The 72,089-nt window shown below is 36.6% G+C and overlaps 3 protein-coding genes and 1 pseudogene across 3 annotated transcripts; 3 read left to right on the top strand and 1 right to left on the bottom strand.

Moving 5' to 3' along the window:
• Window positions 1-17,425: 17,425 nt before the first annotated feature.
• Window positions 17,426-19,875, top strand: LOC113310729 (chloroplastic import inner membrane translocase subunit HP30-2-like). The gene is made up of 5 exons (XM_026559493.1): window positions 17,426-17,759; window positions 17,876-18,115; window positions 19,176-19,315; window positions 19,420-19,482; window positions 19,572-19,875. Exons 1-5 carry the CDS (start codon window positions 17,532-17,534, stop codon window positions 19,594-19,596), a joined length of 696 nt encoding a protein of 231 aa, XP_026415278.1. The 5' UTR covers window positions 17,426-17,531; the 3' UTR covers window positions 19,597-19,875.
• Window positions 19,876-20,921: 1,046 nt separating this feature from the next.
• Window positions 20,922-21,783, top strand: LOC113311546 (chloroplastic import inner membrane translocase subunit HP30-2-like). The gene is made up of 3 exons (XM_026560374.1): window positions 20,922-21,164; window positions 21,311-21,429; window positions 21,654-21,783. Exons 1-3 carry the CDS (start codon window positions 20,922-20,924, stop codon window positions 21,781-21,783), a joined length of 492 nt encoding a protein of 163 aa, XP_026416159.1.
• Window positions 21,784-21,941: 158 nt separating this feature from the next.
• LOC113310731 lies at window positions 21,942-27,530 on the bottom strand (annotated as a pseudogene).
• A 10,046-nt stretch (window positions 27,531-37,576) lies between these two features.
• On the top strand, window positions 37,577-38,728 carry LOC113311545. The gene is made up of 4 exons (XM_026560373.1): window positions 37,577-37,721; window positions 37,865-38,014; window positions 38,158-38,278; window positions 38,479-38,728. The coding sequence occupies exons 1-4, from the start codon at window positions 37,577-37,579 to the stop codon at window positions 38,726-38,728; spliced, it is 666 nt and encodes a 221-aa protein (XP_026416158.1).
• The last annotated feature ends 33,361 nt before the right edge of the window (window positions 38,729-72,089 follow it).

Genomic DNA, 72,089 nt, shown 5'->3' with positions numbered 1-72,089 from the left:
ATTTATAACATTATTAACCCAATTGTCTAAAGAATTGCTACTTGTAGAAGCATCATGTCTAGATAAATGAATATTGAGATCACCTATGACAACCCAAGGTTGAAAAACATTTTCACCGAGATCCTTTAATAATTCACATTGTTGTTTTTTCAATTCATAATGAGTTGACCCATAAACACAGGAAAGAACCCATTCTTGCTTAGAAGCATTAGATGTGATGATTAAATGAATCATGTTATCATTGCAGCAAGCAATGTCACAAGAAATCCATCTTTCCACAATAGATCTAGTCCCCCAGACAAACCAATTGAGCTATCTAACATACACAGAATTTGGGTAATTGTATCTTTGAGTAAAATTCTTGCTTTGTTTTCCCCAATTTTAGTTTCAACAAGAAATATAATGTCTGGATTATGCTTTTGGACAATATCTCCTAAGTAATCTCTTGAATCTTTAGATGCCAATCCTTGAATTTATCCTAACAAATTAACAGACTCAAAACGGGTAGTTATTATGAATATGAAAGCTGAGACAGTTAAGATATTTAAAATTGAGGAAAATAGTAAAATGGATATTGAAACTAAGTTGAGAAGAGGGTACATGGGCATCAGTACTTGAAGCTTGTGCTTTGAGTCTTTTGGAGTGATTTTGCTCTGAAACAGTCCCATGAAAAGAAGGATAAGAGTTATGTGATGGAGAAATCCCCTCAATATTAACATGTTCACTTGGTGAATAATCAACAGATTGGCTAGAATTATGGCTTGACATGTTTTCTTCAAAATGAGAAATAAGGGATTGAAGAGGTTTCTTATAGTCTCTAGTGTTCTAGATTGAATCTGGATCAATATTGTCTACATTGAAATCATCAAATGTGACACCAAGATCTCCTAGAGCTATATAATATTTTAGAAGGTCAATATTCGACTCAAACCCGCATTCCTGACCCACATTGAATTCCTGTAACTGATTCTCCACATTACTGGGTCTACCTTTTCCATTCTAATTCTTTTCCCCTGTCTTTGGACCACATCCTCTCCCACTCTTGGTCTATTAAAGTTAACCTGCAACATACCTTGAGTATTACAACCAACTGAAGTAACTGTAATATTCCTTGTATTGTTGTCCACATCTTGTTGGTTCAAGGTGATTGCTTCATTTGTTACTGACAAAGTGAATTGTGCAGGGAGATCATTTAAAGAACTCGCATGCATGCAGCCCGACTCATTTGCAATCAAAGCAGCTTCATTAATATGAGATATTTCACCCTTGTTACCATTTTTAGGACTTTGATTCGAAGTAGTTATCATTGCATGCTGAGTTTCCTGATCTTGTTGTCCCTGAGCAGCAGTAATATTCTGAGTTTTGATACCTCGCATGTCCGGATTAGTCCATGAAGGTGGATCTAGGATTTAGGTTGAAGAAAGATATCATCTTTGTTGTTGAAGTAAGAAGTTAGCTATTGTATTACACTCTAGTTCTTTGTGATCGATAGTATAACAGTAACCACAGAGATTGAAAGGTTGTTTTTCATAAAACAACCGTATCCAAACATCTTCTATGGATGCATTTTTAATCCAAAATCCTCTACGAAGCGGATTTCTAACATCAACTAAAACCAAAGCTTTTTTAACTTTACCCTTTGGAACAACACAATATGGAGGGTCTAATTCTCTAACTTCACCCATAGCTTTAGTTATTCCTTCAACTATAATTGGGTTAGCAAATCCTGGTTGCATGTGATAAAGATGCATCCAGAGTAACTGCTTTGTTAAATCCACTGCACTCTCGGGGATCATTGGGTCCCATGGTTCTAAAACCAGCAGATCACCTTCGATGAACCAAGGTCGGAACTTGAAAACAACATCATATTCTTGTTGGGTATGAAACTTGATCATATTAAACAGTCATTATCTTCCTTTTTAATGAAGATATCTTTACATTTTGGCCACAATTTCTTAAGCTCTTTATCAAGTTCACTCATTGTATAGATTTTAGTAGAGTAAGGCTTACCCAAGAAGCTAAATTTGAACTGAGAAGCACATTGAATTATATCCTCAATCGATAACTCCTGCTCCTTTAAAGCTTTAAGTATTTCAGTTATGGAAGTGAATTCCATTTTTTCCTGAACTTCTTTAACATCAGAGTCCATGAGAAGAGTGAGAGGAATATGTAGAAAGTGGGAGAAAAAAACAAGGTGCAAACTTAATAAAAGAGAATTGCTTCCCTTGTATTGATGGTTGAATGCCTTACACTTGTACGATTTCTTGTTACAGCAAGGTAGTTTAGGTCTAGGGTTAAAGTTAAGACGGTTGTTTTGTCGGAAAAAAATAGACGAAAAGTGAAGATTGCAGCAGCTTTAAGAAATTTAAAAGGTAAGAATGGTTCAAAAGGTTAAAATTGAATCTTCTCGTGCAAATTTGTCATCAAAGAGTGAGCCATGAGGGTATTAAAATGGGATTACAAGATTATCAGGCAAATCTGCTCCAAAATCCAAAGCAATCTCCAAGCACTACGAACAGTACCTATTGAAAAGAGAGATAATTTTCCATTAGTAAGGAGAAATAAATATATCAAAAGAGAGAGTATGAAAAGAAGATATAACATGCAAGGAACACAGTCCCACTAGAAATCCCACAATAGATAGTCTTAGCCCTTCAAAAACTAAGGAGAAGATTACAAGGATCTTGTTATAAAGTTGATTTCGCTTTAATGGTTAAAATATAATTTTACTTTTTTTTTATCAAAATTGATTACTTGTTAATTAAAAGTCAACGGATCCTCCCTCATTGTAAATTCAATTTATAAACATGCTAAACACATATACTTGAAAGGGTGAAATTCGTTTTAAGGAGTTCATTGACTAGGTAGTTCCAGCTACCTAATATTCAAAAAATTATTTGTTCAAACGCTACCTTACTTTTATTCCAGATGTAAACATCGGGAAATCCCGATAATGCACGATTTTGGATATTGTATCTGCTGATTTCATTTTGTTGTTTTGCAACTTTGACTCGCATCACGTTTTTTTTCCCCTTTTTCTTTGGGTTGATCTCTCATTGTTTCCAAGAATATATAATGTTAACAATTTTAGTCGGGGGCAATTCCCTCGCTATCTTCTTGTAATTTTATATTAGGTCTATGACAATTAATAAAAAATTATATTTGACATGTTAGGTGGCCTGTCAAACTGGCCGAGCCACTATAAGAAAAAGTAAATAGGAATAAAGTTGTTATCGAGAGATAAAGAGTTAATTGCAACGATAGAGAATTGACCGCTGACGGTAGGGAGTAAATGCTTGACGAATTCCATCCCCATTGACTCGTTCTCTATCATCTACAAAATATGTGAATTTCAAACTTCATTTTTACATCAAAATTTATTATCCCAAAATTTATCAAATGGCTAAAATTACAACCCAATTTGATTTTTTTGGAGTATTACGTGAGGCTTCTATTAACAAGATAGATTATTATAGATAAATAGATTAACAAAAAAGCAAAGAAGTCTTTCAAGTTTTTGATATTAACCAAGTCAAACCTGTAACTAAAAGACAAAGAAGAGTTCAAGGCAAAGAAAATTAACCATACTAGCCACAAGAACAAGTCAACATTTTCTCAAAAGCGCATCGATTGGAAGTTTTCAAATGAAGAAAACCATAAGGCAAAAGATTTTCTTATTGAAGTTTTTATTTAATTTTTTGTTGTCCATTTTTGTATCTTGTAAAATGGCGCAATATTGTTAATCAATTCGAAACTTTGACTTATATATTCGATTTATCAATACTTTTGGACTTATATTTAATAACTAAATTTGAGAATTAAAAAGATTAAACATCTAACAAGAGTGGATTTTATTTAGGAGATACTTTTAAGATCTTATAAAAATTTCCACATTGGAAATCGTTTTTGTTTCTGTGGAGACAATCCGCAGACACATTTGTTCGTATGATTTATGAGAACACTTTCATTGAAGATCACATCAATAATGTTTCACCACTCATTAGTCTTTATTTGGCTTGTATTACCATAATAATATACAGTAAAATCTTTTTAATATAATACACAATAATATAATATCCTCGCTAAAATAATAAAAAATTGGGTCCCGATCCAGGCCCTTAGTAATAAAATAATAAATTTGATGATATTATAATATAACACATTGCAAAAAAAATCCTTAAACATTAAAAGGTCCCAAATATTATTTAAAATAATAATTCCGTTAGGAAAATAAAAACTAATTTTATTGCATGTAGTTGCAGGTAATCCTACACTACACGCTCATATGATTTTATTAATACTCAACTCATTTTTAGATTTACAATCTTAATTTTATTGATGAATCTTTGACTAATATTACAAGAAAAATAAAATAATCAAGAATAACCTCTGCTCTAGACTTTCTCTCTCCCATTCACTTGTTTCTTACTCAAAAAAGATCTCTCCTCTCCTTTACAACTAAACGACTATTTATAGGGAAATACATAGTGGATGACAGCTAATCTGTCATTTATTTTCGGATATGGCTTGCGACATTATCGCAACCTTACAAATGTTAATCTCGCAAACTCTCTAATTTTCGCAAGACCATCACATCTTTCTCATGATTTTAGATGACGCCGTTTATTATATCATTTCTGAAATTGTTCTGCGACGTTGTTGTGTTTTGTTGTTGATAATTTCACTGAGACATTATTGCTGCGAGATTCTGATCCTACATCTTGCCTCTTCTCATATCTTCTCTGCAAAGTAGATGTAGGATCAGAATCTCGCAGCAATAATTTCTCAGCGAAATTATCAACAACACAACACAACAACGTCGCAGAACAATTTCTGAAATGATATAATAAATGACGTTAGCTAAAATCATGAGAAAGATGTGATGGTCTTGAGAAAATTATATTAGATGTCATATCCGAAAATGAAGGACAGATTAGCTGTCATCCACTATGTATTTCCCTATAAATAGTCGTCCAGTTGTAAAGGAGAGGAGAGATTTTTTTTGAGTAAGAAACAAGTGAATAGGAGAGAGAAAGTCTAGAGCAGAGGTTATTCTTGATTCTTTTATCTTTTCTTGTAAGATTATTCAAAGATTCATCAATAAAATTAAGATTGTAAATATAAAAATGAGTTGAGTATTGATGAAATCATATGTGGGGTGTAGTGTAGGATTACCTACAACTATATAATGGCGCTAGAAACAGGGAACATTGAAGATTATTCTAGAAAAAATTGAAGATTAATATTGAGATTTGTGAATATTTGGAGTAATTGATTAAAAAATTTACATAATTTCTTGTAATTCGTTAACATTGAAGAAATGGCTAGAAGAAGAAATACATCAGAACAACCAACTACTGTTAGAAGAAGCAAGAGAATTGCTGGAAGAGAAAGAAGTGAGATGGGAGAATCTACAAGAATGAGAAATAATTGAGAAAATAAAATTCAACCACCAATTCAACAAACATTAGTACAAGGAAGGAATATAGATTATGATAGGGTGAGCATACACACTTGGCAATCAATTCCGCAGAAGAAGTAGAAGAAGAGCAGCAAACCAGAAACCATAGACAGGTAGAGAGAAATCAAGAAGCAGATGAAGGAATAATTCATAGAGATGAGGAAATTGGAGCGTTAGAAACGTTGAGACGAAGAATACATGAACAAAGAAGAGCTGAGGCAGAAGAACATGCAAATATAACAAGGAAAAATCACGAATTGAGGATGGAAATATGAGACTACAGAGTAGAAGACCGAGAAGTATTACAAAATCATATTCAAGATCGACTAGAAGAGAGATGAGGCGAAACTCACCCACAATTAATGCTGGAAACAATATTCAAGAAGAAATATCAAATCCTAATGAAGAATATCGCGAAAATAGAGAAAGAGCTGATGATCGTTATGTTCCACAAAACGAAAATTTTAATGATAGGCAAAGTGGTAGAAATCAAGAGAATGGACAACGTCAGGAACGAAATGATCAAGATGGCGAAGGAAATCGAGAGGAAGGAAGAAGAATTTTACATGAGAGAAACTCAAAGAAATCAACAACGATTGAAGAAGAAATTGAAAGACATTATGCTGAACAAGCACGTTTAATTTGCGAACGTGAAAGATTGAGAGCGGAAATGGAAGAACAAGAGCTTCAGGAGACAATTCGCCAGAACAATCACGACAATCGAGAAAGAAGGCGTACACAAAACCGGAATAACGGTCAATGAAGAGTACGATAGAATACAGAGGATGGCTGAAAGACAAAATATGATGAAGAAATGAAAAAATGATAGAACATAATCATATGCGAATTCAAGATAGAGATGAAGAAGAAATCGCAGAAGAAGACGAGATGAGGATAATGAAGAAGAAATGCAAAATTTCGCGAGAGAAGAAAGACATGAACGCAGAAGAAGAGAGGCGAAATTAAAAAGACCAATGGATCAAAATTCAGGTGTAAATAAACAAATCTTGAAAGATTAGAAGAAATGAGAGGAATGCTAAATAATAGAGGAGAAGTAGGCAGAAGACAATTGGATGAAGCTATAGAAGAAGCTGCGAAAACTCCATTTACAAGGGAAGTACAATTAGGAGGAATACCACCGAAATGCAATTTCCCGCATTAACCAGCATTTTTGATGGAACAACTTGTGCAATTCAACACATTAAAGCCTACGTGAGGTGCATGTTGCAATGGGAAAATCATGATGTATTGCAAGTATTTCGCATCCAGCTTAACAGGGAGGCGTTAAAATGGTTCGAAGGTCTACCAAAGAATACAATAACATCCTTCAATCATTTGCAGACTACATTCCTAGGGGCATATATAAGTAATAATTCTTCGCGACCTGGTATAGAAGATGTGTTTGGATTAAAACAAGGATTGGCGAAAGTTTGAAGCACCTGACTAAAAGATGGAGAACTATGTGTAGCGAAATGGCTGGCCGTGTAGATGAGATATCTTATATTATCATTTATCAATGCTATGTTTGCAACAAACCTATTGTATGTCCAAATTTTCAGAGTCAAGAATACGATCACAATGACTGAATTGCGAGAACTTCAAGAAGAATATATTGCTCTAGAGGAAAGGCAAAATGAAATGGAATCATATCCAGTTGCGAACACCAGCTCACAAACAGCGAATGCAAGCTTATTACCCAAGCTAATAAACACAGTAGCGAATACTTCGCAAGTACAACAAGAGAAGGTGACGGGTAACAATCAACAGAAACTGGTGGCTATGGGAAGCCGAGATCAAGAGGAGTATGAAAGAGAAAGAAATTTCTACAATCGTGGTGGAAATAACAAGATTCAAAGACTCGATCAACCACAAGAAACTTATGGAGGTCAAAGACAAAACTATAATAGAGGACAAGGAGGTCACAAGGTAGTATGGGAAGAAATCAAGATGCCACCTCTAAATGCAAGTGTGGAGAAAATATGGGAAGCTATTTTTGATGGAGAATATACCAACACCATGGAACATGGGAACGGAACCACCTCCAAACCACAGAAGCCATGAGTTTTGTTCTTATCATCATTTTCATGGACATACAACAAATGATTGCAGAAATGTAAAAAGAATTATTTGAGAATGATAGATCAAGGAAAACTAAACCACTTTTTGGTAGGGCACCCACAATCTCAACCATTGCCACCACCACCAGAGCATCACAAAGTAAACACGATGAAAAAGAAGGAAACATTCTTCATAGAAGTTGGTGCAAAAGCAAAAATCTATTCTGTCACTCTATCGTACATTCATACAAGACAATTGAAGATTTTCATGACAATGTTTTGAGTAGAGTGTTCGCAAGAGATAATGATGGAAGAGAAATTATGAATATTGCGAAAATCTCGCCACTAGAGGAATGGCAGAAACAGATCATTTCTTTTACCGCAGAAGAAATCCCGAAGGTGAAGAGGTGCATGATAATCCATTGGTAGTAAAATTAGAAATTAATCCAAAACCGAAAGAAGATGAGGATGATGAAGCTGAAGATTCATGGGCAATTAATAGAATTCTAATCGATACTGGAAGCTCTGTGAACATCTTATTTTATCATACTTATAAAACTATGGGAGGAAGAGATGATGATCTTATACCATCAACATATAAGATATATGGTTTTAATGGTACTGCTAACAAGCCTAAAGGGGAGGTTACTATGCGAATTCCATTGAAGGGAATATCTTTGAAATCTTATTCTGTGTCGTTGATGTAGAATCACCCTACAATGCATTAATTGGTCGACCTTGGCTACATGGGATTCTAGGTGTAGCTTCAACTTTCCACCAGTGCATCAAATTCCCTCACCCCACGGTGTAGGAATCATAAAGGGAGATTGGGTTGAAGGAAAGAGGTGTTACGAAACTGAGATAGAATCTTGCGAAGGAAGAGCAAACAAGAAGGAAAATTGGCGACACAAAATCAAAGAGACACAAAGAAGTGAGAGGTTGATGGTGGATGCAATCGAAAGAAAAGAAGAAGAGATGTTGCGAAACTAATGCTAGCTCAGAATAAAAATGATGAACATACCACTACCAAGGAAGCAGTAGCAGAAAATAATAAAGAAGCAGAGGATGGCAAAGGTAAAAAAACAGAAATGTATGAATGATTAAGTTGTTGCGACACTCTCGCAATAAGTAAAATTCTCAAAAATACATTTTATTGAATGACAAAATTGAGATTGCGAAATGCAAATACAATATGATGATGTGCGAGACTCTCGCAGAGATAATGAATTTTACAGAAGACAATCAGAGAAAAATGACAAAAGAGAAAGGGCGAACCTTTATGGCGTACACCCTAGTTCGCGAATACAATTTCGCAAGAGGCAAATGTAAGACCTAAAGTACGTCATATAAGGGGGTACCTGTTGCATGGCTCAGGGAAAGGCTACACCGCCACCGGAACCTGAGTCATGGAGATTTGGGGTCAATAAAGCCCATCCGGGAGAGGCACCTTGGATTCTCAGCTTAAGCATATGACTTAGGTTGGGCGACTAAGGTAATAAGGACTCTCCCAAGGAGTGCAGATCTGATCAAGGCGCCGAGGTACACGGTTGAGTCAAGAGTGCCAGGGACGTTTGAAGCGTACTTGCCATTCTTGACAAGTCTTGGCTTATACTGCACTCGGCCTGAAGAAAACCCCACTTAGGGTGCAGTCTCGTAACCATAAGCCCTATAGGTAAAAGGGATAAGAGGCTGCGAAAACAACTGGTTGTTGTTAAGACTGGATGGGAGGAGCTAACCTTGTATGGTAGAAGTACGCCTCCTTGAAGGGGCAACCAGGGGGAGATAAGGGCGGCACCCTCCATTAGGGAGCTGATAAGTGTCTTAAGACGCAAATGTCATGAGGCTTTTTATTCGCAAGGGTATTAAGGCTTGTCATATTTGTGCAACAATCCTGAAGAGGCAATAATACAAAGAAAAAGATAAGACGAGATCAATGGGTTTTCGCATGAAAGTGCGAAGACGTCCTGCGATTTCGTCGCAAGACGGCAATGTCATGGGGCTTTATTTTCGCAAGAATATTTAGGCCTGTCATATTGTCGCAACATTCCTGAAGAGGCCACAATACAAAAGAAAAAGTTAAGGCAAGATCAATGGGTTTTTGCATGAAAGTGCAAGGACGTCCTGCGATTTTGTCGCAATGACAAGAGGTGGCATAATAAGACCTTTAATTAGGAAGGCAAAATAAGACCACACAGGAATGAGATTTTGAAAAGAATCAAAATTCACTTCGCATAAGATTGCGAAATTATACATAATTAACTGCGAAATTGAGGCACAAAATAAGAAATTTATAAAATCTCTCATTTGGATACAAATAACAGAGGCAAGTATGGGAATGAATGAAATTAGAAAATGTTATTTGTCTCCATATGATAGATTTACAAAAATTCAAAAATTAATGATTATATTGATTAACTGTATTGCAAGGAAGAATTTTTTAATGAATGCAGGTCAAAATGAAAGAAACACAAATATACAGAAAGAAGGAATAAATGTACAAGTATTACAGAGATCAAAGAAAGAAACAAAGACTACTTCTTAGTTGATCCTTCATATCTTCATCAGACTTGTTCCCTTCTTCGCGTCAGAATCTTCATCACCATCAGAACCTTCATCACCATCAGATTCTTCATCATCAGCTTCGCTATCAGAAATAATCAGACTGGGAGTATTCTGTGGGATCTCTTCCAAGAGACAAGGATAATCAGAATGAGGGATACTATAGTCGTCAAAAACCATTTGGATAGTTTGATTGCGAAAATGCATAGCATCATTCTTAAAGTTCGCAACAGTGATCTTGATTTGATTCTTTAATCTAGAATACTTGTCGTTGAGAGAAGAAAGATTCTTTGCAAGTTCCTCTTTCTCAACTTCAAGTTCCTCAATCTTTTCACGATATCTACTTTCAGAATCTGCAAGCAAAAGACAATCAATTATTAACTTGATGAAAATTTATAAGAACCAAAAGATTAGTAAAGAAGAACAGTTAATAACATTCTCTGTCAGAAATCATATCTCTAATCAAGGATGTATGCTCAGCTTGGAGACTAACAATTACACCTAAATCTTTTCTGGAATCATCTAAGATTTTCGTAGCCCAATCAAATTCATCCTCATTACTTATAAGAAGATGAGAACGAATTTGGTTTTCTCTTTCGCAGAGCTCGATGTTCTTGCGGCTAGCTTCATCTCGTTCAAGTTGAACTTCAAGAAGAGTCTCTTGGAATTTCGTCAAAGCCTTAGCACCTTGATTATAGATGCGATCCTTATCATCTATGAGACCGCTAATTTTGGTTCTTAACTCATTGATTTTCTCTTTAGAATCAAGAAGGAGACGCTTAAATTGGTTGTCTAAGCCTAAACTAGATCTATGGTCAATTTCTAAGAGGCGAAATTTAGATCTAAGCTCATTCAGAGAAAGAGATGGAATTATATCATTTGAGAAACTATTTAAATAGTTATTAAGACGCTCAAGAAGGGTATCATTATCCAAGGCATTAGGAAATTAACGAAGAATGGTAGCTTCATCAGAAAGACCATAAATGTCTGCAAAAAGGATCAATTAAATAAGATAAAATAACAGGATGAATGAATGAAGGGAAAGGAGAAAAGTAACATACCATAGAGCTGATTATTAGCTTGCTGAAGACTAGAAATTTTGTTCTTATATGAAGAAGAATCAATTTCTAGTTGTCTGTTTTTCTCGCGAAGACATTTGACTTCAGCTTCCAATTCTTCATTCTTTGTGCGAAATTGAAGATTCTTTTTTTCAATATTTTCGCGTCTCCTCTCTAGATCTGAGGCAACAACGAAAGAAGCTTTTCCAGCCTGCGAGAAAATATAAAAAAGTATTAATATAGAAAGAGATTTTGAGTTATGACAATGAAGAAGTAAAAGGATGAAAGTATACCAGACTATTAAGAGAATGCAGGAAATCAGGAGTCACTGATCTAGAAACTCCACGGAGAGAATTATCACCATCCAACAAAGGAACATCACAAAGTGTAGCGAGAGATTTACAGGTGTTAGCGAATTGACTATCTCTCATTCCTTGCAAAGAATCAGAAAAGAGGCCAGAGAGCTTAGCCATAGAATATTCGGATGTAGAATCTTTATTTGCAGCAAGGTCATCATTATCCTCATCATCCTCATCATTCTCGGAGTTTTCATGAGAAGGAATATTTGAAGGAGAAGAAGAACGAACTTTTCTTTTCTTTGAAGGAGGAGCATTTGGTTTTTCCCTGCGAAGAGCACCTTTGCCTTTATCACCAATCTTCGCAATATTGGCAGGTTCTTCTATTTCAGCAATACTCTTCACACACAGATAGAAATAAGAAATGGAAGCAACAGTATATTGTTTAAAACCATAAGATAATGTTTCTTACCTCATCTGTGTATGAGCGAAGAGCTAACAAGGTACTAGTCTTCCCAGTCCTGTTATAACTATCTTTCAGTTTTTGGATCTGTAGAGTGTCGCAAGGGTCAGCGTACAAAAGAATAAAAACAAATAGAAAAATATAAAGTAAACTAAACTGGAAGAAACATACCTCTTTCTCCTTCTCGGTCCAAGAAAATACCCAAGGTTGATAGGTAGCGAGATTCTCAGGAAGAACATTTGACCCAGCAATATAGGGTCCTTTTAGCATCAAGGGAAATACACACCATTTATCATCTTTGGATTGGCGAGGAGTTGTGTTCTTACCAGAATGTCAATCAATGTCTTGCATGAGTATTTTAGCTTCATCAATGTTATCTTTCCTTTTCAAACGAATACCCCAGCGAGTATTCTCTTTTTTTCATGGAGATCGGTTCATAATTTTCAAAGAAACTCACTACTGTATATTTCTCAGCAATTATCTCCAAGTCTGCAAATTTAGGATCCCTAAGTTCTTTGGAGTACAAAGATCCTTTACAAGCACCACGGTTAGCGAACTCTAACATCAGACGGATGCAATCCCCACTTAATTGGAAAATAGCTCGCGAAAATCCCGAGTGAGCGAGAATTTCATAGAACAGATAAATATCTTGATCATAAAGAGGAATGGGGAGACCTGCGAGAATTTGACCTAGCGAAATTATGATTGATTGATCATCACAATATTGATCAGAGAAAAGTTTGATAAAAAGAATTGATTTGGCACTTTCACCAGGAATGGTAGAAAGTGTGAAACCTTTCACTGCAAGATCTTTTTGGACGTCTTTTAAGTTTTTCTCATGTTTATGGCCACTTGGAGGCATATTGAATATAGAGTATGGAAATGAATAAAAAGTAAGAAGATTGAAGAAGGAAGGATTACAGTAGCGGAACTTACGGAAGAACAATAGAGTTGCAGAGATGAAAGAATAAAAAGAGAAGAGAAAGTAAAAAGAAAGTGGAAAGAAGAGTAAGAAGAATATATAAAGAATATTTTTTACTCGAAGAAATAAACACCATTAAGACGAAAATACATGAGCGGTTGAAAAGCAGCGGTTACAGAAGACGTGTCAAGAAACAGATGGAAGAAAGAATACGTGTGATAAATGCAGAATATGAAGAGATGAACAGCTGCGGGATTTCTCACATCATTCTCTACTTTGCAGAGAAGATATGAGAAGAGGAAAGATGTAGGATCAGAATCTCGCAGCAATAATGTCTCAGCGAAATTATCAACAACACAACACAACAACGTCGCAGAACAATTTCAGAAATGATATAATAAACGACATCAGCTAAAATCATGAGAAAGATGTGATGGTCTTGCGAAAATTAGAGAGTTTGCGAGATTAACATTTGTAAGGTTGCGATAATGTCGCAAGCCGTATCCGAAAATAAATAACAGATTAGCTGTCATCCACTATGTATTTCCCTATAAATAGTCGTCCAGTTGTAAAGGAGAGGAGAGATCTTTTTTGAGTAAGAAACAAGTGAATAAGAGAGAGAGAGTCTAGATCAGAGGTTATTCTTGATTCCTTTATCTTTTCTTGTAAGATTATTCAAAGATTCATCAATAAAATTAAGATTGTAAATCTAAAAATGAGTTGAGTATTAATGAAATCATATGAGGGGTGTAGTGTAGGATTACCTGCAACTACATTGAATATCAAATTTCTCAAAACATGATGGAATATTGAATTGTTTTTCTTTGAAGTTCATATAAGTTGTATTTCTTTCTTGTACATGTAATATAATATTAATGTTTTTACAATATCCAATAGTTTTTTTGGTGTTGAGATCGTCTCTCGTTATAAATCATGATTCCATTATTTTTAAGCTCCATCGAGAGATAGCTTCTGTTAATAGCCAAGAGATCCGTCAAAAGTTGTATGTATTTCGCAATGCAGTTAGTACAGACAGATCTTATGATTTTCTTATTGGACCAGAAATCCTCCTGACACCATGAAGCAGGTAAAGTTTTTCTCAGACTTTTTATTGGTTAAGGTATCATCACCTAATCAGTAACTTGATCAGGAATGCAGTTCATGTAGGTTAAGTCCGTGATTCAAGTTTGAAAAAGTCAAACTTGTTATATTGGTCGGTGATTTTTGAGTTATTTTAGGTAACTCAAAATATAGTCGGTAAAAGAAGTTTTGGGAAACCAAAACTTAGTCAGTCAAGGAATTTAGGATAACTCTAATTGTTTACTTATTCCTAAAGTTTAGGATCTTAATATCCAAGTTCCCTAAACTTGTAGGATAAGTAACGTGACTCCTATAAAAGGAGGTCTAGGTTAGAGTTTTAGCTATGGAATCCTCAATGGAGATTTGAGGAATTCATCCCACCTCTTGGGGTGGTATGTGAGAGACCTAATGGTGGAAGGAGTATATCATTATGGTGCTTATGGAATACTTATCGATGTTGGAAGATATGTCGTTATGGAGTATTCACATGGAGATGTTGGTAAGACATCAATCTTAAAGAGAATATCATCTTGGTGGTGCTGGATTAGATTTTTATTGGTGTTGAGTTGAAGACGTCCATGGTAATTTATGTCAGGGTGTGCAGAGAAGATTGTCACGTTGTGATTGATAATGTGGTAAACATTATCTCATGTGGGAGAAGACACTACTTTGGATTTATAAGTCGTTTGTGAGAGTTCTTATGTTCGGTCACATTGTGGTGATTCGATTAATTGATTATTCAATTCTCGTGTAATTCTCAATTGATGGTTCCATAATAAAGAAAGAGGTCATAGTCGTTTGGTAGATGTAGATAGTGAATCCATAAAACGGCTTCAAAACCCTATTATAATTACAAACAAACAACATAGATATGAAGCAGGAAAAAACCATAAAATGAAGATCAGAATACTCACATATTTTTTAATCTTTTGGTTAAAGGCATTATAAGTGGTACCCAGATATCGAAGAGCGGTTTTAGGAATAGGGTTTTTGTTCTCATCGACGTAACCACCAAACGTCGCCTTGAAAGCATCCAAACCATCAGATCCGTTAACAAACTTAAAACCTCCTCCGTCTTCAAGGAAGCTGATGAATGCATTCTCCGGATCCAGTATGTAGTCGTGAAACTGCTTCATCGTCATGTTGGATGTGGGCTCGGATGTAGTAGCATCAATATTTGGAGGTTCACGCTCCTTCTTCTTCTCCTTAGATATTTCATCACTTGCGCTACTTGATTCATTGAGATCTGAAGAATATTGAATCACACCAGAAGTTTTTGCTTCAACACCTGGTTAACCAACCGAGGATTCAGTGGATTGATATGTAACAATCACCTTCTCCTTACATACTTCATCATCTCTAATACCTGATTTACCAGGATCTGAAAACTCAGCAGAATATTAGATTTGGAAGAAATCAGGTATATATTTCCTAAGAATATTAATTTTACAAAACTCGGGTGTATATTTCCTAAGTTTTTTTTAATTTGATCTGATTTTAGGAAATATTTACCCGAATTTTGTAAAATTAACATATTTGGAAAGCTGTTTTAATTATCTACGTAATAATTAGTACAAATAAGAATATTAAATTTTTATTTTACGATTTTTTTTTAATATTATCAAATTTGGAGTTGTTACAAGAATTAAATTCAATTATGTGCATTGCACATGTGTTTTTACTAGCAAAGATAAAAAAAAGATGGCATAGGAATCGGAAGGGGTGGGACTAGAATAGGTCTTGGCTGGTACATGGTTCCCAATATAGGAGATTAGATTATGAATATATGGGTTTAATAATTTGTCAAACTATATTGGATACTTTGATAAGATAAGTTAAGGAGATTGTGGTCGAAGTTGGAAGAAGTTGGAAAAAATTTTAGCTAAAAACATAGCAACTTTTTTTCTTTTATTTTATTTGTGTTTACACTTTTATCATGATAAATTTATACAAAGAAAAAAAAAACATGCACGCATAAGTGTTCTAAAAAACCCAAAAATCCGTGAATCAATCAAAAATATAATTTAGTTTTATATCGACCAGGTGTAGAAACATATTATTAATGTTTCTAAAAATAAGAATTATTCTTTAAATTAATATATATTTAAAATAATAAATTATTAAATTATCGATTATATAATATCTCTTTAAAATAATAGGATTAGTAGTCCCACACCTATTATTTTATAGAAGTTTTACTGTATGAGGTTACTCGGTGGTTATTCATAGAAGCGATCATTCAACATATTTGCATCACGATTATTAAGGTTCATTGTTTCTTCTTGTAATTTCTGAAATATGTTTTCCATGTTATCTTTCCTTGTTATTGTGTGCACCATCGATAGAATCTCGTGTAAAAAATAATATCACAAATGCATTCATCTTCTGCAACAGTAAATTTTGCACTTCCCTTTTTTTCGAAGCTTTTTGTGCACAATCTCTTAGTTAACATTATCTTTCATTTTTGGCGGCATGTTAGTTTTCTTTGAACTCATCCATGTTAAAATCAGATAAAATATTATAAAAAATTATGAGAGTTTTGAAAGGTGTTACCACAATATTTCAAAAAAAAATTATGACAAGTATGAAATAGGTGCGAGTTGAAATGAAGTTGGAATTGAATATTTATAGTGGATGGATTTAACAGTTGGATGGTAAGTCATCGAGCGAAGAACGTAGCACCGAGCGACCTAGACATAGTCCCAGGCGTTGTACTTAAAATGGAGCGATGAAGTACCTATCACCACTATATCGTGTTGGGCTAAGTGACATATTTACCACTTAACCCGTTATATTTTCCACTTCGCCATACTGACAATAAGTGCAAAGTGACAAATATTAGTTTTTTCCCAAATTGTACTTAGTGATTTTGGAATAATTTGATATTATATTCATTTCTATTGAGAAATTCATAAACAATAGGTGTTAATTTATTCACCAATAATAAAAAAATATCCTCTGATAAAGGAAGATAAACTATTTGTCTCTGCAGTATTCAAGAGGTTTTTATACTTTTAACCCCGTTAAATCTATGGTTTCGATTTCGAATACTTCAATTTTTTACCAACAAAACCTAAAGTGTTGGTTGTTTGTTTTCTACCTTTATAACCAACCGAGTCTGAGTGTCAATTAGGTTTTTTTTTTGTGTCTGTGCCAAACATTTTGCAAGTTTTATTTAAAGAGGAGGATCCAATGACATGGTTAGAATGAAATTTATTTGACATTTAAAAAGATAGAGTAAATCTTTATTTTGAGTCTCTAAAAATATAACCTACAACATGTTTGTTTTTTCCTGACTCATCTGAATCTGACTCGTCTTGATATGACTGATACCACCTGACACATCCAGAACTGACTCAATATGTTTGTTTTCTTGAGGATCTGACTCATCTGACTCAAAAATATGGGTCCGAGTCAGAGGTTAGGTCTGAGTCAGATCGCGAGTCAGAGGTCTGAGGTTATGTTATCCCTTATCATATTACTCTAGATGGCAATATCCATACACCCCCAAACTATGTAACCCCAAGTGCGGGTTTAGTAGCCCTTCTTCAGTTCTTCTCCCCTCTCTGCGTTAAAGTTAGGGCACAAACAAACGAAGAAAGAAAAAGACGAAGGAGAAGAGTTTTTAACGAACGATGGAGGGAGGAAGAGGAGGAGCGGTGGTGTTGACACCTACTAACAGTAATAACATCAAATCAGTAATAACTCAGCTTCAAATCAAATGGGGGGAATTAGAAAATGAATTCCAGGGTTGGGTTTCTAAACAATCATTACCTGTTGAAGCTGCTGCTGTTGCTGCCAAGGATGCTTTATTTGGAGCTGCTTCCGGCGTTTTGCTTGGAAGCCTTCCTCTGTGTAAAGACGTAAGTAATTTGAATCCTTTGAATGAGGTCATGTATTATAAGCCCCCAATTCTATATCTAGTTGCATTTATGCACAATTACATGTCGATGCCTGACTGATTCATTGAATTTTACAGACATATGGTAGTACTGGTTTGATAGCAGCTCGAAATGTCTCTGTTTTATTTGGCACCGGTGGTGGTGCATCTTGTGTTCTGAAAAGAATTAGAGGGAAAGACGATCTCCAGGCTAGAATGGTGGCAAGTTTTTGTGCGGGATTCATGTTTGATATGGTCAGGAACTTCCCGGGTTCTAATGCTGCAGATGCAATCTTATATGGGGCCGGATTTTCGGCTATTGCTGGTCTTCTCCACAAGGTAAGCATGTGTGGGAAAGATTTACTCACAGTCTGACTCATGGACTTTTACTCCTCAATTTGTTTATTTTTGTTGGGTCGTATCACAAATGGCATCACATTTTATGTGCCAAAATGGTTTTCATGTTTACTAGTTTCTGTAATAGCACCTTCTATCATTGTCATGCGAAATGTGAGTCAAGGTTCTAGTAATAATGACTTTCCCAACATGTGTTCCAAGAATTAGTTCGCTTGGTGGCTGTGTATCAGCATATGTACTGCATATCGTGCAGATGTTGAAGCTCGAGTGTGTATTTGCGTGTGTTTCACAAGTATTCTAGTATCTATTGTAGATCTGCTCTGAAATATCTTGAGAAGTGGGTAGGGAGTGTGATGTGGAACTGGATGCTGGACTTTACAAGTCCCTATGTAATCTGCATGCTGTATAGTTAGCTCCTTCTGGACTATGAAGCAACTAGAATAGGTAACTATTGGTCGTGGCCTGATGGTTGGATATATATGTTTGTAGATGATGAAGTTTCCTATTGTATTCTCTGGCAATGGAAATGCTAACGTGCTGTACAACGTACCGTATGATATAAACATGGTTGAATTCTACAAATTAATAAAACCAGTGAACATCATCTTCTGTTAACTATCTGCCTGATGGTTGGATATATATGTTTGTAGATGATGAAGTTTCCTATTGTATTCTCTGGCAATGGAAATGCTAATGTGCTGTACAACGTACCGTATGATATAAACATGGTTGAATTCTACAAATTAATAAAACCAGTGAACATCATCTTCTGTTCTGTTAACTATCTGCCTTTAGTTGTTAGTAAACTACAGTTAGTACCACTGTCCATTTTCTAGGATCCTAAAGAGTAAACATGTCCCGGAAAATTAGAACTCCGTCGTTGCTAATTATGCTGATGCAAACTACTTTAAGTGTCTTCATAATCATAAGTGTATGTATAAGTGGTGGATACTCCTTTTTCAGTCTTTCTTTGAGTAACATTTTGTAATAGTGCATGCTCGATTGAGCAGTTTATATTCTGCTTGATTTTTCGTATCTGCAGGTACGTAACTCTTCCCAGCCGCCGGTAGTACTGGAGGGTGCACGCTATGCCAGAACAAGAAGCATGTTGTTGAACCTAGGCCTTCAGAATTATGAGAAACACTTATTAACGGACAATACTACGCCTTTGCTTAAAGAAAGGTAAGCATTATTGGAGGAAATCATATTATCTCTTTGTTTTCGTGTGTTATTAGCGTATGCTGAAGATGGTGACGACCATTTTCCCTTGTCTTAATTATGTGCAGGGATCTTGAAATTGCGGGAATCCCTCTTGGACCTAGGGTTCTAATACTTAACCACATTGAAAGGTACTGATCACAGCCCAAAGTTTCCAATTTTTTATTATTATTTTCGAGGTTGTAAATTTTTCCTATGTTCACTTTAACAAAATACCTAGGGATCAAAAGATGCGGGGAGGCTGAAAACAAACATGTTGTGTGAAACTGATGGTGAACAATCAAGATATATATTATGTAGAGGGATATATAAGTTGTTGTTGGGTGAATTTCGGAACCTTTCAGAAGTAAGTTTTACTGAATTTCTTAAATGTAATTATTTCTAATAGTAGGTATAACCCTATTACTGAGAACGCAAGCTTTTGTCATGCGCTGAAGTTCACCTTATGATGCTTGCTTTAGATTGAATCCTCACTTGGAATGCAGCAGTTGTGTTTTTAGTAATGTTTTGTTATTGCGCTTTAACCATATTGACCATAGTGCCACAGCAGGAAATTTGCCATTATAATCTTTGGTGTTAGTACCATCATTAGAGGACATTAACATATGAAAACTCTTCTTGAGAATCTTTGTCGCACCAGAGAATCTCCCATCAAATGTACTCTTTTAATTGGGATGTTAACAAAAAGTTGTGTAGTAGTTGTAGTCTTTCAACTTTGATCTGTGACTGGGATGCAGTCATCCTGAGTCTGTAATTTCTGCTTTTGTTTGGGGTCTGTTTTTGTATCTTGGTCGTTTCACTTTCTGCGACATCCTTCTTTAATTGTATTTGCCTTTTGTCAAAAAATAAAAAGTGTTATATGCATTTTCGCAAATGATGATAAAGTTAAGCTAATCCAGGCAGGTGAAAAACACCAGACTGCACAAGGCTTTCCTTGGCCATGTTAAGACACGCCGACTCTGGTTCGAAGGCACTGATAAAAAAATCAAGAAAACCAAACCCACTAATGGGGATTCACCTGAACAAAGAATCCCAAAAGAACACCCAAGATCCAAAAGAGTACAAATATCTGTGTGCAAAACTTTCATCCCTTTTAAAAGCTCTGGAGATGTAGGATACCTAGAATGGTGCTAGATCTCACACAAGCCTATCCTGTTTCTGGCAGCAGTAGATTCCAAACCAGATCAACCACTTTGCAATGAAGAAAAACAAACCAGATCAAGCATGTCACACCTTTTTTCAGACCCTGTAGGAAATCCATTAAGGGTTTCTTGCCATAGCACAAAATTCGAAGCAAGCGTGGGGGTCCAAATTAAAGTTCTGCTCCGTGAAGGCAAACAGTATTAAAATGTACATTCAATTGGCGAGCCGGGACACTTAATCCCAACACTGCCACTTGCACTAACGTGAAAAATTCCTCTTGATCAGGAACTGCTGCATATACCGATGATGCACACACTGCGAAATACATAGCCTCCTCCCTCTCTCTTTCTTAGGTTTCTTCACCTAAAGCAAAGAAGAAAGAAGGATTTTGTTATCAGTATTATTGGGTTAGGGTTTCCAGTAAGTGATGGAGGGAGGTGGATCAGTGGCGTTACCACTTAAGAAAAATGGTATTGAATCAGGATTAACTCAGCTTCAAACAAAATGGGGGGAATTAGAAAAGGGTTTCCAAGATTGGGTTTGTAAACAACCTTTACCTGTTGAAACTGCTGCTGTTGCTGCCACCCGTGCTTTACAAGGAGCTGCTGAGGGTTTGTTCTATGGAACCCTTGCCAAGTCTGAAGTGGCCCGTCAACTTTTTCCTTTTGAGGTGATGTTCATATCTTTATCCCAAGTTAAGAGTTGAAATTTATGAAAATAGAATTATTTCTTTTTATTTTTGTTTTCTTCTTAGAGATTGATAACCATTAGTTGCATATACATAATTCAAATCGATTGGCTCCTTGTATGTTACAGATTTTCGGCGGAACTATGTTGCTGAAAGCCCGTAGTTTGGCTGTTTTGAGGGGCACCAGTGGTGCTATGATTTGTGCATTGAAAAGAATTAGAGGAGGGAAAGACGATACCGAGGCTAGGTAAGTTTCAAGGCTTTGCAAATGATTCAGGTAGACCCTCCAATATAGAATAGAGACACCTAGGATTCAAGTAAACGAGTATTCAACGCTGAGCTTGTTGTTTCTCTTCATTAAAACCATCATGCTTTGATAAACAATTGGCTTTTCAACTTGGTTCACTGTCTTTTTCTTAAAAAATATTAATGATCTTTGTACCTAAACGAACGAAACGTTTCATTTTGCAGAGCGTTTGCAGGTTTTACTTCTGGTTTCATGTTTCAAACGTTCACACACAGTCCTCCTCGTAGCGGCCCAGATGCAATCGCAGTTGGTCTCTTCTTTGCTGTTTGTCAAGTTGTTGGGCACGAGGTATAACTTTGATCTAACACTTTCGTAATTGTGGCATAGCAATTGGCTAAGATGCATGCTGTCAAACCTAGGCCTTCAGTATTACGAGAATAACTTCAAGAAAAACTTGTTAACAGATGATATTATGCCTTTGCTTAAAGAAAGGCAAGTACCGTATAGTTGAAAACACAATGTTTATGTTAAGACCAAAATTTTGCTTTGTGACACTACGGAACACATTCAGAATCAACTTCGCACAGGGTGCTTAATATATAAGCGGGCAACTGAATAACAACATGGAGATGGTTTAGGATTAATCAGCACCAAAATTGAAGTGCCCTTGAACAAAAAACTGATGAGTCCTATGCATACACAGACTTACTAGTGTGAGAATCGGCATTAACAGGGTAGCCAATTCCTTCGCTATTTGCTTTTTCAGAATCCAACTAGTTTTCAATAAATAAAAATGATAGTGCTAATTAATATAATTAGCTTTTCTATCTCTGCAAATTTTATTTTCAAGCAAAAAATCTCCCCGCTGGTCGTCTCGTCTCTCCACTCTGGACTTTCAGATGCATTTTTTCTGAAGAGTTGAAAAATCATTAGGCTCATAGCATTTTTGACATATATCATCAATTCATCATCAGAAAATATCCTGACAGCTATTTCTCAAGGAAGGATTTCATGAATCTTTTTCTTGATAGGAAGAATGCCTTTGAGGCTTTGGGCACATTTATAAATGAATGTTTTTGCGTGCCTTTGCTTTTTCTGATTTCCAGAGATTGATTGATTGTCAGAGTCTCAGAGATACAAACTTATCTCGGGAAGTTGGCTGGAGGTTCCAAGCTACCAGCAAGAATGGCCAAATCAATGTCTTTGTCCTCAAACTTTTTGATGAATGGATGGATCTGCACATGATTAACCAAAAAGATGAGTATCAACATTCTATGCTTCTGTTCTCAACGGAAAGTAGCGATGCAGAGAAGAGGCGTGCTAAAATTCAGTAGTACTAACCAAAAGGTCTGTAGATGGCATTCTGTCACGAGGATCCTTTTGTATGCTGCCAATAACAAATAAGAGATATTGTCAACATTTGCTGCAAATAGAATGTCATAAGAATTTGAGAAGAAATGGCTCGACTGCACTGACAAATGATGTGATATCCGATCTTTCAAAATCTGTCTTTAAAGATATTAAATTACAAAAATCTCGGAACATATGACTTGCAGGATAAAACATACCAGCATGATATAAACGAACAGAACTCAGGTGAGAACTGATCTGGTGGAGCAGATGGTGGTGGCTTTCCAACAATAGCTTGCAAAAGCTCGTAAAATTTAGGAGAACCTTGATCTTCAGATTGTATGCAAGGAAACCGACCTATGGCACACTCGAGTATTACCATGCCCAAACTCCAGATGTCGCTACTGTAATCATAAGTACGTCCACTAATCCTTTCAGGCTGAAACATAAAGACACAGGAGTTCAAAGCAAGTTATGCATAATGGATTTTGCTCCAAGATTATCACTGTTCATAAAATTCACTCCTGTTGCTTTGATAAGAATGCAAACCTATTACAAGATGATAAAGAATACATCCTGTAGCAAAATGAACAAACGTATCCCTACAAGCTTCATGCAAATATTTCTACTAGCTGACTGGCTAAATGGCCACAATTGACCAAACTACCACAGAAAAAACCAGCAAATAAGCTAATGCTCACAAAAAGTCCACTATGGAAACCAACAAAACGACTAGATAAGTCAGTGCCGAACATTCTTATGTGCGGCATGAAGAATAGAGATCCATATAGTATGTTACACGAAAGCAGAAGGTAGTTTCGGAATCTTAGTAAACACACAAACCAAATGCATGATATCACTTATTTACGGACACCCGTAAATGGAGCACAGTGAAAAAAAAATTTGAACGGAGGGAGAATCGAAAAAGAGCAGGACCCTAACATATATACGAAGAAGCATATAGGGAACATACCGACATATAGTTGTAAGTTCCAACAAATGTATCCCGCTGACCCTTGGAGCTAGCGAGCATTGCACTCACGCCAAAGTCGGTTATCTTTATTTCACCTTTCTGATTTACCAACAAGTTGGAGGGCTTTATATCCCTATGAATCACATGCCTTTCATTATGCAAGTAAACAAGTTAAAACCTGGAAAAGAAACTGTCAGTGTAGGAGAAAGAATGCGCCTATTAACAGTTTTCAAGAACTTATCTCTTGACAGAAAAAAAAACGTGGATGTTCAACATAAGGGTGTCTTCCTACCTGCTTACAAACAACTGCCAGATAAGGTTCAAGTATTGTTTTGACTTGCTTCATTACATCAACTAGAGAACCCCGGTCCATATATTCAAGCACCAACGAAATAACCCCATTGTGGTAGAACGAATGGTAACAAACAACAATATGAGGACACTGTGAAGCTTGATTTATTTTCACTTCTTGCACAATTTGTTTACGAACCTCCTCTTGGATATTCATCTGAATAACCTGCATTCAATCCATGATTTCAAATAAATCTCTCTATCCAAAGTAACCTCCCTTCAAATAAATTGTATTCAATGCTTCCAAAATGATAGGTACAGCGGCGGCACCAATGATTAACTAAATGAAACTCATTGATTAAACTAGTGGTCATAACTCGTAAACACTGTGCAATTGAATGCATTCACATTATCTTGCACAGTTCATTTACACCTTTCCTAGTTAACCATCTTTTTCTACGCAATCAATGGAACTAAACATATAACTAACGACCACCGCCGAACGGTATAAAACAAAATCACTGAAGGAAGCCGGTGTTAAGGACCCAGTCTCAGAAGATCCTATATTGTCTCAGTCAATATAGACTGAGGTGTTTTCAGCTATCTTAAACAGCTTCTCCTAGTCTATTTCCGTCTATAACTTAGGGCAGTTACATCTGGAACTGAATTGCTAAACTATTTTTGTATTCATGTGTATTTAAGTGATGTGAATCCTGTAAAGTCATTAAGAAGAGAGAAATAAACAAACCAATTCTTAACTTGGTATCATGCCAGTCGATCCAAGAAGCCACGCAAACAAAAACAAATACTCAAGAATGGCTGCTGAAACTCAACGGCGACTGATCCAGTAGTTCCAGATATTTCAATGAGTGAAGCAGTAACTGACACACAGGAGCCAAGTAGTTCTTCTCCAGCCACGTCGTCAACTCATGCATCTCCTAACTGTGTGCAAACTCTTCCTACTACTGAGGTTGTTAACACTTCATCTACCATCTCACATGTACCAGTGCATCCAATGGTTACGAGAGGAAAAGCCGGAATCACCAAACGAGTGAATCGTCTTTGCTTAACAGCTACTAAACATCCACTACAAATAAATCATATAAGAGAGCCAACATGTTATACAGAGGCCAGTAAAAATCCTGTTTGGGGTAGATCCATGGATTCGGAGATTAATGCTCAGCTCAGAAACGGAACTTGGACCAAGGTTCCGTACAAGCCCGGAATGAATGTTGTGGGATCGAAATGGGTGTTTCGTGTGAAGTATAATCAGGATGGAACGGTGTCTCGCTATAAGTCTCGTCTTGTAGCCAAGGGATTTAATCAACAGGAAGGAGTTGATTTTGGAGAAACTTTCTCTCCTGTCATCAAACCATGCACTATAAGGTTGGTTCTGTCAATTGCTGTTCAAAATAATTGGCCCTTGAGACAACTAGATATTCAAAATGCATTCCTTCATGGAGTGTTATCATAGGAAGTTTTCATGAAGCAACCTCCGGGGTTCGTGGATCCTGAAAACCCTAATCATGTCTGTAAGTTACATAAGTCGATCTACGAACTCAAGCAAGCCCCAAGGGCTTGGTTCTCCAGGCTCAGCAATTATCTCATTCGTATTGGGTTCACAGGTTCAATATCTGACACTTCCCTGTTTATTAAAAAGGAAAGATCTTTCACTATATACGTACTCATCTATGTAGATGACATAGTTGTCACAGGGTCTAATAAATTTGTGTGTGGTGACCTAATATCAAACTTGAGCAATGAATTTGCTGTTCAAGATATGGGCTGTCTAAGTTATTTTCTAGGTATTGAAGTCTATCGACAAGGAAGGAGTTTAGTGCTCAGTCAGAGAAAATACATTACGGATTTGCTCTGTAGAACAAAACTTGATGGAGTCAAACCTGTCTGCACCCCTCTGGCAGTTCAAACAAGACTTCAAAGAGAAGGTACTTCGAAGTTCTCTGATGCAACTCTATATCGAAGTGTAGTAGGCGCACTACAATATCTTCATCTGACACGTCCAGATATCTCGGTTGCTATGAACAAAGCATGTCAATATATGCATGATCCATATGTGGAGCATTGGGAATTGGTGAAGAGGATTCTGCGTTATCTTAAGCATACAGTTAATTATGGTCTGTACTTTAGGCCTTCTCAAGATATGTCTCTACAAGCCTACACTGACTCGGATTGGGCAGGCAGTCTTGATGACAGACGTTCTACTAGTGGATATGGTATTTATTTTGGGGGAAATATGATCTCTTGGAGTGAACGTAAACAGAAGACGGTTTCGAAGTCATCAACGGAAGATGAATATAGAGGTATTGCGATTGCGACCTCAGAGTTAATTTGGATTCAATCTTTGCTGAAAGAGTTAGGCATATCTATTGCTGCACCACATTTGTGGTGTGATAACTTGGGTGTTACGTAATTAACGGCCAACCCAGTGTTCCATGCTCGTACGAAACACATCGAAATAGACTATCACTTTGTTCGGGAAAGAGTGGCTAAGAAACAACTACATGTCATGTTTCTATCTTCGAAAGATCAGCTAGCAGATATCTTCACCAAGGGCTTAGCTTCTCCTAGATATCAACTTATAAGGGACAAGTTAAACATTCGGCCACTCATGCTTAACTTGACGGGGAGTGTTAAGGACCCAGTCTCAGAAGATCCTATATTGTCTCAGTCAATATAGACTGAGGTGTTTTCAGCTATCTTAAACAGCTTCTCCTAGTCTATCTCCGTCTATAACTTAGGGCAGTTACATCTGGAACTGAATTGCTAAACTGTCTTTGTATTCATGTGTATATAAGTGATGTGAATCCTGTAAAGTCATTAAGAAGAGAGAAATAAACAAACCAATTCTTAACTGCCGGAAAATACTTCTACGTACCTTCAGAGCAAACAATGTTCCATCCCATTTATGACGAACAAGTTGTACAACTCCACCACTACCTTTCCCAATAACTTTGATTGTCTCTAAATCTTCTAATACGAACTGTATATCGAACTCTTTCGCATCTGATTTCTACTCAAAATTAAAACAAACCCACAAATATATATGCCATCAAAAATCATAATAATCAACAATCTCATCAATTAAAACCCCAAGTTTGACCTGAAAATCTAAAAATCTTGACCAATTTTGACTTACCCTAGTTTTTTCATTTCCTTCAGAAATCAATCTAAGTCCTTTCTGATTTAACAATAGATCTCCATCTTGAACTCCCACTAGCACTTCTGAAAAACACCAGACAAAAACTTCAAAAAAAAAAATCAAAAAGAAATAGGAAATCTAGTAAAAATCGAAGCTTTTTTGAACTTACAGAAAGTTGGTAACAGGGGTTTCTTGAGCAGGAACAGAGAGTTTGAGCTGCATCATGCTCATGGGTTTTTTGCTCTTCATTGTTTCTTTCTTTTGGAAATGGCGGATTTTTCTGTGTGAAATGTGATAGTTGAGGGAAAAATCTAAGCAAGAATTCAAATTGTCAGACCGCGAAGTGAAGTTTGATTTTCTCTCGCCTTTTTGTCTGCTTTCTGTCACTATTTTTAGGGGTATTTTTGGCAATTGGTAAAGGGTTGGAACTTTGGAACAATTAATCTGGTTTGTTTTTCATTGGCAGGTTCCTAATCAGAGAGATGGAAAAAAAAACAATTAATTGGGGATAATCTTTTTAATTGGGGGATATTTTAAAATAATTGTCGGCATGGTTTTTCAATGCCGGCAATCCATTGACCATGCCGGTATCATTAGAAAATCAGTTGAGTTTTTGCCTGGTGATGTATATTTGTATCATAGCCAGGATAATGTAAAATTTTCAACATTAAGATCATCCAAGTCTTAAGACGCTTATCTGAAATCTTTTAAAAATGAGATTGTTGCATAATTAATATCTCTAAATAAACACAAAACAAGAGTTGAATTAGCAATTAGGACTTTGTTGCACTATGATTCATACAAAGGATGAAGCATATTTAACTAAATTATGAATATCAAAATGGACATCCATATGCAAACCCAATTTACAATTCAATATACAAACCAAACAAGATTTTGTTTAGAAAAAACAAACAAGATTATAAATACCTACTTCTTTTCTTCATGTTGAATACTGTACAATCATATAATAAGTATGAACCATTCTCATTATTTTAATAACACCTAATTCAAATCCAATCAATATTAAACAATGCATCAATAAAAGCCTTCGAAACTAACTAACCCAGTTCATAATAGTATCAAAATTAACCTAACTAATCCTTATTTTTGAAAAATCCCCAAATACTTCTGAGTTTTTAAAATCCTAATTTTCAAATTCGTACCATTCTAACACGTACTATCATAATCAAAGAAGAATAAAGAGATACTGTGATACAACATACCTATTCAGTAAACAGTATTCGGCGATTTCTTTTACTGTAGCTTCTAGGGTTCCACTAGTGTGGTGTTGATGGTTTTACTTCTTAATACTTATAAAATTTTATCGAGAAGAAAAAGAAAAAGGTAGTTTTAGGCTTGAGTAGGGTGGAGTGGTAATGGTGCTCGTGGATCTATGTTTCACATCCTCATCTCTCGTTTAGTTTTTCTTAACCAAGTTCGAGTGAAGTGACTGAGGAGAGGTGGAAAGTGAGTACTTATTAGAACCAATCCACGGCTATAATTCTTTTCTGATTTTACCCTTTCATTGATTTTTTTTATTGAAGCATTTTTGATGTTTTTTTAACTAAAAGAGTAGAATATATAACATTTTGTTAATTGTTAATTGTTAATTGTGAACCGTTAAGTGCTCATAATGGAAACATATACCATAGAGATGAGAGTAACAATATAACAAGATATTATATTGTCCTTCCATACCCATCTTTTTCCTTGAATTTATATGCAAAATATATCAAATACACATTTCCATCTTTATGCGTAAGTCAACACCAGAAACATATTGGCCTATGGCATGTTGGTTAATGCTACATACTTTTACGATTAATAAGGATGATCCAAGGAGACAAATTCTTAGCTTTAAGATTTCTATTAAACTAAGGAAACAAATATCTAATCATGGAGACATGGTAAAAAGAACTACAATACGATAAGTTGAGTTTTTGCCTGGTGATGTATATTTGTATCATAGCCAGGATAATGTAAAATTTTCAACATTAAGATCATCCAAGTCATAAGACGCTTATCTGAAATCTTTTAAAAATGAGCTTGCTGCATAATTAATATCTCTAAATAAACACAAAACAAGGGATGAATTAGCAACCAGGACTTTGTTACACTATGATCCATAAAAAGGATGAAGCATATTTAACTAAATTATGAATATCAAAATGGACATCCATATGCAAACCCAGTTTACAATTCAATATATAAATCAAACAAGATTTTGTTTAGGAAAAACAAACAAGATTACGAATACATACATCTTTTCTTCATCCTGACTACTGTACAAGCATATAATAAGTAAGAACCATTCTCATTATTTTAATAACACCTAATTCAAGTCCAATCAATATTAAACAATGCATCAATAAAAGCCATCGAAACTAACTAATCCGGTTCATAATAGTATCAAAATTAACCTAACTAACCCTTATTTTTGAAAAATCCCCAAATACTTTTGATTTTTTAAAACCCTAATTTTCAAATTCGTACCATTCTAACACGTACTATCATAATCAAAGAACAATAAAGAGATATTGTGATACAACATACCTATTCAGTAAACAATATTCAACGATTTCTTTTACTGTAGGGTTCCACTAGTGTGGTGTTGATGGCTTTTACTTCTTAATAATTATAAAATTTGATCGAGAAGAAGAATAAAAAGGTAGTTTTAGGCTTGAGTAGGGTGGACTGGTAATGGTGCTCGTGGATCTAGCTTTCACATCCTCATCTCTCGCATCTCTCGTTTAGTTTTCTTTACCAAGTTCGAGTGAAGTGATTGAGGAGAGGAGGTAAGTTAACAAAAATAGTTGAATAAAGGGTTGGTCCGGTGACTCAGGTCGGATGTTATAAACAAAATTATAAAGTAATTACATCCACTCATCTAGTCTCGTTTTTCCATTTTTCTGAACTTTGGACCCTCTAGGCCTGTCCACCTAGGCTCAGTGCTTATTAGTCCAGATATTCCGCGAGTAGATAATTTAATCCAAAGTTTTGACTAGTTATTCCAAATTATTACTATAATTTTTGTGATTTTTTATTATCCAAAATAACCTTCCGAATATATTGGATAAGAAAGAGAAACTAAAATCTCCAGATCTGAAATTTCTGAGCTTGTACTATATATATGTGTATAGAGTTTTTCTATTTCTCTCCTACAATCAATATGTTTAGAATAGTAAGTCTGTGAACCTGATTGTGTAGAAGAATTATTAGATGATCTTACGAATCAATATCCAAAATCAATATTGTTATATCCAAATCAAGAGGATCTGAACGGAAACTTGCAATCTATCTTTCAAGATATGAATTCAACAAGAGCAACTCTTGTTTTTCATCTCCATTAATAAGGACTTAAGTTATGTAGATTAATTACGTACTACTTGTGTTATCCCTATTATAAAGATAAAAAAATATGATGTGGAAAAGGGAAAAAACATAAGACACCAGAAGCTTTGTTAACGAGGAAAACTGCAGCTGCTGAAAAACCTGAGACCTCGTCCAACTTTGAACACCAAATTGTATTAAGCCGCTACAGACACTAGTCTACTTTTAGACTACGGAATGGAATTTAGTTGAAACCGAATTAACCTCCAAGCAATTCAGCTGCGAAAGTGCTCCTTATGTCACTTGAACCTCGCAAGGCTCTGCACAATTGATTCCTTTAGGGGACTTCCTTTACAACCTAAGAGTTGCTTCAAACTAAGTGAAGACTTATGATACCAATCTTCCTCTAACAGATAAACCTATTTGATTTCCATTTTGATCTTTCAATCTAGGTGCGAAAATTTGTTTGCAATAAACAAAGTCTATCAAATCTCACGAATCCCGAACACTTACACTCAGTTAGCTAAGAAGCCTGGATTACTAACCACCCTCTTGTTAACAATCCAAAAAAATCAAAAAAGAGTTTAGATATCTATATATCTTGAGGAATCACAAAGTCTAAGACGAAGAGAACTTTGTGACTTTTATCTTAATGCAAATATTAGCTTTATCTAGCTCTCTATCTCTTAGTAATTGCATGCCCCTTATTCAAAGTTGAGGCTGAGTATCTATAGCTCCCTCTATATCAGGAAAAATAGTGAAAATCGCTCTTCAAGGGCGATTACTCGGCTATATGACCGATGTGATTTCCGATTCCAAGCCATTTCTGATTTTTAGCTATTAAGACGAACGATTTTGCCTATTTGGATCGATTTTTGAGAAAAACTAGTTAACAATTTTTCCGAGTTGGCCTTGCATACACTAAAATAAGAAAAGAAAAACTTTGTAACCCCTCATATGGGAGTTATCAAATAGAAAAACCTCTAAATACATGATACATATGTTCAATATAGCAATATTACACACTCAATTACATGTTAATGTTAAAATTTTAATTTTAATTAGGTACAAATCATGACTTATGAGCGGTAATATATAGGTCTCTAATAAATAAAATTCAAGTATTAGACCGAGTTTTGGCAATTTCCAAGTCCGAAATTATTGCTCCTCGCTCCAAATTCCCCAACCGAGTAGGACCGGGGAACGATTTCGACTACTTTGGTATCAGGGACATCTTTGATGTCTTTGACTACATCGAGATCTGATGATCTTTGGTCAATATGGTACCTTCGTTGGTCACTAGCTTCCTACAGCCGAAGGATGCCACGTCACCAAGTCCACGTGAGAAAGGAACACGCGCCTGCTCATTTTACCATTGCATTTAATGCTGAGTCGACCTCTCAGCCGCTTTTGACGTGCATACATCTCCACGTTCCTATGCTATGATCTACTTCTAATCCATCACCGTTGGTCTAGGTTCACCTCATGATGAGATCAAGCAACTCAAGGGATTACTCATTCATCACGGGTACCCAATCACTGTTGAACCACTTTACTATCTACATCTGACCGTTCAAAGGACGCCACGTGTACATCAGATAATTGGTTATCACACAATACTTTAAAAACTGCAAGAAAGTGAGGAGAAATTAACAGTTTTAAGTTTTGAGTCAATTGGAAAATCTATAACATTTATCCCCATACTGACTCTACTACATTTGCCCTCACTTTACTCTATAAATATGTGTATTCAAATAATAATTAAGGGTTTCATGCTACAAAATGAAGAAAGAAACTATGTTATCATAGCAAACTCATGACAAAGAAATTTTTCTCATGGGATGAAAAGGCTAGCCCAACCTAACCATAAAATGTGCACAAAACATCAAAATCTTGTCCTACGAGTCAAAAATCTTGATACATATAGTGTCTTACTAGTTTTCAATGGGGCTTAGAACTTCTGTCAAGATGTAATATTCGAATTTAATGTATAAATGTCTTGAATGTTCTTGGTATGAAGCAGCGGCGGAACCAGAAATTTATGTTTGAGGGGCCTAAAATTTTTTTCCAGTAGACGAATCATTACTACGCAAGAATAACTTCATCCATGGACCAAAATCTTCGTAATTATATATTATTGTAGTGTTAGTCCGTCGAACGACCTGTCATATATAAGGGTGTCGAGCATTTAAATGACGACAAGGTCACGGGGAAATCCTATCATTTAGATACTACCCTACGAGTGATAATTCCATAGTTGATATTAACGAGAAAGTAAGGAATGAATCATTCTGGTTGATTTGTACACTCTTTTTTCCGTCCATTGCGCAAAAACTTCATGATGGATTTCCTAATGTTCAGTCATGTTGCAGAATATGCAAACTATACACTGTTATCTTTTATCACGTCGAAAGGGCTGCCATCTGTTTCAAGCTCCAAAAAATAATGGACAAATAGAAAATAAGTAAATATTCATGTTCAGGTTTTGTAGGAAAGACATTCACTTTTGAAAAGACGAGGGTACCCAAATATACCTGAAACTAAAACTTTTCCACCTATAAGTCCTTTCTCCGAAAGTGATTGTCTATGGACTGAGTCGAGACAATACAACAAATCGGTTCAAACTTCGTGTGATCATCTATGGATATGAGATCGAGATAATACAACAACGAAGTATGTTTACTTGATAAAAAAGTTCGGACTTAACCAAACACAATAGGATTACTTATCAAGTAAATAGGAACTAACGTTTGTGTAACTTACTTTAAATTATAATTGCGGAAAATAAAAGTAAATGACACAGCAAGATTTTGTTAACGAGGAAACCGCAAATGCAGAAAAACCCCGAGACCTTGTCCAGAATTGAATACTCTCAGGATTAAGCCAATATACAAAATCAAACCAACTTCGTATAGTTGAGACCAAGCAGCTAAACCTATAGTTCACCTAGTTCCGTCTGTATTCCCACGCCTCCGACAAATCTGTTTGGTATCAACTCTTTTCAACCAAGTGATGTGAGTTCGACAAAGGCTCTTCTGTTTATCTCAATAAACTCATTCGTCAGGTTCTTAGATCTATCTTATTATCAACTACCGAAGTAATTGTTAATATTTTGCAATCAATACTTTTAATCACAAAGAATTGTATGGATGCCAATCTACATAACTAATCAATCTAATCTACCACAAGGATAAACCGATTATAGTTGGATCCTCTTTTACAGAAACAAGTATTGTGCACACCAAAGATTATGAAACCCAAATCAGAAATCTTCAAAGGCTTCTTTGTCTTCAAATATTCTTAGATCTTCAATAAACACCTGCACACAAACAACTTGAATCTCTTGTAATCAATCACGCACAGAACGGAGCCTGTTAACAATTAATGGATTATCACAAGACGTCTTTAGATCTACAAACAGTCTAAAGATCCCCATCGAAACTTCGATCTAGTTTGAGTGAATCTTATATCAGAAGAGAAGATTCTCAAGCATAAACAAACTAGGTGCAATCAAAGTTCAACCATCGTTAGTCAATCAAATCAATCAAAAACAAAAGATAAACCGCAATTATCTAGTTTCCCACCAACGGTATTAATAGAGATTCTCAATCCCAAAGAAGACTTTAAACTGAGCGGCCGTAAGAGATTTCGCCTAATTAGGTTACTCTCCTCTATGAATAGGCGGCTTCACCAGTAGCAGCACAACTGAGGTAGTTTTGTTGCCACGAAGGATTAGTTTGCTCGAAATGCAAACTTTCATATTTATAGACCAAGGAAGTTTGGATACCAAGGAATTTCCAAAACCGAAAATATTCTCAAGATATGCAATATATTCCTGATTCGGTTTCCATAATTCCTGGAAATGCTTTGTCCAAATTAATGACCGAAAATCTCTTGGAAAATCTCCAACTAGTAAATGCACATTACTAATTTTAATTTTCCTAAAACAAAATTAAAAACCTTAAATAAAAAATTCTCAATTTATTTTATTCGATCTGGGATTTTCTTCCTTTAGCTATTAAGGAATAACTTTGAACAATTAAAGATAAGCGTTACTGCACATGTTCAAATTATGTCGACATCCTTACTTTGTAAGTCCTCTTTCATACTTACAATCTTGAAACCGATTTTCCACACTTCCAAACAAGTTTAGAATTGGTTCATCTGACTTTCAAGAACTATGTGATTGATCAGGAACACTCAATCACAAATCATGGGTTTCACGGTTATACCAAAACAAGTTTCGGTTCTACTTCCATGTGAGTATTGTGCATAGTCACACTAGCTTTCTGAAATTCGGTTGACTAGGTACTAGGATCGGTTCCTCACATATATATGGTATCTAACTTGTACTTGTTGCACATGTCCATAGGATCCGTTCCCCTTTGCCTAAAAACGTGTTGCACATGTCCATAGGATCGGTTCCCCTTTCTGCTAAAAACTTGTTGCACCTCATACAAGGATCGATTCCCCTTTGTGATAGGTTGCACCTCTTACTAGGATGGATTCCCCTTTCCCCAGAGTCGGTCATACCAATAACACAAAATCGATCATACCATCTCAGGTGATTACTTAAGATCGGTTTCACTAATAAAAGTCATACCAATACAAAAGTCAGGCCTTTGTGAATAGTTTTACCAAGAACATAAACAAGTCATGAGCGGTTATACTAATCACACATATTGGTAGTTCAAAAGATATGCAATGAATAACAATACCAATAATTCCTGGCGATTTCCTTTCGATTCACAAAACAAGTTCATGAATTTACTTCCTTAAAACAAATATAAAACATTGTTTCCTAGGATGAAATCTTCACCTTATACCCATACATAATCATAATCACATTCAAACGATTATGTTGATGTCTTATCTACAAAGTTTAATGGTTAAGCAATAAACCTTGTATTGTATTCCTTAATACTATGTCTAACTAGAGTATAATCATTCATGCTTCGCAGTTTTGTTTTCAATATGCACGATTTGAAAGATACGTTTAGGGAATGAAACTGTTCAAGTCAAATATCACTAACCTCAAGTGGAAGGATGATGTTGTCGTTGTAGCTCTTTACTTCTTCACTTCTTCGCAATACTTGTAATGTCTCATATCCTAATACTTTCAAGCTAACCTATACGAAGTTGACTCTAGTACATAATCAAGCGACTCTTAAATGAGTTTTGGCTCACTAAAATATGACAACCAAACTTGACATACCAACACTTGGTGGGTTCAACCGAGCTATGCTCTAACAACTTTGATGGAAGCACAACATCACTTGGAAGAAAATGTCTTATGACGATCAAACTTTCAAGAAAATATTGAGGAAATTTTTTGTTTTCCCTTAAAAAGTACAATATGATTAAACATTGCCACCTACACTTCCTATGATCCTTATATTTGTTTACTTAGGATTGGATTTTACAACTTGATGGTTGATAGTTCGTACTTCATCACTAGCACAAGTTCTCATTGTCTCTTTTACTGCAAAGTTTTACGAGTCTCTTTTCATTCTTTATTTAGCAAAGTGGACAATAGTCACAATGCTCGATCTAGTATAGATATAAAAGAGCCATATGATCGGAGAACTTCGACAAACGGATGGAATAATACATGCAATCGATATCATACTGCAAACTCTTTTTTTCTTGTTGTACTTTGTGAAGAGTCTCAACACTGGCCGCCGAAGCAGCACAATATTTCTGATCCTACTATACTTGCAGCTGATGCTTCTAAGTTTTCGAAGCTTTGTTAGCCTTTAACAAAACATTAAGCCTATAAATTCCAGGTATGATATACCTAGCATGTAAAGACAATCTCCATATTATGTACTGATCATAAAGATTTTAAGAAAATGAAAATGAAATTGATTACTGGATCAATATTTCACTCTTCCTGTCAATATTGTCCTAGCACTTCTACTACTTTCAACTAATCTAAATGCAGTAACGAAAAGAATCTTTAACTACAACATCTTAGTCATGGGCTTTTATTATAACTAATGGTCTAATTCAAAATCTTACATGGGTTAATTATGTTTTCTCACAAGTTACAACGTCTCAAACAAGATTTTACAAATTTTGGGGTGGGCTACATCCTTGGTAAGCCACCCCCTCCTTCTGTTACTGGTATGAAGGGATTAGTTAAGGGTGGAGTTTGGTCAACCAAATATTAAAATTTTCTCCTTTTTGAATTACCTAAAAATAATAACATATATCTTCAAATAAATTTAATGATTTTAAAAGAATTTATTTGATATTGCTATAAAGTTTTTCAAACAAATAAATATTTTAAAGAGAAATTAATGACATTACAAATTTCATTCACTTGAAAAGGTGAAATTCTTTCTAAGGAGTTCATTTTCCAGGTAGTTCCAACTACCTAATATTCAAACCCTATGTGTCATATATTTCCTTACTGCCATTCAAAATGAAAACATTGTGAAATTCCGTTTTATGAAAGATTTTAAGAATTGTATCTCCTGATTTTTTTAGTTTGTTGGCATCACTTTGTTTTTTTTTGTTTTTGGTTAGTCTCTCATTGTTTCAATATATTGTTAAGGGTTTTAGTTGAGGACAACTCCTTTATAATCTTTTTGTAACTTTATATTAGGTTGATTCCTATGATAATTACTAAAAATTTCTAACTGACATGCTATGTGACCTGACAAATTGGCAGAGCCACTATGAGAACAATATGTAGTGGTAGAATTGCTATCGAGCGTTCAAGAGGTTACCACCAACTATAGATCATTGATCATTTGAAGGTAGGGAGTAAATGCTCGATGGACTCCACCCCTAACGACTTGTTCTCTATCATCTATAAATATTCAAACTTTATTTTTACACTAAAATTTTTACACAAAATTTCTTATCTAAGTATTCATCAAATGGTTAAAATTACAACCCAAGTTGATTTTTCTGGAGTAATACTTGAAGCTTTTATTAACAAGGTGAATGATTAAAATTACAACCCAATCATTTAAGATTATGAGGTACAACTAAATCCTTGTACTTTGACATCATGTTTTATTTTAGGAAATATGATTGGTATTGAGCCTTCATGCTACAAAGAAGCTCAAGGAATTTTAAAATGGGAGGATGCGATGCAAGAAGAACTTGCAGCCCTCAAGAAGTACAATACATGGGAGCTTGTGCCTAAGCCGAAATACACAGAACTGGTAACTTGTAAATGGTGTACAAGTTAAAGAAGAAAACTGATGAAATTACGGTACAAAGCATGTTGTTACAAAAATTTGGGTTGGATTATGAAGAGACCTTCAGTCCCGTTGCAAAAATGGTAACTGTAAGAAGTGTCATCTCCTTTGCAGCACACAATTCTTGGAATTTATGGCATTTTGATGTGAAGAATACATTTATCTATGGTGAATCAGATCGAGAAATCTTTATGGAGCATCCTGATGGTTTTGTTTCTGAACAATACCCTGATTATGTTTGTCGATTGAAGAAGGTGTTGTACGGTCTTAAGCAAGCTCCATGAGATTGGTACGGTAATATTATTGAATATCTTACATTTTGTGGCTTTAAGATTTTAGATTCATATTCCAGTTTATTTTTGTTAAGATGAAATTAAGTATGTGTACCATGATTTTGTTATATGTAGATGATATGATAATCACTGGAGACGATGCTGCTAAAATTACACGTATCCAATGTGATTTATCTATTCGGTTTGAAACGAAAAACTTGGTAGAAGTTGGATGTTTTCTTGGGATTGAAGTGGGGTTATTTTGTCTCTCAAAAGTGGTATATTATAAGTTTAATGAAACGATTCGAAATGGATGAGGCGAAACCAATGACTTCACCTATGGAGACTTGTCTCAAGTTGTAAAAAGAAGAAGGAAGTTACTAAAATATGCAACTTATACAGACAACTTGTATCACTAGACCTGATATTCTATATGTTGTTGGAGTTGTTTATCAGTTTATGGAGAAACTTTGTGTTTCTCACTGGATTGCTACAAAGGAATTTTACATTATGTGAAAGGTACTTTGGAGTATGGGCTTATTACAAAGGGAGTAAAGAATTCTCTTTGCGTGGATTTGTTAATGTAGATTGGGCTGGTAATGTGAATGATAGGCGCTCAACTACTGGGTATTGTTTCTATATAGGTTCAACAATAGTTTCTTGGTGCAGTAAAAACCAGTGTATTGTGGATCTTTCTAGCACTTAAGCAGAGTATGTGGCATCAATTATGGCTAAACAAGAGTGTATTTGGATGAAAATATTGAATGGTGAGATCAGTAAAAAGCTGGATTATCCGATACCAATCAAATGTAATAACCAAAGTGTAATGAAGCTCGCATCTAACCCGGTATTTCATGCTCGCAGCAAGTATATTGAAATTCAGCAGCACTTTGTTCGTGATAAGGTGCTTGAAATGACGAGGGTACCCAAGTACACCATAATCTTTTCTTTTCAACCTATAAGTCTGATACCTTGAGTCATCGTCTGAAAATGTAAAGACAATACAACTCCAAGATATTCACTTGACAATAATTACTGTTCAAGACTGATTGACTATATAATCAATGTAAAGTGATTAGGATTAACGTACAAGCGTATTTACTTTTAACTATAACAAAGACAATTAAAATTGCGAAATATAAAAGTAAATTACACAACAAGATTTTGTTAACGAGGAAACCGCAAATGCAGAAAAACCCCGGGACCTAGTCCAGTTTTCAATACTCTCAGAATTAAGCCACTATACAAAGAACAAATCCAACTTCGTATAGTTGAGACCAAGTAATATACTCCTAGTTACTTAGTTCCCTAAGTATTCCTACGCCTACAACGTTTGGGTCATTGCACATGAATCCCAAGATATAAATCACTATCTTTAGTTGTTTTACCGATGTAAAGTGTTAAGTACTCAATTCCTTTTAATCGTATTCCACACAGTAAATGAACAAAGATGTTTGGTAACCACTCTATTCAATCTTTAAGATAAATATATATTGAGTTTTTTGAAAAACACTCTTTCGTTTAAACGAGTGAAAAATCACTATCTTGAGTTGTTTTACCGATGTAAAGTCTTAAGTACTCAACTCCTTTTGATCGTATTCCACACAGTGAAGAGACAAAGATGTTTGGTAACCACTCTATTCAATCTTTAAGATAAAGATATGTTGAGTTTTTTGGAAAACACTCTTCCGTTTAAACGAGTGAAATCCTTTTTTTGGTTAAATCAATCCAAATCTTATTACCGAAGTAATTATATACAAACTTGCAATCAAACTAAATAGATCTCAAAAGAGAACTACAAAGTGATGTTGATCTATACAACTAGTTAACAAGTATATCAAAGATAAACAAGATCTAGTTGGATCCCTGTCGATCAAGATGTGTGCACAAAAATTACGAGATACGAAAACGAATCAGAAAAATCTTCTTATCTTCAAATCTTCAATTGTCTTCAATTGTACCTGCACACAAAACTTGAATCCACTTATGATCAATCACGCACAGAACGGAGTCTGTTAACAATAGATGGTCATAAGTTGTGTTTAGATTTAACAACAGTTCTGAAGATCCCGTCGATACTTTGATCTAGTTTGAGTGGCCTTATGCCAGAAGAGAAGGATTTCAAGAATAATCAAACTATGTGCAATCAAAGTTTCAACAACTGTTAGTCAATCAAATCAATAATCGAAAACTAAAATAACAATGCAATTATCTAGTTTCCCAACAACGGTACTCGTAGAGCTTCTTGATCCCACATAAGTGTTTAAACGAGCGGTCGTAAGAGATTTCGCTTAATTAGGGTAATTTCCTGTCCTGATAGACGGCTCCACCAGAAACAACAAAAATGAAGTTTTCCTAGATCTAAGGATAGTTTGCAATAAGTACAAACTTAGTTATTTATATACCCAAGGTTGTTTGGACAAGAAGGAAATTCCAAAACCGAAAGATTCTCAAGATATGCAATAAGTACCTAATTTCGGTTTTCATATTTCCAATTCATGTCCAACCTGTAATTACAAAATATATCATAGAAAATTTCTATTATTAGTTTAGCACATAACTAATATAGCTTTTCTAGAGATATGTTTTAATTGCTGGAAAATCAAAACATATAATTCTGAAAATATTAATTAAAAGGTTCTCAATATTTTGGTTTGGGATCACCTTGAGTATCAAGGAATATCTTTGAACTAGCAATTATAGATAAGAATTATGCACATGTTCAAGTTATGTTGACATATGTAACTTTCCTATCTTAGCAGTCCCTAATTCCGAATTCATACAAACTCTAAAGTAATATGTGAACTTTGGAAATCGGTTTTTCTCTTGGGACCGGTTATACCATGAACTCTAACATAGGCTATGTTCGGTTCTACCAAGTCACCAAACATAGGTAGGTATTGGTTCTACCTTGACTCCCAACAAAAATCTAGGATCAGTTCCACCAAGATTTCAAATATAGGTAGGGATCGGTTCTACCATGATTTCCAACAAAATTTAGAATCGGTTCTACCACATATCCCAAGCTAGGTGAGGATCGGTTCTCCCTTGTCTCTCAACATAAGTTAAGATCGGTTATACCTTAAATCCTACCTTAGGTATCGATCGGTCATTTAAAGGTTCTTCATGGAAAACCGAACCAACATACCTATTGATTTATTTTTGATTATGAAAAAAGTTTGTACATCTAATTCCTTAAACCAATGTAATAAAACATGGTTTTCTAGGATGAAATCACACATATATCCCATACACAATTATGTTGATGTCGCATTTATCTAAGTTCAAAAGATAAACGTTATACTTCGTAACTCAATATACTTCCTTGACACTTTGATCATAATGATATGACCAAGTCTAATACTAGAATATCATAAACATAACTTTGCATGTTATGTTTTCAATCTTAAATGACTTGAAAGATACAATAGGAATGAAAAAAATTTAAGTCAGCATTACTAACCTCAAGTGGAAAGATGATGTCTTCGTTGTATTCGATAATACTTCGCGTTCTTCAGGTCTTCAGAGTAATACTTGTAAGTCTCAACATTCCTAGACTTTCTATTCTAACCTAAATAAAATTGACCCTAGTAAGTAATCAAGCGACTCTAGATGAGTTTTGATACTAAAATATGACAATCAAACTTGACATACCAATGCTTGGTGGGTTCAACCGAGTAATGCTCTAACAACGCTTAATCGAGAAATTGAACTACAAAATATCCCAAGTGAAGAGCTGTTAGAGCATAGCTCGGTCGACCTCGCATGCGTTGCTATCTCAAGCATGTTTGTCAATGTTAGTGATCCAAACTATGAGTCTTGATTTCTAGCCTACATAGCTAAGTCTCGGACTAGGATAGAAAAGTATAGTTGAGCTTAAGGACTTCATGGCGATTCATCACACAACGACGAAGATCGATACAAGGAACCGTGGAACTTCATCAACAAAAAGGTATGTGGAGACTTGAACTTATCTATCACTCAAAAGTCTATCTATTCTATCTCCTACTTCTTACGAGACAAAAGTCGTATGATATATAGACTAGATAATACACATTTGACATTTCGATCTGAGCATTCATTGCTTATCTTTTATCTCGAAATCGTGTGTTGGTAAAGAGTTTCTCTTTGATCAAGTTTATCTTCACCTAGTGACGAAAGTCATGAAAAGTTTCAATCACTTTGAGAATTGCTCTGACGTGAATCGGTCTGTGAATAACGGATACATAGCGTCCTCTGAGAATGTCTCAATGATTGAAATGAGAGTTTAGATTACATATCCATGTATTGTCTTGCCAAGTCTGTGAACTGTCGGAAGTTCTCGACCGAGAATTTCCGCTGGATTTTCCAAAACTCGTTTGTGTGCTAAGTCCGCGAACTCAGTCTGAGAACCCATTCCGCGAACTGGAGGAAGTTCTCTTTCCGAGAATTTCTGCTGAGTTTGGAAAACTCAACCGATTAACTTAAGTCCACGAACTTGTTTTTGAACTTAAGAGGTTATGATCTAAAGATGTGCTCTGAACATGAAACTTAAATTACTAAGGAATGCAGTATGCAAACCGTGGCTATAATGTTCATGAGACGATTCAATCGAATCGAATCATCTTTGTTTCAATTGTGTCTTGTGTAGTTAAATAAGATCTCATAGCAATTGAATAACTCTTTAACTAGTTCATTTGGGTCAATTGAACTAGTTATGGTGAAGAAGAACAAGGTTAATATGAAATGCTCATATGGTTAACCTTTTGGGTTACTACGTTGAACCAACATACACATACACGTTTGGGCATGGTTTTCACAAACACAGTAAATGTCTACCCAAGTGTGTGTGACAAGCTAAGTTTTCGATCTAACGGTTGAGAAATATTAACTTGAATCTAAATCAGGTTTTCATCTAACGGTGAATAAGGATTGCTTTGTAACTAAGGCAAAACCCTGATTTGAAGGCTATATAAAGGAGACATCTATCTTTGAGTAAAACTAATCCCCACACGTCTGTGTGTTACTAGTGCGCTCGCTAGAGTCGATTCTCCTTTAACCTTTGGTTTTATTCTCTGAAACTAGGTTAACGACTTAAAGAATTCATTGGGATTGTGAAGCCAGACCGATACTACTTTTATCGTAGTTGTGTGAGCTAATCTTGCATCTTCTATCGTACGAATACAATCGATTGATTGGCTTGAGATCGTGAGAGTTCTCCGATAGGCAAGATAAAGAAGTCGCAAACATCTTCGTCTCACTGTTTGTGATTCCTCGACAAACCGCCTGTGTAGTCAGGAAGGATTGTAAAGAGGTGATTGATTAATCTAGGTTGTTCTTCGGGAATATAAGACCGGATTATCAATTGGTTCCTGTTCACCTTGATTTTATATCTTAAGACGGAACAAAACCTAGGGTTTATCTGTGGGAGACAGATTTATCCTTTGATAGACTTTTATGTGTGAGACAGATCTGTTTATTATCAAGTCTGTGATTTTGGGTTGCAGAAACTCTTGGTTGTGGGTGAGATCAGCTAAGGGAATCAAGTACGTAATATCCTGCTGGGATCAGAAGCGTAGGAGTACAACTGTACCTTGGATCGGTGGGAGACTGATTGGGATTCAACTATAGTCCAGTCCGAAGTTAACTTGGAGTAGGATAGTGTCTGTAGCGGCTTAATACAGTGTGTATTCAATCTAGACTAGGTCCCGGGGTTTTTCTGCATTTGCGGTTTCCTCGTTAACAAAATTTATGGTGTATGTGTTATTTCTTTTCCGCATTATATTTTATATAATTGAAATAATATATGTTGTGCGTTCGTGATCATCAATTGGAAATCCAACCTTTGGTTGTTGATTGATATTGATTGATCCTTGGACATTGGTCTTTGGTACCGTCCAAGTTATTCCTTGTATTTGATAAAGACTCGCTATTGTTTTTAGCTTGAGTAAAAATCAAATCAAGAGAGAGATATTAACTCCTTGAGATACTTTTATCTAGATTGAGTCTGACTGTCTAGTTGATTCTCTAGCAAAGTATTTCGGAGTTAGTCCATACAGATTGCTAATCAAAATATTGGGTGGTGTTGTTAGACCCCCGCTTTTTCAAGAACAAGTTGCATATGTCTTTACTAAAGCACTTGGAAGAGTTAGGTTTGAAAAGTTCAGAAGTGTTCTTGGAATAGTTGATCGTAAGTATACACTAAGGGGAAGTGTTGAAAAATAGTGCATCTTACGTATCTTGGTATGGAGGATTTACTATCGACATAAATTAAATGTTTTCTTGATTCTAGATGCTTCTTAATTTAGGATTTTCTTCCTGATTTTGATTTATTTCTTAGTTTTATTTTTTCTCTTTTTTCTAGTCTTTTGAAGCCTATATAAAGGCCTGGTATTGTATAAGAATTTCATAACAATTACAACAACTAGTTTATGAGAAGTTGTCTTTCAGTATTCTTTCTTCTTGATTCTTGTCTTTGTGAGATCTGAATTGAATAACATGTCATAGCATTATTCATTTTATCAATATTATAGCAAACAATAAAGTCCATATTCATCTTATGATTCAAAACAAAGAAAATTGTAGTATCTAACTATCGATACCTAACTACGGATATGAATTAAACATTAAACTCAAAGTAATAACATGAAGTGAGAGTAACAACACACAACTATTTACGTGGTTCGACATGATTACATACATCCAAGGGATGAAATACTTGTGCTTGTTGAATACAAAATGTTTAAAAAAGAACTAGGGCTAAGCTATGTCTCTCAAAAACAATGTTAGTATAGTCTTTTGTCTTTCTCTCACTTAAAGAACTTAACTTTTTCTCATCGCTTATCCTAGTATTTATATTTATAGACAAAAGTACTGATATAAACAAGTTACAATGTCAAACATATATATTGGAATTTCTGTGTTCTCCTGTGGACGTGCGGCCCGAACTCTTTGATGTCTTACTCCCGATATCTGGTTATTTGCTCCAAGGTTTGAAAAACACCCGTTTTTACCGAAAAACGACCGTTAAAACGGTCACACCATATACCGTGACCGTGAGGGTCCCCGAACCCCGTGCCTTTATAATGCCGATAAATAGGAAACCCCATGCTTCAGTTTTCATAGACGTTATAACCGTTTTTCTAAAATTAGTTTGAATGTTTTTTCTTCTAAATAACATTTTAACTTGCATTTTTTAGAACTTTTTTCCCCTTATCACACACCTTATAACCGTGTAAACAACTTTCTTATCATTTTTTTTGAGTTTTTTTTCCCTGGATTGAAAGCTGAAAACTTCGAATTAAATTTTTTTAAATGATACAAGGAAAGTAACTACAGGATTAAAAACTTCAAATTTAAAAAACATAGGATTGTTAAACTAGTATTCATCATTTAAAAAGCTACACGAACCAACCACGACCACCACTTTTTTTTGACTTATTCATGTATTCTTCATTTTCTCGAAGGTTCCTTTCCACATCATAATCATCGTTGTGGGGGTACTGGCTATCTTCGTTTGCATAAGTATCATCATCATAATAACCGTCATCATCGTTATTATAACCTCCTTCAGTATCATCATTATTGTTACCTACTTCATTATTGTTATCAATATTAGAATTATATCCTTCGTTCATATGTTGAACACCATGGTCAGAGCGATCGGAAGTGTAACGAGATTCATATGTTGGATTCACATTCTCATAACCTTGTGTATTGTCTCCAAATGAAAGATTACCAAAGTCATAAACAAAGTCACTCACCGGTAACCTTTCACATGGGATTTGAACTTTAGGATAATGCCAGTTGTATGGTAGAGGGACATGCTCTGGATTATTAACGGCCTCCTCTTCCAGCATATTTAACCACTGTTATTCTTGAGGTAAAACCGGTGTTTCATCTTCCCCCGCTATCCAGTCAAGCATATTGTCATGCCTCAGTAGACTATGAACGTCGTCAACATCATTGTTATGTCGCCTTGCTTTACCTTTAATTCTTTGTTGCTCAAACTTCAAATTGTACTGGACATACACCAGATCATTTATTCTCGATGAAAGTAAACTCATGCATATGAAATGTTATTACAGTAGTTTAATCCTTTTTTCTGCATAAATTTTATTGATTAATTAAATTCATATGTGTCTTTATTTTTTCTTCCTCCGATCTTTACTTGAACTTTTGTTATTTCCTTAAAACTATATTATAAAATTATGTCAACATCTTAAATTACAACATATATATATATATATATATATATATATAATATGTACAACAGGGGAAAATGATGAAAACATTGCAAAAGAAAGGTAAAAAAAACTACACTACTAACTTGAATGTTCATATGAGAAAGTACCTGTATAGTTCAAATTTAAAGTTCAAACTTCAAAGATCTCATTCGACATCAGCATCAACATCCGGTATCATGAAGAAAAAAAATCAAGTTTTCTTATAAATAAACTACATAGCAACAAAGAATAAATTTACGATTAAATACTTATTTTAAATGACAATTTAGTAAAAATATTAAAATTACCTCTTAAGCTTGTAGTTGAAACTTGAAAGCTGAAACTGGGAAATTTCAAAACACAAAAGATGGAAGATTTTCTCCTTGGAAGAAGCAGAGTTATAGAATGTTTGTCTACTACAATTATAGTTTTAAAGGGTGAACATAAAGAAGAGAAAGGAAAAAATAATAGTAAAATCATGATTTGTCTGGCTCCCCCGATTGGATACGACATAGAGAAGATGGGAAATGAAAAGAAAAAAGTATCTAAACTCCAAAGAAACCGACATGTTCGGTTGCCTCCCAAATTGGATCATTTAAAATTTCTAAGTGAACCAAGTCCAGTTATTTGTTAAAGGTTAAAACATGGAATGGGATAAAAACTATGCATCATCATCCAACAGCAGCGGGGTACATGTCTTGGGAGTCTTGGATGTGATGATATGATCAGAAGTGGAAATTTTGATCGACTTTATTAATGGGTTGATGACTCTACCTGACTGACCATATGCACATGCCTAGTTTACTCTATTTTAAGCATTCAATGATTGAGTTTTAGACATTAGTACCCTATCTATTGACGAGTTAAAAGTTAAAATCTTGACTACTTGTTAGAAATTCTGCAATCTAATAAAGGGACAAGTCTACTTAGATAGGTTATGCACTCTTTTAAATTGGATAATTGCTGCCGACAAAATTTTAGTGGCTATACCGTACAAATTTTATCAAACTTTCATAATTTGTATGGTTAAAAGTATTTTAAAACACCTATGTAAAGAATATAAACATGACTATCTAATTATACATATTTCTTATACTAACAATATTCAATTAAAATGGTAGTTTAGTGATATAGGTTATCTATTAGTGGGACAAAATTTAAAAATGAATGGTCACAACGTTTTTTAGGCACGTTATAACTTTTTCACGCACGTTATAACCGTTGCATAGGAAATTCAGATCATAATTTTTTTTAATTTTCTATTTAACCGTTATAACACCCGTTTTTATGAAAAACGTACAAAAAACGAACCTTTTTTATCAAAATAACGCGTTTTTCGCCCAAAACGTTCTCACACCCATCAAACCGTGACCCATTTTTCAAACCTTGATTTGCTCGGCGATATATCATCTGTCCAGAGCCGATGCAAAGGTTATCTCGCGAGACTTCATACTATCGGGGGCCTACCTCATTCTGGTCCCATGTTCACTTCCTCGGTACTTTGTCAGTGACGTTAAGTGCATTATCTCCGCTTCAACCTTGGTTGTTTATCCTAGCTTAATTGGGGTCATCGGAATTAGATGGGAGCCATGTATTAGAAGACAAAAAAGGTCACCAGAACCTAATTTGGATCACTCCTTATAAAAATATTTTTTAAATGGCTAAAATGCCCCTAAATGATTAGTATTAAAATTTAATTAATTAGTGATAATCTTAATTAATTAGTGATAATCCTACTTAATTAGAGTTTAATTTTTTTTTTTTCCAAATTTTTTGTCTGCAATTTTTAATCTAACTTTTTTTTTTGTTGCCCAGATAGTATGAAAATCGTCAAGGTATTAAAAATTTTCATTGACGACCCTCAACAGTCGTTAATGTTTAGACTGTTTAAGTGACGACTCTAAACTGTCGAAGATTCATTAATGGCGGAAATGTACGACAGTTTTGGGTCGTCATAAAAATGATCAATTCCCTGACGACCCTTCGGAAGGGTCGTTACTGTTTTGGTTACGCATTTGACGACTTAAACAGTCGTTAATGTTTTAGAAATGTCGTTATAGACTGTCGTTAATCTCTAAAAAGAGTCGTTAGTGTATGACAGTTTAGAGTCGTTATTGTCTTGATCATGATGTATATGACGACCCTAAACTGTCATTAATGTCGGTGAAGGATCGTTACTTGAAAAAAAAATATATTAATCAAGTGTAAAATAGTATATTCATCTTCCGATTTTTACACCCCTGAAAAATTTCGGGGCAAACAAAATTCTATGCCCCAATTAGAAACCATGACCCCGATTAAACTAGTTTTGTTTATCTTCTCATCTACTTTCCACGTACGTGTTGTATTTTAGGCTAGATGTGGTAGATATCTCGGGTACTGTATTGGACTCATGGATAGAACTTGGTGCTTCGCCTTCATCCTACTCTCATAACTTGGATTTTATGATGCTTCCACGTGCATGTACATATTTTTCCATCTATACTAACAGCGTGTTTGGTTCAAGGAATTGGATTCCTGGCAATCCAATTCCGGGGGAATGTGATCAATTCCTTTGAACCAAACAGTCCAGATCAACTCTATGGAATTAGATTCTTGTAGTGCAATGGAATTGGATTCCAAGGTAAAAACAAAAAAAATTGGATTACCTCAACCAAACGCTAATTTTTTGGAATTGAATCTAATTCCATGGAATTCAATTCCAAGAATTGGATTACCCCATAATTGAATTCCTAGGAATCCAATTCTTCCAACCAAACGAGGTGTAAGGGTAGGATGGGAGAAACCCTTAGCTTTTATGATAACCGCCTCTATGTCTGATATGGGACATATACTTAGGATCCACCTATATTCCAAGATATAGCTAATATCTTGGATATCTATTAATTTTGGTATCTTAATTATTAGGATAATTATTTTATTGTTTAGATTTATCTTGTTTTATGAGAATAATATATTCTCCTAGGTTAGTTTGGTAACATTTGGATTTCTAGTTTTAGATGTTTGAGGCTATAAATAGCCTATTTCCTTATCTTCTGTAATTTAACTTGTGAGCTCGTTTAATGAAAATACCATTTGGGTTAAAACCGTTTGATTCTCTTTGAGAGATTGATCATCATTGATCGTTTATCGTCGCTTTGCTCCTAGATTGGAGTTGATTATCATATTTGGATCCTATTTATCGGAATGAATTCTCTGCGTGTCGGTTTATTTTAAATCGTTTCCGCTGTGCCGTATCTGATGCTGCCAGAGCAGGCTTTTTCTGTGATGTGCATCCGTGGGTTTTCAATCTAGAAGAATCGGAGTCCCGTGACAATTAGATTTTTATCAAAAAAAAAAAAACTGTGCATTTATCGTCAAGATTGAAACTTCTGTTTTGGTACGTATATTATTCTTCATCTATTGTCATCTACCGAAACCTTTGTTTTTGTTTTGATTACTTGAAGAAAAGTTGAAGAAAGAGTTCTGTTCGGTAGATACTAAAGGTTGTTGGGTTTTACTTTCATTGCTTGTTATTACAAACTAATCCCATTAACTATTTTACTCTACTGTTCCTAGTTAGCAAAGCCCACTTTAATTTAATGGTATACTGTTCCATTAAGGGATAGTTTTCAAACCTTCCAGTACGTAGCCGGAAAAAGTTTACTTATATGCAAGATGCAGATTCAAACTTATATTTTTCGTGGTCCATATATACTGGAAAGACAACTTTGGGATTTTGTTATCGATGGTCATTGTGAAAAAAATTTGGTGTCGATAAAAATGGTTGAATCTTTGGGGTTAGAGATGGATTGGTATCCTGTCCCAGACCAGATTAAATGGCTCAACAACAAAGAAGGCGTAACTGCTTGTTTGGGTGTTTGCAAAATTCTTGTAGCAATCGGTAAGTGTTATTCTGAAACAATATTTTGTGAAGTAGTTGATATTAACGTTTGTGATGTTGTGTTGGATGCTTCGCGGTTGTTTGAAGTTCGAGCAAGTTGTTGTGATAACATTTGTGAATTCGTATGGGGAACAACCAAAGTCAAGCTAATGCCGGGTAAACGTCCCGTGAAAGATGCAAGGGATAAAAATATGTATTAGGAAATAATATAGGAGTCTATATTTAGGAGATATACACTTTAAGGAGTTTGAGTTATATTAGGAAAGTGTCTATGTTTAGAGTTTGATCTTAGGTAGGAAAGTGCCTTGAGTGGTCGTCAAGTTTGTGAACAATATAAATAGGTCGTTGAGTCATGAAAGTTAATACACCGAATTATTATCAATGTAGTCTTTTATGCTTCCACGTTTATGCTCTCCTCTCTCTTGCTCGATCCTTAACATGGTATCAGAGCCAGGTGAGAGGAAGAGAGAGGAGAAGGAGAAAGAGTTAGGGAAGTTTTTCATCGTGTTAAGGTTTGAGTTACAAGTTTGTTGATGCGTTGGTGTCTTCACAAGGGTTCGGAAAAAAAAAAAAAGTTTGGTTCCTGCTGAGAAGAAAGCGTGAGATCAGCCGTGTTGCTGTTATAAAAATGAAGATGACTTGTTACCTGTCAAGTCATGTTCATGTGGTTTTGTTCGTGTGCTGTTGACGAAAAGAACTTGGAGCAAGATGGAGAATTTTATAAAGAAGGAAAAGATGTTGCTGCCCTAGATTGATTTCCAGTGATGATGTTTACTGTTCTGATGGTGAATATAACCGTTGTGGTTGATGGCTGGGAAGAATACTGAGAATTGAGTTGAGCTAATATAGGTGATTCTCGTTGCTGTTGATGACGAGATGGTGATGGCAGACGAGGTTGGTGCTAACCATGGTTGATCATGGTGGTGATTGCAAAGAAAGAGCCCAAACTGATTATCAATGGGTTGATCATTGTGCTTGAAAGTCTGTGGCAAATATGAATAGAGAGATTGGTTGCTGCGATGATTGATTTCAGTATTTGCGAATGTTTATGGGCTTCTTTTGGAAGTCAAAATAAATAAGGAAGTTGTATCAGTTTCCTGGATTTGATGGATTAGGGTCCGTGGTTTGTGTGTTGGGTTTAGCTGGCGTATTCGAACTTGAGTTAAGAAACCAACAGTGATGAAGAAAATTAGGTATTGATCACCTACGGATGGATGCTGATATCATAAGGTCTAGGGCTGAAGACGAGTAAGACGATGATATTGATCATGATTCCAAGGAGTACGTGAGTTCGAGAAGGAAGAAGTTGAGTGTTGTCATTGTGTTTAGAGAAGAAGATTGTTAATCGCGTGGTTTGATTGATTGGTTGCGAAGATTGGCTTGTTTAGAAGATCCGAACAACACGAGACTTGATGGTTTGTTACAGAGGCCGAGTAGTAAGAAGCAAGACGAGAGTTGTTGTTGCTGCGGTATGGTGCGTATGGAGATGGGAGTGTGCTGATGGCCATTTGCAGTCGATCTAGAGAAGAAAACAGAGATGTTGATCGGTATTTAGAAGTTGATGGATATGAGTTATGGAGGCGACGTTTGCTGGAGATTTGGGGTTTCACAATCCTAAGATCAGCCGATATTATTGCTTGCCGGAAAAAAAAAAGAAAAAAAAAATGAACAATCACAGTAATGAACAGTTACAGAAGCGTAACTAAAGAACTGTTACAGTTGAACAATAACAGAAGTGTGAGAGAAGAAAAGGTCACAGTTGTGACAGTAGGTGTGACAAAAGAATTGTGACGGTGCAGAAAATTGTGACAGTTTTGTGGCAGAGGTATTGCAGAAAGATGTTAAACATGTTGGAAGAACTGAAGTGTCGTTGAAGAGTTTGTGGTAGAAACTTAGAGATCCTACAAAGTGTGGCAGACTTTGTAAAGACGACAAGATTGTGAGAGAATCTTGAAGAACAAAGAAGTGTGAAGGTTTCGCAAAAATAGCGTGACTGGAATAAGAGAAGAAGAAACAACACTCATGTTGTGAAGAAAAAAAAAAGAGAAGAAAACAATCACCAAGAGGTGATGAGAAAAAGAACAACAATAATAGGTTGAAATCCTATGAGTTGTCGAGAGAGTACAAAAAGTATTCTATCGAAGAAACCAAGAAAACAAGAGTACAAGAAGTATTCTTTCGAAGATGGGACCGCAATGTCCTTAAACTACAAAGATGGGACCGGAATGTCCTTAAACTTCCAAATGGGACGGGAATGTCCTTAAACTTCCAAATGGGACCGAAACGTCCTTAAACTACGATGATGGAACTGAAATGTTCTAAAACTACGAAGATGAGACCGCAATGTCCTTAAACTTGCATTGGGACCGAAATGTCCTAAAACTATGATTGGGGCCGTAATTTCCTTAAACTTCCGATGGGGACCGAAATGTCCTAAAACTATGATTGGGACCGTAATGTCCTTAAACTACGAAGAGGACCGAAATGTCCTTAAACTACGAAGATGGGACCGTAATGTCCTTAAACTACGAAGGGGACCGAAACGTCCTTAAACTACGAAGAGGACCGAAACGTCCTTAAACTACGAAGAGGGGACCGAAATGTCCTTAAACTACGAAGGGGACCGAAATGTCCTTAAACTACGAAGGGGACCGTAATGTCCTTAAACTATGAAGGGGACCGAAACGTCCTTAAACTACGGTCTGAAGATTTTTTTCGCAAAAGCGTTGAAAAAAAAGAAGAAGAAAGAAGAAAACCGAAGTTAAATTTCTTTGGTCCAAGATGAGCATTCGTGATCTACATGCTCCATCTTGAGGGAGGGTATTAGAAAATAATATAGGAGTCTATATTTAGGAGATATACACTTTAAGGAGTTTGAGTTATATTAGGAAAGTGTCTATGTTTAGAGTTTGATCTTAGGTAGGAAAGTGCCTTGAGTGGTCGTCAAGTTTGTGAACAATATAAATAGGTCGTTGAGTCATGAAAGTTAATACACCGAATTATTATCAATGTAGTCTTTTATGCTTCCGCGTTTATGCTCTCCTCTCTCTTGCTCGATCCTTAACAATATGTCACAAAAAGTCGACGAACATGGCTTGCTAGATCAGTTAACTAAAAAGGAGGCTACTGTCACCAAAGCTTCATATGAAGGTCCATTGGCTATGTTTTGTACACCAACTTTGATGGGATGTCGACAAGACCAAGCTTGGAAAGTTTCGTGGGAGTTCCAGTATTATAATGGTGGGAACAAGCGACATGGGATAACGAGATCTTATATGCATAAGACGAAGATCGTGAGGCTGAAGTTATTTTCTGAATGGTTAGTGGTTCCGATGCATAACTCAAGGTTAAGTTGTATCACTAGTGGCAGTTCTAAATTTATTTCCTCGATTTGTCATTTTGTTTGTAAACTCGAGGCGAGTTTCGTCGCGGTAGGGGAGCCTGATATGAGACATATACTTAGAATCCACGTATATTCCAAGATATGGCTAATATCTTGGATATCTATAAGTTTTGGTATTTTAATTATTAGGATAATTACTTTCTTGTTTAGATTTATCTTATTTTATGAGAATAATATATCCTCCTAGGTTAGTTTGGTAACATTTGGATTTCTAGTTTTAGATGTTTGAGGATATAAATAGCCTATTTCCTTATCTTTGTAATTTAGCTTGTGAGCTCGTTTAATGAAAATACCATTTGGGTTAAAACCAGTTTGATTCTCTTTGAGAGATAGATCATCATTGATCGTTTATCGTCGCTTTGTTCCTGGATTGGAGTTGATTATCATATTTGGGTCCTATTTACCGGAATGTATTCTCCGCGTGTCGGTTTATTCTAAATCGTTTCCGTTGTGCCGTATCAATGTCCGCAAGTAACCACCACATCTCTCACTCACATACCTTTATGCCCTGCTACCTTCCAAACATGTTCACTTTTTTCCTCGAGAACTTCCCATATTTAAAAGGAAGGTTAACCTGTTGTCTTCATTACTCTCTCCCAGTATTCTCTTCTGCAATTAGTTTTTCTTTCTCTGCAACCTTTATTTTCTTCGCCATTAAAGCTTTTGAAAAATTCTTTGTGTTTTTCTTTTCTCTTTGTTTCTTAACTCTCTTATCACCATCTTCTCAACCTTTTCTCCATCACCAATCATTAGGTCCGACTGATCATCGTCAAGTCCCTCTAAGTCCCAAAATAAGTATGTATCTCACATGCTCTCTGAGAAAGAATTTTTTTATGTTTAATTTTTTATTTATATCAGTTGCTTCTTCATATTATGCATGTGATATGATTGATCTAATTTTTCTTGATAATCGTCTATCTTTTTGCAGGGGAAATGATAAGAGGTTATTGTCCCGAAATACCGATCTCAGCGACTTGCAGTATGCCTACCATATTAAGGCTAACTACGAACTTCATGTCTTCGATGTGAATCTGATATCAGGGCAGAGAGGCTCTCTATATGCGGAAAAGTTCACGGAGTGTGACCATTTGTCAGGGGCGACTATCGTGACCAGGGGTCAGGTTGATGCCGGCTGCAAACTTTCTATTTATCACCCCTCCCGACCATTCATGTACGAGGTTATGTACCAAGTTCTTGGATATTAATTTTTGATATTGTCCAAGTGTTAGAGCATAGCTCGGTTGAACCTACCAAGCGTTGGTATGTCAAGTTTGGTTGTCATATTTTAGTGAACCAAAACTCATTTAAAGAGTCGCTTGATTATTTACTAGAGTCAACTTCGTATAGGTTTGTTGATGGTGGTTTTTAGGTCAAGGCAAAAATTGTAAAACCTGACACTTAATATGTTGTCATCCTGCAAAGAGACAGAGCCATGTAAATTGATGAGTGTCCAACCTCTTCACTGGCGCATTTATTGAGCAATTCAATATATTCACATGAAGTTTATCCAGAATGGTGCATGTAGCAACAATCCCAGATACTCTATAAATTTCGGCACCCTGCCTGTATTATCCAATTAATATAAGTTTCTTTGAATGCTTTCTGTGCTATATACCTAGGATGAACCCTTAATATTGATATGACATGACAATTTGTGTTCACTCACAGCAGAGTAGCACGAATTTCCCGAAAACATCAAGGTTAAGGTCCTTCCATAAAGTATTCAATCGGAGAGCATACTGATCTTTGGCAATAAATTTAAAGAACTTTGTGTCAAAACACAGAGTTCAATCAATTTTGTGATAATTCACAAGATTCAAATAATAACCTGATTTGCAAAATTAGGGTTTTGCGCCATGTGCAGTATATCAGACCCCGTTGGTCGAAAGTAAGCTTAGGTAAACTAGGTAATTAATCCGTCATGGATTAATAGGTGCATAATCCTACCCAAAATCAGAAAGCAAGGAATACAAGGAGCCGCGGAATAGAAGCAGCAACAAAGAGAGGCGTGTCCACGCCATAAGCCAGCCGGAGCCACTTGCAAGTGGCCACACCCCATGTTGGCAGACCAACCCATGTTTCCTATCGACCAATCAGGTCGCTTAGAAATCCTCCACGCGCGGTGAAAGTGTGGCCACGCCCATGCTTGGCCGGCCCCTCTTTTCTATTGACCAATCAGGTCGCTCTAAACCTGCCACAGTGTTAAAAAAGGAAAATGGCTCTAGATGGTCCCAAAGCCAAGGCAAATGGCTCCAGATGGTCACAAATCCAAGGAAAATGGCTCCATATGGTCACAAAGCCAATTGGATTTCCAAAATCCGCGCTAACATGCCAAACATGCCATTCCGCTCCGGTGTGCTAGTGGCATGCCAAACATGCCATGCCGCGCCAATACGCTAATTGGCATGCCAAACGTACCAAACATGCCACTTTGCCGCATTAGCATACCGAACGTGCCAACGTGCCAAAAATAGCGCGCCTACATGCTAACCCACCTTCTGTTTGTGGCCAACGCCATAACGAACTTCAATTAGGGTTTCCTAATTGGAAAAACGACTTTTTTTATTTAGTGGCATTAGTCGAAACCCTAATTTCCAGTTGTGGCCCAAAGTACGCCGGTTTGGCTCCACAACGTGCCCCGAGACATGTGGGACCAGAAAAACCCTAAGAATGGCGTCGTACCATAGCCACTCATAACAGCCCTTGCTCCTGTGGTCGTTTCCACATTATGGCCTTGCTATAGTTCCTTTGGCATGGCTATGGCACTGTTTGCAGAAAAACGCCACCATGCCGCGGCCACATGCCACACGCGCAATTAGGGTTTCGATAGGCCAAACCCTAATTTAGCTAAAGTTTCCACGCCAACCAAGTCAAGTAATTCTCCTAATACCTTAAGTTTGATATAGCAACAGGGCCAATGTTGTCGGAGCCATATTTGGGTCTAACACCAATATTCCAAAATAGCTGACGCGGCTACGCCAGGCGCCACTATGCCACGGCTATGCCAGGCGCCACTATGCCACTGGCATGCCAAATCCCCCTGACATACGTTAAATATGCCATCATACCATTGGCATGTGTCAATGGCGCCACTTTGATATTATCAGATGCCAATGGAAGTGGTCATAATCAATGGCCATCCTTTCTCGCAGGCCACAATCTTAGCCGTTCGAATTCGCCAAAGAATTGACAGGCCTGTGGAAAGTTTTAGGTGACCAGCCAAGACAATCCTAATAACATCACATGTTATTTTCCTGCGACAAGTCTCTTGACTTTGAGTCGCCACACATAACTATCTGCTACTTAGTTGGCATACAATTAATCAGAATAGTTGAGCCTTGCATATAAGACTCGTTCAGCAATCTGCTACACATTTTCCACGAAAATGCTCGAGACATCAAATATGTCACAAACTGGGGGATGCTCATCAGGGTATTGTTCTGGCGGTTTACAGCGTGCGGCGTACAACACGTCCATTATAAGAAAGTGTCAAAAAAACAGGGAAGTTAGTGGCGGCAAGAAGTAGTGGGTGTAAACTAACCAGTTTTCTTCATAGTGGGAACGTGGTTTCTGGCATTTACACATGACCCACTTCTCAATCACTCAATCATTCCCACTTTCTACGAGATCAGGGTGCGTTCAATATGACTTGTATAAATAGGTTTTGTTAGCGCATTGCTCGGTCGAACTCGCATGCGTTGCTATCTCAAGCATGTTTGTAAATGTTGGTGATCAAAACTATAAGTATTGATTCCTAGTCTACTATAGCTAAGTCTCGGACTAGGATAAAAAGTGTAGTTGAGCTCAAGAACTCCATGGGGATCATCATACAAGGCGAAGGACTACTCAAGGAACTGGTGGAACTTCATCGACTAAAGGTATGTGGAGACTTGTACTTATATATCACTCAAAAGTCTATCTACCCTATCTCCTATCTTGAGACAAAATTCGTTTTGCTATATAGACTTTGATTATACACATTTGCTATTTCGAGCCGAGTTTCCCTCGCCTAAATATTTCTCGAAATATGTGTTGGTAAGCTTTCGCTTTGGCCAAGTTCATCTTTACCTAGTAACGAAAGTCATGTTATGTTTCAATCACTTTGAAAATTTCTTTGACGAAAAATGGTTTGTGAATAACAAGTATATAACGTCCTCTAAGAATGTTTCAATGATTGAAATGAAAGTTTAGATCATATAACCAATGATGGATATAAGCATTGTGTAGCAACACATATATGTATAAGTCATTTTTCCTTGAACCGAAGTTTGCGAACTTTTTTGATCAATAGAACCGGAACAAGAGCCGTGAACTCAGTCCGCGAACCCAGTCCGCGAACTGGCGGAAGTTCTCGACCCGAGAAAATCTGCTGGAGTTTGAGAACTCCTTCCGGGAACTTAAGTCCGCGAACTAAGTCTGCGAACTTAAGCTGGTTATATCTAAAGACGATTGTTTGTGAACTTATCTATATTAACTAAGGAATGCAAATTGCAAACCGTGGCTATAAAGTTCATGAACCGATTCGAGTGAATCAAATCGTTTTTGCTTCGATTGTGTCTTGTGTAGTTGCATAAGATTTCCTTGCAATTTAACAACTCTCTAACTAGTTCATTTGAGTCTTTTGAACTAGTTATGGTGAAGAAGAATATGGTTGATATGAAAGTGCTCATACGTCTAACCATTTGGTTAACTATTGTTGAACCAACAAATGTTCATGTTTGGGTACGGTTACATAAACCCAAAATAGTACATTTCATTTGTGTGTAACAAGATAAGTTTTTGATCTAACGGTTGAAAGATATTAGCTTGAATCTAATCAGGTTTTCATCTAACGGCGAATATTGAATGTTTTGTTACTAAGCTAACATTGATTACAAACCCTCATTTGAAAGACTATATAAGGGAGAACTCTATCAACTGGGAAACCTAATCCCCACACCTCCTGTGTGATACTAGTTGTATTATCTAGAGTCGATTCTCCTTTAACCTTTGGTTTCTTCTTAAAAACCAGGTTAACGACTTAAAGACTTCATTGGGATTCTGAAGCCAGACCGATACTACTTTCTCGTAGTTGTATGATCTGATCTTGCCGATTCTATCGTTTTGAGTACAATCGTAACGATTGGCTTGAGATTTATATCTCCGATAGGCAAGATAGAAAAGTAGTCACAAACATCTTCGTCTCATCGTTTGTGATTCCACAATATCTTCTTTCGCCACGTCGATTAAGATTATTGTGAGGTGATTGATAATACTAGGTTGTTCTTCGGAAATATAAGTCTGGGTTATCAATTGGTTCCTGTTCACCTTGATTTATCAAAAGACGGAACAAAACTTGTAGGTTTATCTGTGGGAGACAGAGTTATCTATTCCGTATACTTTTCTGTGTGATACTTGTTTGTTTATTAAAGTCTTCGACTTTGGGTCGTAGCAACTCTTAGTTGTGGGTGAGATCATCTAAGGGAATCAAGTGTGTAGTATCCTGCTGGGATCAGAGATGTAAGGAGCGCAACTGTACCTTGAATCAGTGTGAGATTGATTGGGGTTCAACAACAGTCCAGACCGAAGTTAGTTTGTATTAGGATAGTGTATGTAACGTCTTAATACAGTGTGGAGTTCAATCTGGACTAGGTCCCGGGGTTTTTCTGCATTTGCGGTTTCCTCGTTAACAAAATTCTGGTGTCTGAGTTATTTCTATTCCGCATTATATTTTTTTATATAATTGAAATATCACAGGTTGTGCGTTTGAATCAATCAATTGTAAATCCGACCTTTGGTTGTTGATTGATCCTTGAACATTGGTCTTTGGTACCGTTCAAGTGATTTCTCTTGTATTCAATTAGACTCGCAGATTCCTATTTGCTTGAGAAAGAATTGAATCAAGAAATAAAGATATAACTCTTTGATATACTTTATTAAGATTGAGTCTAGTTGATTCTCTTGAAAGTATATTGGAGCTTGTCCATACAGATTGCTAATCGAAATATTGGGTGAAGTTGTTAAACCCCCGCTTTTTCAGGTTTTACCTATTTTCAACGAAACAACAAGTTTTGGTTAGAACAACAACACAATATCCAGAAAATACCAAAGAACTGATAGCTTACATTCCGCAAGCCAGTTTCATATTCTGATACAAGTCATAAAACAGCCACACCTTCAACATTAACTATTCTGGTCTCAACACCTGCTTTGCTTCCCTCCCTAAGACCAAACCTTCACCTTCACTTTGTGACTGAAGCAAGACTGGAACGGCCATTTCTTGGTTTATGCAAGGATTGTACAGATTGATCTTTCGAATCTAAAGTACTCCTGTGCAGTGCATTTGTTTTAGGTTTAGATTCGTTTCTCATCCACACACCCAAATTTACCAAAACCAGCAGAAACATTTTTTACCCATAAACAATTGGCGACCACAGTGGGAGATTAATCTCTCGGTTGCAATATCAATTCCCAATTTTCAATTTTATTTGTCAATCTCAATTTCAAGATGGTAGAGCTCAGGTCCGGGTCAGCAACAAACCCTCCTGCGCCGGCGCTGAAAACCCCCTTGATGTCAACATTCCTTCCAGTAACATCAATGTACCACCTGTCATCATGATCAACACCAGCGGTGTAGGAAGCGTTCCCTCAGGCGTTACACCTTCGATCACTAGAGCCAGAGCCGCTGCCGCCACCCCCAATGTTTCATCAAGTGTGATGCCCCCAGTTGTCACCAGAGTTGCTGCCACTCCACCATCAGGACGAGAGACCGGAGGAGACAGAGGAGGCCAACCCCCTTTTACCATTATCGATTTAATGGAGAGACAGGAAGTTCTTGCCAAAACTCAGACGGACATGGACACAACTCAAAAGGAGCGAAACAATGAACATCTGAATGATTAGTCAAGGAATTCAGAATTCTGACGTTAGATCGTCATAATCCAAATGTGACTGAACATCAATTGGCGGAGTTGTGCATTATTTCTTTCTGGGGACTCTGTTCACAAAATCGTGTAATCTATGATGGAGCATGTGTGTGAGATTTTCTATTTCTCCAAGACCCGGTGCCGATATATATTTTCGGCCCTCAACCGTGTTGCGTCGGCGCTCCGAATTTCTCGCTCCCGGAGCCACTTCAACGTGTTCGCTTCAGAAGCCTCTCCACTTCAACATTTCGCTCCAGGAGACGCTTCAACGTGTTCGCTTTAGAAGCCGCTCCACTTCAATATTTCGCTCCAGGAGCCGCTTCAACGTGTTCGCTTCAGAAGCCGCTCCACTTCAACGTTTCGCTCCAGGAGCCGCTTCAACGTGTTCGCTTCAGAAGCCGCTCCACTTCAACGTTTCGCTCCAGGAGCCGCTTCAGCGTATTCGCTTCAGAAGTCTCTCCACTTCAACGTTTCGCTCCAGGAACCGCTTCAACATGTTCGCTTCAGAAGCCGCTCCACTTCAACGTTTCGCTCCAGAATCCGCTCCGCTTCAACGTTTCGCTCCAAAATCCGCTCCGCTTCAACGTTTCGCTCCAGAAGCCGCTTCGCTTCAACGTTTCTCTCTAGAAGCCGCTTCAACTTGTTCGCTTCATAAGCCGCTCCACTTCAACGTTTCTCTCTACGAGCCGCTTCAACGTGTTCGCTTCAGAAGCCACTTCACTTCAACGTTTCGCTCCAGGAGCCGCTTCAACGTGTTCGCTTCAGAAACCGCTCCACTTCAACATTTCGCTCCAGGAGCCGCTTCAACGTATTCGCTTCAGAAGCCGCTCCACTTCAACGTTTCGGTCCAGGAGCCGCTTCAACGTGTTCTCTTCAGAAGCCGCTCCACTTCAACGTATCGCTCCAGGAGCCGCTTCAACGTGTTCGCTTCAGAAGCCGCTCCACTTCAACGTTTCTCTCCAGGAGACGCTTCAACGTGTTCGCTTCAGAAGCCGCTCCACTTCAACGTTTTACTCCAGGAGCCGCTTCAACGTGTTCGCTTCAGAAGCCGCTCCACTTCAACGTTTCTCTCCAGAAGCCGCTCCGCTTCAACGTTTCGCTCCAGGAGACGCTTCAACATTTCTGCTTCAGAAGCCGCTCCGCTTCAACTTTCACTCTAGGAGCCGCTTCAACTTTCGCTCCAGAAGCCTCCACTTTAATGTTCTCTCCAGAAGCCACCACTCCTTCCTGTAAAGGATCGTGATCGCAGCCAGCCAAGCTGCTTCCAAGAACCGATGCTGCTCGTTTGTCGATACCAGCCAGAGCTTCACCATAGCAACAACCACTACAAAGAATATTTCGTCCATGTGATATTCCAAGCATCCCAACATCGCATCCAGGAGAGTACAATAAGCTTGTATCAAATCACAGAGGCGTGGATTCAAGGAGGTACAATCAAAGTAAGCTATACTTGGGGACTGAAGCCTACTTCAGGTTTAGAAGTTTAAACGCAGTCACCGCCTTACCAGCGAATGCAATGGAAGCACATCTTCCATGATAAAATAAGCTCAGGATAATTACACATGGAGAGTTTTGTCACGCTGCTTACTCACGGGAGATCCTGATATACTCAAAGCCCAATCATGCGCGAAGGACATGCCTAGCGGAGATAGAGCTAAGTAACTATCCTTAAACTAAATGTTTTATATCTATTAGGCATATCAAATAAATTCTAAATCTCTTAGTGTTGATACGTTCAAATTCCTCAACACTCACTACTCTGTTGCCAGACAAACTGCCTCAATACATCTTTCCTATTAGTGTTGAGACGTTGCAAATTCCTCAACACTCACCACTATGTTGCCAGGAAAACTGCCTCAACACATTTTTTCTCTTAGTCTTGAGACGTGAAAATTCCTCAACACTCATTAATGTTGTCAGGCAAACTGCCTCAACACATCTTTCCTATTAGTGTTGAGACGTTGCAAATTCCTCAACACTCACCACTGTGTTGCCAGGCAAACTGCCTCAACACATTTTTTCTCTTAGTGTTGAGACGTGAAAATTCCTCAACACTCACTACTGTTTTTCCAGGCAAACTGCCTCAACACATCTTTCCTATTAGTGTTGAGATGTTGCAAATTCCTCAACACTCACCACTGTGTTTCCAGGCAAATTGCCTCAACACATTTTTCTATTAGTGTCGAGACGTGAAAATTCCTCAACACTCACTCCTGTGTTGCCAGGCAAACTGCTTCAACACATCTTTCCTATTAGTATTGAGACGTTGCAAACTCCTCAACACTCACCATTGTGTTGCCAGGAAAACTGCCTCAACACATTTTTCTATTAGTGTTGAGACGTGAAAATTCCTGAACACTCACAACTGTGTTGCCCGGCAAACAGCCTCAACACATCTTTCCTATTAGTGTTGAGACGTTGCAAATTCCTCAACACTCACCAGTGTGTTGCCAGGCAAACTTCCTCAAAACGTTTTTTCTCTTAGTGTTGAGACGTGAAAGTTCCTCAACACTCACTACTCTGATGTCATGCATACTGCCTCAACACATCCTCCTTTTAGTGTTGATACGTATAAATTCCTTAACACTCACTACTGTGTTGTCATGCATACTTCTTCAATACATTATATTACTGACGGCTTCACCATATCAACACTCATCTTTGTATTCAAGGCTCGCTGCGCCAACATTCTATGGCATCAGCACCCTGTGGCCAATCCAGAAGTACGCCAACACAAGGATCATAGACTTCTCATGCCCCTTGCCAAAGGTCAATTGAATTTTCCTGGTAATCTCCTCATGTCCTGCCCTTTCGATTATTATCCTCGTCTGTCACCATCTCATGCTTACCCCGCAACAATGCCACTGTTACGTGCTAAGCAGGGGAGTTAATGTTGATGGTGGTTTTTAGGTCAGGGCTAAAATTGTAAAACCTGGCACTTTATATGCTGTCATTCTGCAAAGAGGCAGAGCCATGTAAAGTGATGAGTTTCCAACCTCTTCACTGGCGCATTTATTGAGCAGTTCAATGTATTCACATGAAGTTTATCCAGAATGGTGCATGTAGCAACAATCCCAAATATTATATAAATTTCGGCACCATGCCTGTATTATCCAATTAATATAAGTTTCTTTGAATGCTTTATGTGCTATGTTCCCCGGATGAACCCTTAATATTGATATGACATGACAATTTGTGTTCACTCACAGCATATTAACACGAATTTCCCGAAAACATCAAGGTTAAGGTCCTTCCATAAAGTATTCAATCGGAGAGCATACTGATCTTTGGCAATAAACTTAAAGAACTTTGTGTCAAAACACAGAGTTCAATCAATTTTGTGATAATTCACAAGATTCAAATAATAACCTAATTTGCAAAATTAGGGTTTTGCGCTCTGTGTAGTATATTAGACCCCGTTGGTCGAAAATAAGCTTAGGTAAATTAGGCAATTAATCCGTCATGGATTAGTAGGTACATAATCTACCATAAATCAGAAATCAAGGAATACAAGGAGCCGCAGAATAGAAGCAGCAACAAAGGGAGGTGTGGACATGCCATATGCCAGCCGGCACCACTTGCAAGTGGCCACACCCCATGTTGGCAGACCGGCCCCTGTTTCGTATCGACCAATCGGGTCGCTTGAAAATCCGCCACGCGCGATGGAAGTGTGGCCACGCCCATGCTTGGCCGGCCCCTATTTTCTATTGACCAATCAGGTCGCTCTAAACCTGGCACAGTGTTAAAAAAGGAAAATGGCTCCAGATGGTCACAAAGCCAAGGCAAATGGCTCCAGATGGTCACAAAGACAATTGGCTTTCCAAAATCCGTGCCAACATGCCAAAGGTGCCATTCCGCTCTGATGTTCTAGTGGCATGCCAAACATGCCATGCCGCGCCAATACGCTAATTGGCATGCCAAACGTACCAAACATGCCACTTTGCCGCATTAGCATACCGAACGTGCCAACGTGCCAAAAATAGCGCGCCTACATGCTAACCCACCTTCTGTTTGTAGCCAACGCCATAACGAACTTCAATTAGGGTTTTCTAATTGGAAACACAGCTTTTTTATTTAGTGGCATTATTCGAAACCCTAATTTCCAGTTGTGGCCCAAAGTACGCCGCTTTGGCTCCACAACATTCCCCGAGCCATGTGGGACCCGAAAAACCCTAAGAATGGTGTCGTACCATAGCCACTCATAGCAGCCCTTGCTCCTGTGTCCGATTCCACATTATGGCCTTCTATAGTTCCTTTGGCATGGCTATGGCACTTTTTGCAGAAAAACGCCACCATGCCGCGGCCACATGCCACACGCGCAATTAGGGTTTCGATAGGCCAAACCCTAATTTAGCTAAAGTTGCCACGCCAACCAAGTCAAGTAATTCTCCTAAGACCTTAAGTTTGATATAGCAACATGGCCAATGTTGTCGGAGCCATATTTGGGTCTAACACCAATATTCCAAAATAGCTGACACGGCTACGCCGGGCACCACTATACCACTGGCATGCCACCATGCCACGGCTATGCCAGGCGCCACTATGCCACTGGCATGCCAAATCCCCTGGCATACGTTAAATATGCCATCATACCATTGGCATGTTCCAATGGCGCCAGTTTGCTATTATCATATGCCAATGGAAGTGGCCATAATCAATGGCCATCCTTTCTCACATGCCACAATCTTAGCCGTCCGAATTCGCCACAGAATTGACAGGCCTGTGGAAAGTTTTAGGCGACCATCCAAGACAATCCTAATAGCATCACATGCTATTTTCCTGCGGCAAGGCTCTTGAATTTGACTCGCCACACATAACTATCTGCTACTTAGTTGGCATACAATTAATCATAATAGATGAGCCTTGCATATAAGACTCGTTCAGCAATCTGCTACACATTTTCCACGAAAATGCTCGAGACATCAAATATGTCACAAACTAGGGGATGCTCATCAGGGTATTGGTCTGGCGGTTTACAGCGTGCGGCGTGCAACACGCCCATTATAAGAAAGTGTCAGAAAGCAGGGCAGTTAGTGGCGGCAAGAAGTAGTGGGTGTAAACTAACCAGTTTCCTTCATAGTGGGAACGTGGTTTCTGGCATTTACACATGACCCAACTTCTTTATTACTCAATCATTCCCACTTTCTACGAGATCAGGGTGCGTTCAATATGACTTGTATAAATAGGTTTTACCTATTTTCAACCAAACAACAAGTTTTGGTTAGAACAACAACACAATATCCAGAAAATACCAAAGAACTGATAGCATACATTCCGCATAGTTTCATATCCTGATACAAGTCATAAAACAACCACACATTCAGAATTAACCATTCTAGTCTCAACACCTTCTTTGCTTCCCTCCCTAAGACCAACCCTTCTCCTTCACTTCGTGACTGAAAAAACACTGGAACGGGCATTTCTTGGTTTAGGCCAGGATTGTACAGATTGATCTCTCGAATCTAAAGTACTCCCGCACAGTGCATTTGTTTTAGGTTTAGATTCGTTTCTCATCCACACACCCAAATTTACCAAAACCAGCAGAAACTGTTTTTACCCATAAACAAGGTTAGCTAGAAAGTTACTAGGATATGAGACTTACAAGTATTACGTGAAGACTTTTGAATGTGAAGAAGTAAAGATCTACATCGACGACATCATCCTTCCTCTTGAGGTTAGTAATATTTGACTTGAACTGTTTCATTCCTAATGTATCTTTCAAGTCGTGCATATTGAAAACATAATTGCGAAGCTGTGGATGATCATACTCTAGTTAGACATAGTATTAAGGAATTATAATACGAAGTATAACGTCTATCTTTTGAACTTCGTATATAAGACATCGACATAATTGTATGAATGATATTTTTATTATGTATGGGTATGGGTGAAGATTTCGTCATAGTAAACAATGTTTTACATTCGTTTAAATGAAGTAAAATTCATAAACTTGTTTTGTGAATCGAAAAGGAAATCGCTAGGCTCATTGGTATTGTTATTCATTGCAAATATTTGGATAACCAATATGTGTGTTTAGTATAACCGCTCATAACTTGTTTATGTATCTTAGTAAAACTATTCACAATGCCTGACTTTTGTATTGGTATGACTTTTATTAGTGAAACCGATTATAGTAATCACCTGAGATGGTATGATCGATATTTTATAATTGGTATGACCAACTCTAGACTTTGGGTAACCGATCCTAGTAAGAGGTGCAACCGATCACAAGTATGTGCAATCGATCCTTGTAAGAGGTACAACAAGTCATAGTAATTTGTAACCGATCCTATGACTTGTGCAACCGATTACAAGTAAATACCATAAATATGTGGTAACCGATCCTAGTACCTAATCAACCAATTTATGGAAAGCTAGTATGACCGATCCTAGTACCCACATGGAGGTAGAACCGAAACTTTGTGTTGAGGTAGAACCGTGAAACCCATTAATGGTGATTTGATAGGATAATCAATCACATAGTTCTTGGAAGTCAGATGAACCAATTCTAAACTTGTTTGGAAGTGTGGAAAATCGGTTCCAAGATTGTAAATATGAAAAAAGATTTACAAAGTAAAGATGTAGACATACTTTGAACATGTGCAGTAACTCTTATCTTTTATTGTTCAAAGATATTCCTTAATAACTAAAGGAGAATGTCGGATCGAAATAAATTGAGAATCTTTTAGTTAAGGTTTTTAGTTTTTATATCCTTTAATTTCCAGCAATTAAATGCATATCTTTAGAAAATAAAAAATTAGTAATGTGCATTTACTAATTGGAGATTTTCTACTGAGATTTCAGTCAATATTTAGATAGTGCATTTCCAGGAATTGTGAAAATTGATTTTTGGTTTATTGCATATCTTTAAGAATATTCGGTTTTGGAAATTCCTTGGTGTCCAAACTTCCTTGGTCTATAAATATTGAAGTTTGCATTTCGAGAAAACTAATCCTCAAATCCAGCAAAACTACCTAGTTGTGTTGTTACTAGTGGAGCCGTCTATTCGGAGAGGAAAGTACCCTAATTAGGCGAAATTTCTTACGACCGCTCGTTTTAAAGACTTCTTTGGGATTGAGAAGCTCTACGAGTACCATTGGTGGGAAACTAGATAATTGCAGTATTATTAGTTTTCGATTTGATTTTATTGACTAACGGTTGTTGAACTTTGATTGCACCTAGTTTGTTTATGCTTGAGAATCTTCTCTTCTGATATAAGATTCACTCAAACTAGATCGAAGTGTTGAAGGGGATCTTTAGAACTGTTTGTAGATCTAAAGACGTCTTGTGATAATCCAACGTTAACAGACTCCGTTCTGTATGTGATTTATCACAAGAGATTCAAGTTGATTGTGTGCAGGTGTTTATTGAAGATCTAAGAAGATTTGAAGACAAAGAAGATATTTGGGTTCATAATCTTTGGTGTGCACAAAACTTGATCGGCTGGAGGGATCCAACTATAATCGGCTTATCTTTTGATAAATTGGATTGATTAGTTGGGTAGAGCGGCATCAATACATTTCTTTGTGATTCATGGTATTGATTGCATAGTATAAACAATTACTTTGGTAGTTGTTGAATAGATTGATCTATGGACCCGAAAAAGGAGTTTATTTGTTAAACAGGAAGAGCCTTTGTCAAACTCATATCACGTTGTTTGAAAAGATTTGTTACCGAACAGATTTGTTGTTCCTTTACTTTTTGGAATACGAACCAAAGGAATTGTTCCAAGTGTGTGACTTATTACAAGTTGGAGGCGCAAGGATACTGAGGGAACTAGATGAACTATAGGTTTAATTTCTTGGTCTCAACTATACGAAGTTGGTTTAATTTTGTATAGCGGCTTAATTCTGAGAGTATTCAATTCTGGACAAGGTCCCGGGTTTTTTCTGCATTTGCGGTTTCCTCGTTAACAAAATATTGCTGTGTCTTTTACTTTTCTATTTCTGCACCTAGCTCAGCTGGTCATCCCCGTTTCCCAAAGTTTCATGCGCTCCAGGAGGTTCCAGGTTCGAGCCTTCAGTGGAGTAATATTGCAGGAATTAACATGGAAGGTAGTGTTAGCTTGCCCCCCTTGTGACACAATCTCAGCACACCCCCCCCCCTGTTTCGGCTCCCTTGTTTAGGTTACCCATGAGGCTCGCTGGTAGGTTAGCACGGCAACCTGTTCAATTAATGTAGTAGTATGTCGTTGGAGCTTAGCTTGTTAGGCTTCCAACTAGTTAATGTAATACTCTTTATCCAATAATTAAACTATAATTGTTTTATTATAATTAGAAGTAAAATACACAAACGTTAATTCCTATTTACTTGATAGCAATCTTATAGTGTTTGGTTAAGTCTGAACCTATTATCAAGTATTCATACTTCGTTGTTGTATTGTCTCGATCTTGTACCCATAGTCAATCACACAATTTATATTGTTGTCGTATTGTCTCGATCTCGTATCCATAGACGATCACACGAAGTGTGAACCGATTTGTTGTATTGTCTCGACTCAGTCCATAGACAATCACTTTCGGAGAAACAACTTATAGGTGGAAAAATTTTAGATTGAGGTATATTTGGGTACCGACGTCTTTTCACCATGGAACTTGTTTTACAATCAGGTACAATAATCTTTTATATTGATATGTACTTATTGATCATAAAAAGTTGGTCCATACAAGTTCCCGAACGAAAAAAATTGGTGGTGTACTTGGTACCAAAGTGCATTTTCTTACGTTGATGAGAACGAGAAATATCACTCTTTATACATAGATAATTAGGTGATCAACATTTCAAAATGAATTAAATGTGATGGTATAAGAGAGTTCAGTTTCAAAACAACACGGTGTAGTAATATGATCATTTCCAGGTGAATAAGTATTTTGTTTAGTCAAAACAATACTATCCAATTTACTAAAGTTTTTCATGCATGAAAGGTAGGATGGAATTTTGAATGAAACATTTGGGCTTTCTTGCAGCCACTTTGCTTGTGACACCATGGAATGTATTCATAATCAACTACACAGAACATTATTAGAATAACAATTCCCTCGAAAATGTAATTAGTACGCGAGCACCCATATCATGTTCACCGTTTTGATTTTTTAATGCATCGAATAAGAGACACTCTAGTAAATTTTATATTGAGCCAAACAACAAGATGTTAAACAACATTGAGATAGTTAAGGATTAATCGGTACCAAAATTGAAGTACCCTTAAAAATATAGTAGAGCTTTCCTGAAGGAATATGTTTTTTTCCTTATCCTGGAGATGCATTGAAAGAAAAGTAAGTCTTGCAGAGTATGTTTATCTTTATTCTACATATATCGAAGAGTCTGCCCGATCCAAACGATGTTTTCAGACTCCATGAAGAACGATGCTTAGCAAGCATCCACAACTTGAATTATAAAACATTCTTACTATTGTAACTTACTTTTTCACTTGCCAGTGAGAATAGAAAATTGGCATGGAAGTAGTATAAAAAATTAAAATATATGTGAGATGTTTCGTTATCCTTTATCAACGGCTACTACTACCCTCAGCCTTATTCGATGGACCACTACTATCCCCAGCCTTCTTCAATGAACCAATACTACCGGAAGCCTTCTTCACTAAATCCCTACTACCAATAACCTCCTTTGATGATCCACCAGACACCTGCGACCAACCTACAGATAAGCGGGTGGATCAAGAAGTGATCAAATTTCATCACTATGGAATTGATGGACATCTAATCCGAATTCTCACAACTATCATCCACGATTTCAGTGATCCACCACCATTTTTCTTTTTCACTGAGTTATCTTTAACATCTTGAATATCTTTCTTCAAAATATATCCTGATACTTGAACCTTGAAAGACTTTTAAGGGAGTATATTTCAATGAAGTCAAGAACATGGTCAGTAAAATTTTCAACCAGAACTCCCTTAATTTTGACTTACAATATATTCAATATCATCCTTAATGAACTCAAAATATGGGTCTTTTATATTTCATCAATACATTAGAAGAAAAAAGCATAACATATGAAAAAAGCATAACAGATCAATGTTTACTCATATATTTAGTAATTAGTGTTTGCATGGAGTATATTTATCGAAATATGATTTTAATATTAAGAAAAAAACAATTTTCAACATTTTCTTTTCTTTGTTCAAAATAATTTGATTTTAAACTCATACTTAATTTTATATGAATTATTTGACAGTTAGAAAATTTTATTTCTTAAAAATGCTTACCAAAATGACCAAGATGATAAAAATATCATATGTAAAATAGATATTCATTTGAAAATATCCATACATAAAACTATAAAATTTATATCATGAGACATTGTGTTTTTATTTGTTTTACGCATAAGAAACATTTTGACAAATTAAGATAATACGAATACATTATCAAATCATTACTTGTTGAATTGTGTTGCTTAAAGTAATACAAAAAATAAATTGAGTTAGGTTGCTCAATGTTATCACTAAGTATGCAAGAGCTTTGCGTTGTAACACAAAAAATAAAATGCATACGCTTATTTATCAATAAGAATCGCGCACCATAGTTTACGAGCTAACCAAAGTGGTTCTCAAACATCAAGTAAAATAGAGATCAACTTCCAATATCATATTATTTCCACATGTTAAAATTAAACTTCACAAATCAAGGCCACTATTGGGATATTCTTAGTTTAGATTTTGAATAGGTTAGTATTAGAGCAACCACAGTCACCACTAAATTTGGGGACTATATCCAAATTTGGTCTGAAAGTGTAGTGTAGTGGGACGGACCAAAGCTATATTTAGTCTAGAAAATTAGAGTTTGAGACTAAATGTAGTCGTCGACCCAGACCAAATCAAGATATAGTGGGGCGTAGGTATTAAAAGCGTATGAAGTTAGGCGAGAGTATAGCGGCCATTCCAATCTGGGTGTGGATATAGTTAACGTATGGAAGTGGAACGGAGATGGAATGAGCGTCTGAATGGGGCGCAATTATAAGCTTCGCCAGGGAAAACGGTCACTATACATACACCTCACAATAGGCGTTGTTATAATTTCCGCCGGAGTGGGGCGGTGTTATAGCGTCCGCCTGAGATGGGGCTATAACACAGTAGAAGAGAAAACTTTAGAAAGAAGGTTTGGTTCTTGAATCTTGATAAATTTGATAGTTTAGGCCAGGTAGTGGTTATGATGTTCCGAGGTTGATATATCGAGAAAATATGGTGTTTTATTTAAGTACAAGATGATGAGAATGATCAGGTTCTTGGTCGGTCGGATTCATATCAAAACAGCAGTAAATATTAATTTCAGGCACCATATACTGAAAGATGGGTTTGTAGGATTTGATCATTGAATTGTTAAAGAGTTTTGTTGAGATTTTGTAAACTATTGGTGGGTGTAAGGGTTCAAATTTTGTTCTTGATTTTTTGATAGTTTAGGATAAGCAGAGATGACGATGTTTGGGGATAGGTTCTTGCCTGGTGGGAACAAAAAACAAGTGTTGTATCTAAATATGAGAATTTTATTATTCCAGATAATTATGTTTTAGATACAAGTGTTACACTGTAGAGGAGAGGAGAAGAAGGCTGTACAAAGAAGTAGAAGAAACGCACACAATTATCTTCGCCCAAACACCAGGTGCAGGCAATACGTCCGTCCAAACAACAGGCATTTATACAATTAACACCTCAT

Source organism: Papaver somniferum, chromosome 9, assembly GCF_003573695.1.
Source record: "Papaver somniferum cultivar HN1 chromosome 9, ASM357369v1, whole genome shotgun sequence".
NCBI lineage: Eukaryota > Viridiplantae > Streptophyta > Magnoliopsida > Ranunculales > Papaveraceae > Papaver > Papaver somniferum.
This window is presented reverse-complemented; position numbering and strand designations above follow the sequence as displayed.

Bases quoted from the DNA above. Each gene is read 5' to 3' on its own strand.
- LOC113310729 (XM_026559493.1), top strand. From the start codon at position 17,532: ATGGAGGGAGGAAGAGGAGGAGCGGTGGTGTTGACACCTACTAACAGT. The intron at 18,116-19,175 runs GTAAGCATGTGT...TCGTATCTGCAG, and splicing joins TTGCTGGTCTTCTCCACAAG to GTACGTAACTCTTCCCAGCC. The intron at 19,316-19,419 runs GTAAGCATTATT...AATTATGTGCAG, and splicing joins ACGCCTTTGCTTAAAGAAAG to GGATCTTGAAATTGCGGGAA.
- LOC113311545 (XM_026560373.1), top strand. From the start codon at position 37,577: ATGATTGGTATTGAGCCTTCATGCTACAAAGAAGCTCAAGGAATTTTA. The intron at 38,015-38,157 runs GTCTTAAGCAAG...TGTTATATGTAG, and splicing joins ATTGAAGAAGGTGTTGTACG to ATGATATGATAATCACTGGA. The intron at 38,279-38,478 runs GTTATTTTGTCT...GTTGTTTATCAG, and splicing joins TTTCTTGGGATTGAAGTGGG to TTTATGGAGAAACTTTGTGT.
- LOC113311546 (XM_026560374.1), top strand. From the start codon at position 20,922: ATGGAGGGAGGTGGATCAGTGGCGTTACCACTTAAGAAAAATGGTATT. The intron at 21,165-21,310 runs GTGATGTTCATA...TGTATGTTACAG, and splicing joins GTCAACTTTTTCCTTTTGAG to ATTTTCGGCGGAACTATGTT. The intron at 21,430-21,653 runs GTAAGTTTCAAG...TTCATTTTGCAG, and splicing joins AAAGACGATACCGAGGCTAG to AGCGTTTGCAGGTTTTACTT.